Raw genomic sequence first — 70,826 nt, 5'->3', positions numbered from 1 at the left:
CAGTCAGGACTGTGGGGGCGGGGGGGGGGGGGGGGAGAAGAATCACACCCCTAACCAACAGAACTATGCCAGAAAAATTGTAAATACAGATCAGGCCTCACTGCAAACAGCCTCATGGAAATCATTGAAGCAACTTGCGGAGTAATATGCTGCTCAATGTGAGTCAATATTTCTGTGCATGTATTGGATGGTGAATGATGTAGTTGCTCAATGTTGTTCTGTTGGCGGATGTTGGTGGCTCCCAGCATGCCTGTCTGTAGTTGCCCATAGATCAGAGACCTCTTCGAGGCTAGTGGCTAAATGGAAGAAGCAATTAAGCTCCTTTAGAAAGTAAGATAGCTGAAAAAAAGAGAAGCCACTGCCCAAAGCACTGGCCACATAGAAGGCCTAGGGAAGCACTAATTGAGGAGGAATAAGAGGAATTTCCCTGAGAAGTGATTGCAAATGCAGGGGATAGTGCATTGATTGGATTGCAGTTGTAAGTGTCCATATGTGTCAGAAGCAGACGGGCAAGAGAAAGTACCTGAAAAGCCAGGAGAAAGCCAGACGTGCTCTGGTAGCATGGCTCTAAGAGGAAGCCAAGAGAGGGACCTTTTTTGGGGCAGAGTGCTGGCTGAAAAGGCAGGTTTGGAATTATGAGCAAGGAAACTGCTTTCTGTTGTTTGTCCCTACTGTGTCCTGGGAAACATTCTTTGTAATTACATGGGATTGAACCAAAGAAATACTAGACATAAATATCTGCCCCCTATCAGCAACTACCCACAAGGTGCCAAACAGCTAACCGCGTGGGCCAAAAGGAGCAAAGGTATTTATTTTAACCTCCCTGTTCACTGCAGCCACACAACCTACCCTTTGTACCTTCAAAACTATCAGTTAAATTGTAAATTAAGCAGTCTTGGTTTGGGGGGCTGACGTCTAGTTCATGTTTCCTCAAGCAGGGGGAGATGAAGTTAAGTGCTAAGTGGAGCTGACTGATGATGTTTTTAATTCAACATCCTGATGAGCTTGTTTCATCCCAAGATTGGACTTCCATGGCGGAAAGAAAAAGAATCGAAACGTTTTAAGTGCCAGGGAGAAGACGACAACTGAAATGCGCTTCCACGTCTCCAAGGTCTGTTTGCAGACCGACAGCTCCCCCTTTGCCATGTGACAGGTTTCAGAGTAGCAGCCGTGTTAGTCTGTATTTGCAAAAAGAAAAGGAGGACTTGTGGCACCTTAGAGACTAACAAATTTATTAGAGCATAAGCTTTCGTGAGCTACAGCTCACTTCATCGGATGCATTTAGTGGAAAAACTCACGAAAGCTTATGCTCTAATAAACTTGTTAGTCTCTAAGGTGCCACAAGTCCTCCTTTTCCCTTTGCCATGTGTAACCAAAGCCAAAGGCAAGTCCGGGCGTGAACGGCAAGGGGCGATGGGATCAATCGCTAAGGGGGTCAGTCCCTGGGCAGACCCGCAGGCTGGGATCCCCAGGCACGCCCCAGGCTGGGTGACCTCGGGGTTGGCAGGAGCGGGGCTGAGTTTCTGCCCCGGTGGCGCTGACTCGTGTTTGGGTTCCGCGCTGCCGAGGCCCCCAGGGGGAGGCGGGCGGGCGCCGGGGGCACGGGCGGGGCGGGGCGGGGGCAGTGGCCCGGCGCCCCGGGGGATAGGCGCTGGCTGCGGCCATGTGGGCCGGCCGGGGCGGGCCCTGCCCTGCCCTGCCCCCCGGGGCGGCGGGATATAGCGCGGCGCAGGGGCCGGCCCCTGGCATCGCCGCTCTCCGCCCCAGCCCGTGCAGGACGATGGGCGCCCCGTGGCTCTGGCTGGCCGCCCTGGCCCTGGCCCTGGCCGCCGGCGCGGCGCTGGCCAGGGACCGGCCCCCGCCGCTGCTGGGGGGGCTGCTGGACGCCGAGGAGAACGACGAGGGGGTGCAGCGGGCGCTGCGCTTCGCCATGAGCGAGTACAACAAGGCCAGCAACGACAAGTACCGCAGCCGGGTGGCCGAGGTCCTCCAGGCCCGCAAGCAGGTACCGCGCCCCCCCCGCAGCCGGCTGCAGCCCGGGGAAGGGCCCGGGGGGACCCCGCCCCGCTGCCCCTCCCGCATCCCCGAGCAGAGCCGCGGGGCGCCTGAATCCAAGCGGCCGCGGCCGGGGCCAGCCGCGCTCCCCGGGGGCCGGACACGGGACAGACCGTGACGCCCCCGCTGTGAATCCCTGGGGAGAGGCAGGGTTGAAATCCCAGCCCCGCACCTGCCGCCCGGCCCCCCACTACCCCCCCCCCCGAGAACAGCAGCGGGGGGGGGCCCGCTCTTAGGGAAAAGAGCCCCCTGGGCAAACTTGTCGTTTGGGGGATGCCCTCCCCATTGCCCCAGGGGGCTCCTCAGCCCCTGGCACCCATTGAAGTGGGGCACTGACAGGCGGAGTGTGGGGCAGCGACAGCTGAGCAGGGCTCACAGCTGGAGCCCCCCCCGCCTGACAGCCCCAGCCCTGAGTCAGGGCCAGGGCTCAATTTCACAGGGGGGAGCCTACCAGCAATGACATTGACATCCTTGTCAGTTTCACAGCGGCTATTATTTCACATTTTGTCTCTGGCTGTCAGCCCAGTGCAGGGCTCACAGCTGGAGCTTCCCCTGCTCCTCCCCACCCTGGGGCTGACAGCCTCTGGTGACCAAATGTGAAATAAGAGCAACAGTTTTCAGAGGAGCAGCTGTGTTAGTCTGTAGTCGCAAAAAGAAAAGGAGGACTTGTGGCACCTTAGAGACTAACAAATTTATTAGAGCATAAGCTTTCGTGATCCGATGAAGTGAGCTGTAGCTCACGAAAGCTTATGCTCAAATAAATTTGTTAGTCTCTAAGGTGCCACAAGTCCTCCTTTTCTAATAGCAACGGTGAAACTGACAGCGTCAGTTGCACTGCTGGTAGGCTCCTTGCTGTGAAATTGAGTCCAGGTGCCTGGGCTCACAGCTCTAGCTATCGGCCCCTCTGTTGCTGCCTTGGATGGGGGTGTGTGTGAGCGAGAGGAGAGCCTGAGCCTGGCTGCCTTCCAGTGAGATTGAGGGGGGGAAGGAGAGCCTGAGTCCCCCCACACGCAATCCCACACTGGGAGGTGACGGCAGGGGGGCTGACAGTCCCTGTGTAGGGGCAGACAGCCATGGGCGATGTAAGTAAGGCAGTGTCTGCACACACCGTTGTCCTAACTAAATCAACCTAAGTTGTATGCCCCTCACAGAGCTGGGGTTATTAGTCGATGTAGTGGGTGACTTCCATCTGTGGGAGCACCATTGTAGTGTAGACACTTGCAGAGTTAGGTCAACGTAAGCTGCCTTGTCAGCCTAACTATGTAGTGTCGATCAGACCCATCACAGGAAAAACCACCAAGCCAACTTTTTTAAAAAGGAAAGAGGAACAGAGAAGCAGGTCTTTTTTTGAAAGGCAAACAATAACCAATCAGCAGAAAGGAGTGTGTTTCTGTACTTCAGTCTAGCACTTATAATCTTTGTCATTGATGTGGTGTAGTGCATACATATTTAAAAAAAAAATCTACTGCCCACACAAGTGTCCCCTGGTGAGAAGATGAGAGAATGAATCATGTTAGCCCCAGCACTTAATGCACTACTAGAGAGTGCTCAGATCCCATTGTGAGGAGGCCCCGGGAAAGAGTCTAAACACTTATCTGAAATGTCCCTGCACAAGGGGTTGAGGGGGAGTGGCGGGGGAAATGAGGTGGTTCCTTTTGAAAGTTTAGTGGGGGAGAGGGAGGGGTAGTTTGCCTCTTTTATCTCAGAAATATTAGGAATGTAAACTCTCGTATATGTTCTTGGAGATGTTTTCTTAATTTGAAGGGGTTGAGGTTGTTTTAATGAAGATTCTTAGAGAGATTAACAAAACCGAAGACTTTTAAATAGCTTGAATAAAAATCATTTGCCTGTGCAGTGTTTTAGGCTTCATTTCTATGGTATCTAATGTCATAAGCACCTGTCCCAATTGCCCAGTCATCCAGAGAGTTTCCCAGGAAAACAACAGGACCTTAATTGCTAATGAAAAACAAGCAAGGAGAAGGGGAAATAAATTAGGGGAACAGAACCAAAATCTTTTAGGCCTTTTCTCTGCATCATAAAGAAACAAATGCCACAAACCCTTCCCTCTTCTTCTTCCTCTTCTGCAGGACATCTTTGGAGGTTGCAGTAACACTTAGTGGCCTTTACACAATTTGATCAATGCTTAAAAAAAAAACCAAACAAAAAATCCTGGTTACTTAAACAATACCTAGCTCTTACACAGTGCTTTTCATTGGTAGACCAAGTGTCACAGAGCTCCCTGGCAATGCTTTGGAACTGCTCCCTATGAAGCCAGTCAGGACTCTGGTGAAGTCTCCTTTCTGTGAGAAGACTGTCTTCAGGGCAAAAAGCTCACACTGCTTCCCCCTTCCTGGGTCTGACCTTGGAGCATTCAGCGTCCTTTGCCCCTCTGTGCGCTTCCCACAGCGAGTCCACCCAGGCGGGGTCCTGGGGAAGCCAGCGGGTCCTGCCCCCCAACTTTGCAGTCAGCCATGACTCTCAGCCAGCCAGTAAAACAGAAGGTTTATTAGATGACAGGAACACGGGTTAAAACAGAGCTTGTAGGTACAGAGAACAGGACCCCTCAGCTGGGTCCATTTTGGGGGGCAGTGAGCCAGACAACCGTGTCTCCACTTCACCCCTTGTCCCCAGCCAGCCCAAACTGACTTACCCTCCAGGCCCTTCTCCTCTGGGCTTGGTCCCTTTCCCGGGCTAGGAGGTCACCTGATTCCTTTGTTCTTCAACCCTTTAGCTCTCACCTTGCAGGGGGAAGGGCCCAGGCCATCAGTTGCCAGGAGACAGAGAGTGTCATCCATTTATGTATGCTGGCCCTTTGCTCTGCAACAGTTACACCCCCTTATCCCACCACCTAGAGATTTAAGAAATGCCTAGGGGAAACTGAGGTACCCTTACAGTATTCAGAGGAAACATTAAGAACAGTCCCACTTCAACAACACACCAAGACTCTTTACAAAGGTCAGTAGCATTAGCCCCATTTTACAGATGGGGAAACTGAGGTACAGGGTAGTGACGTGACTTCTGCAGGCTGGCCGGTGGCTGAGTAAGGAATAGAACCCAGATCTCCTGAATCCTAGTCTAGTGCTCTAGCCACTAGCCCACATTGCTACTGTAAATGATGGGAAGAAGCCTATGTGAGACTTTGAAACTGAAATTGGAGGACCATAGCAGTTACTATATTTTCTAATGCATATTGCAGTAGTGAACAGAGACCCTGATGGGGATTGAGGGCTGCTCCATTATGCTAGACAGTGTACAAACTCAGACTGCCAACAGACCAAAGCAGCAAGGCCTGAGAAAGGAGGGTAAAAAAAAAAAAAAAAAAAAACCACCACACACACACACAGAAAGTGATCAGGGTTATGGTAGGCACATATGTTCATTCCACAATGGTTTTCTAACCTATGGACTCTCAGCTGCCCTTCTGCCTTGAGTGGTTAGTCCATTTTTCTGTTAACAGTTAAAAAGGCTGCCATCAACTGTCCCTCAATCAGAATTGTGTGTGTTTATTTATTTTTAAACTGTCCTCACTTGCTGTTTCAAATGCTTCACTTGGGCAGTTCTCCTGTAGGATGTCAACCGGAGAATGAGACCCTGATTTAGCAAAACCACCTGAGCCCCTGCTTTTGTTCCATTGAAGTCTCCTCTGGAGCATTGCCAACCCTTGTGACCTTTAGCACAAGTCACGTGATATTTGGTGTTTTTCTTAAAGTCCCAGCTCTTGGAGTCATGCAACTACTAGGGCTGTTAAGCAATTAAAAAAAATGAATTGCAATCAATTGCGAGATTAAAAAAATTGCGATTAATTGCACAGTTCAATAATACAATTTAAATCTTTTTGGAGCTTTTCTATATTTTCAAATGTGGGCATGGGGCTCCAGCGCCCCTGCTGCCTCCCTCTTTACCCAGAGGTATGCAGTTACTGCATTAATTTTCTTTTCAGGTACTCACAGGCGTTGACTGCGATCGACAGCCCTAGTAATTGCATGAGAATTTCAGCTTTCAATTTTTGGAAGGAAGGAAAAAAAAAAATCACGCAACTTTCTAGCCCTCACGGTTGCAGAGAAAAGCTTGGACATGTGACCCCTGAAGGCTCAAAACCTAGAAATCAAATTTTTTTTAAAGGTTGGGGTCTTTGTAACATGCTTTTAGACAATCCTGATTTTGGGGGCTAGACTGATTTTTTTATTTTTTTTTTCCTTCAACTGCTTGGTATTGGTAATACTCCCGTTGATGAACTAAAGTAGTACAAGTCATCTGCTTCAGATCCTTTTAACTACACATATCGATTATAGCTTTTTAAGCCAGTAAGCAAAGCTATCACATGCCATGAGTCAGCACCTTTGGTTTTGTTTTCTGGCCTGCAAAGAGTGCTGGGTCCTTACTTTAAATTGCCACAGGTGTCCTTTTCGATGCATGTTTGGTTTCAGGCCCTTGGACTATCGCTCTGCTTTTCCAGTGTCACTCACTTATTCCTTCCACCTCCATTTGTTCAAGTCACTTTTCTTTAGTGCTTATTGCAGTACAACCCCTAGAGGCCTCCCCTGCGATCAAATAGTGCTTGGTGCTGTACACACACCTAGGAAAAGCGTGCCTGCTACAAAGAACTCAATCCTAGACTAGCAACACCACCACAAAACAAGCCTTCCTTTTAGTCCGGTCTCTCTGATCCTCTCGGCAGATCAATGGCCTGTAGTGCTTTCTAGACAATCAGTGCTGTAAACAAGCTTTTCCCCTCATTTTACAGATTGTGTCCGGAGTCAAGTACTATCTGAATGTTAAGGTTGGCCGGACAACTTGCATGAAGTCCTCAGTGGAAGTTCAGGACTGTGAATTTCATGAAAAACCAGATCTGGCTAAGGTATGGCATAGAAAGAGCTTAAAAAACCTCAGAGGGCTAGCATATCTCTCTGACTTGTATTAAGGTATTACCTAGATGCCCCAGATCTTATCTGGGGCCCCATTGTGCTAGATGTGGTACAAACAGACTGTGCAGCACTTGCAGTCTTAAATGGACAAGACAGGGTGGGAGAAAAGTGCTATTATCCCCATTTCACAGACAGGGAACTGATGCACAGAGAATAAGTGACCTTATCCAAGGTCACATGGGTCTGGCAAAGCTGGGAATATAACCCACATTTCTTCACTCTTACTCCAGATCCTACTCCTCTGTGACATTGTTCAGTGGCACTTTAAGACGTTTCAGTCCTAAACTTGTTAAGGTTCTTTTTGTCACTGAGGTCTACAAATAGGTTAATGGTGGCAGAGGTTAGTGGTGGCAGGAGTTGAGATCTGACAGTTGCGGCAGATTTGCCAAGAATCCCAGTCCTCTGCACAGAAATAATGTAATTCAGTGGGGGAATGTCACCTGATTTCAGATCAGCTCCTTAAATGACTAAACAGCCACAAAATGGGGCCTAATCAGAATCCAGTTTTCAATAATACTACGGCCTCCTCACTATTAATGACTTCATAACTATGGGCCTAGATTATCAGACGTGTGCCTGCGTGCACATTTATTGCAACAGCACATGAAATTATACATGCAGTTACTGCTGGTTGCACAGCTAGTTGGTAACTTGTGTGTGCAGTTACCAGAGATGTGCATGCTATAGTGATACATGTACTAACTGAGTTAGCTGCACTGACATGTCCTTTTTTAAACATACACATGCGCTAGCTCTCTTCTGAAAAGCTCCATCACAACTTCAGACTCCCGTTGTTGAAAGTCTTGGCTGAAGTTAGGCTCTGAGGGTATGTCTACATTGCAGTTAGACACCTGGGGCTGGCCCGTGCCAGCTGAGTTGGGCTTGCACAGCTTGGGAGATGGGACTGTTTAACTGCAGTGTAGACATCCCACCTCACAGGGTTCCAGAGCCCAGGCTCAAGCCAAACCCGAATGTCTACACTGCAATTAAACAGCCCCCCCCGAGCCTGAGCCAGCTGTCATGGGCCAACCGTGGGTGTGGTATAGACACCCTTAGAGGAGCTAAGCTGATCTTCAGAAGTGCTGAGCACTCAGCCTTTCCCACTGACTTTGATGACAGTGGTTGGGTGCTTGACACTTTAGAAAACTAGTTTTCTAACTCGGGTCTACTGTTGATGAAAACTGTTGTTCCAAAATATTCACACGTGCAGATAATTTAAAGAGCCACCACCTCAGTTCTGCAATATGCTGCTGACTTTCACAGATAGTAAATATTTGCATCCCTGGGATGACAGTTCAATTACATCTGCATTTTATACTTTTAAACTAACTAACTGTTCCCCTCTCCCCTTTCTCCTCAGCACGTCACTTGCAGCTTCGTAGTGTACACTGTTCCTTGGCTAAACAGAATTAGCCTACTGGAAAATAAATGCCAATAAGCACCTGTTTGTTCCAACACACGTCGGCAACCAGTTGTTGTAGGTTTGCTGTTTAAAAAAAATAATCTGAATTACCCTCTTGAGATGGACTTCTGTCCATTGCTGTTAACTGAAATGCTTATGCAAGTAAAGCTATATAACCTTCCTTTGAAGCACAGTAGAATGGTTTTTGTTTCTTACCTATAATTACTTTGTTTCTCCAGTCTTTCCTTTCAAATAAAACATTAACCTAACTTGTCAGAGGTTTTGAGAAATGTCTGTGTCCCTGTTACAGAGAGACTGTCAGAATTAAAACTAATTAACCAGTGCTGTAGCATGTAGTCATTTTGTCATGTGTGTGTCATAAGCCTATGAATGGATGTGTTGCCTATTAAAGGGGGGAGCTAGCATTGTGCAAGCAGCTGCTTGCACAAATTCCCCACACAGCTTTGTCTGTGTAGCTCAGTCCTGACCAACAGCACTCATGCTATTTGGCCTGGGTTTTGCTGCACCAGTTGTGTGGTGTGGTTGTGTTGGAAGTTGTGTGAGAGCCTACTCATAGCACCCCTATAATCAACGCTTGGATTATGGTGGTACAAGGAACAGATCCCTCTTTTAATTTAAAGCTAAAATTCTGGGCAGTGAGACAGCCTGAAAAGTAACTCTAGCTGTCCTAGTTGTGAAGGTATCACATTTTCAGGGGTTAACCAAGACAGCAGTGTCTCTCTGCCTGAGTGTGCCGAGAGCCTGGAACAATAGCTCTAAGATGTTTACTGCCCCATCAATCCAGAAGGCGCTAAAACCAAGGAGCCCCAGCGAGGGTTGAGCCCAGTTTCAATTGCCCAGGGATGCTCAGAGAGCATGCACAATGTAATGGGAGGAGTGAATCATGGGTTGGAGCTTTTCTTATGGGTGGATATTTTTAAAAGAAGTGCCCCCATCATTTTGCACCACCCTCCCTGCCCTTGAATAGACCATAATCTTCAGTGCATTATAAACACCTAGACACATGGATCAGGTATCCCCAGGACAGTACTCTGAGCTCCCAGTGTTTGTAATGGTTAAACATGATGCTATTTCCCCCCCATAATCCCCTCCCCCGAGATTTCATTTCAGTCAGTGTTGTTAGAAGTACAGCACAGGGGAGAAGCAATTGCTTTCAGAGCCTGAAGGCATTTCCCCAGCAGACAAAAAACCCACAAATAATGGCTTTGATCTTGCAGATATGCACACAGGTGCAGAAGTGTTTGCAGCATAGTAGATATAGACCCAATACTAGATGAGGATGATAACATTGTTAATAATGATGCAGAAGTGTTCAATAGAGAAGTATTTATCTTTAAGGAAAGATGTACTCGTTTCACATGAGGATGATGAAGTACTTTCCAGTCCATTAGTAAACAAGGAAGATGTTAAACCACATCTACTGGGGATGAACATTTTTAATTCAGCAGCCCTGCAAAACTTTCACCCAAGAGTTGGCTCAGGAAATCTCAAGCCCCTTCATGTTAATTTTTATGAATCTTGGAATACCTGGGAAATTCCAGAGAGCTGGAAGAGTGCTGCTGTTCTGCCAATCTTCAAAGAGGGGCAAGTGGGAGGAATCAGGTAATTATAGGCCAATTAGCCTGACATCAATCCCAGGCAAAACAGAAAAGCTGACATGGAATTAAATTGATAAGGATATAATTAAATGCCAGTCACCAGGGCTTTATGGAAAATAGATCTTAAAGAAATTCTCATTTTTTGATGTGATTACAAGTTTGGTGGATAAAGGTAACTATGGAACTAAATATAAAATATCTGCTGATAAAATTTGCAGATGACACAAAGACTGATGGAGTGGACAGGGCAGATCTAGATTGCTTGGTAACCTGGGTCCATTCAAACAAAGTGTGTTTTAATACAGCCAATTATGCATCCAGGAATGAGGAATGCAGGCCATGCCAACAGAATGGGGGAATTGCATCCTGGAAAGGATTTAGGGGTTGCAATAGACATGCAACTCAACATGCCCTCCCAGTGTGATGCTGTGGCCAAAAGGACTAATGCAATCCTTGGCTAAGCAGGCACGAGTGAGTAGAAACAGAGGCAATGGTACTACTGTATATGGTATTTGGGAGCCCACACTGGACTAGTTGGTATAGTTCTGGTGTCCATATTTTAAAGAGATGTTGAAAAATTGGAGAGGGTGCAGAAAGGAGCTACAAAACAGAGTTGAGGGCTGGAGGATATAGAATCAGAACTGGAAGGGACCTCGAGAGGTCACCTTGTCCAATCCCCTGCCTTATGGTGAGAGACTTCAAGAGGGCCATCTGTTTAGCTTGTCAAAAAGAAGAGTGACTTGATTACAGTGGATAGACAACAAATACAAAGGACTAAAGGGCTCTAATTTAGCCGCGATAGGCAGAATGCGAACCAGTGGCTTAAAGCTGAGGCCAGACAAGTTCAAATTAGAAACAAGGCACACATTTTAAACAGAGAAGCATTGGAACAAACTACCAAGGGAAATGGTGGATTATTCTCTATCTCCCGATGTCTTCACATCAAGACTGGATGCCTTTCTGAAGATATTCTTTAGTCAAACCCCTGTTATTGGGCTCAATACAGGGGTTAACTGGGTGAGATTTAGTGGGCTGGGTTATACAGGAGATCAGACTAGATAATTCAATGGTCCATTCTGGTCTTAAATTATGACTAGGGGCCTAAATATATTATAATTCACATGTGTATGCTATATCTATGTACCACCTCAGATCACATTATTTAATATACTATTCCTCTTCTCCCCTTCCCCAACTGCAGCTTTCAAAGCTACTCCAGCATCATGGTATCTCTAGGACCTAGATAGGGCAGACTCTAGTGCATTAAGTAAGACTTGAGGTATCTAACAAATAGGAAAAGCGGATATACAGCCAGTGTAAGTCGAGATCTTTCTGTTTCTCTATTTCCTGCAGATGCATTGTTCTAGTCTTCATGGAGATCAGCCAGGGTGTGTGTGCACACGTGATTGAGAGAGAGAGGAGTGAATACGTGTGTGTGTGTGTGTGTGTGTGTGTAAGTAAAATCTGTGTGTACACAGATCTGCTTTCACCATGAAATTATAATATACATTAGGCTGCATTTCTGAACAGGATACAGGATTTGTTGGAATAAGATGGGGTTAGCATAGCTAAAGCCAAAAGGAAGCCACAGCCATGAAGTGCTCAACACCAAGACAAAAACCAAACTTGGTTTTTGGAACGTACAGACAATGTACGAAACAGGGAAGCTAGCTCAGGTCACAGCAGAAATGAGACGCTACCGCTCACACATCCTGGGCATCGAGATCTCATAGATGGGATCAGGATTAACAGCAACTTCGGGAGAAATTTTGCTGTATTCTGGATGGGGTGATGGACAACACCATGAGGGTGTTGCCATCCTTTTGCAGAAGGGAGTGGCACAGTCCCTGCTTGAGTGGAAGTCCATCAGCAGCAGACTTATGAGAGCCAGGCTGAAAAGGAAACAATAATATCACCCTAATTCAGTGCTATGCTCCGACAAATGACAGTGATGAAGAAGCAAAGGACAAATTCTACCTTTCACTACAGGCAGAGTTAGGTCATGGCATGGTACACTCTCTAACTATCGTCATGGGAAACCTGAATGCCAAGGTCGGTAAGGACAACACAAACAACGCCGGAGCAATGGGAAGACATGGGTGTGGCACCATGAATGAAAACGGAGAGTGGCTTCTTGATTTCTGCAATATGAATGATCCAGTTGCCATCGGAACCCTATTTCAACATCGTGAAATTCACGAGCTGACATGGTGTTCTCCAAATGGCAGAGATCAGAACCAGATTGATTACATGATGATCAATGGCAAATGGCGATGCTCACTGACAGATGTTGGCAGCCACCACCACCTTGTGACAGCCTCCAATCGAGCTAAAACTGAGAAGTGTGGGTCCACCATACAAGGGACATAGATGCTATGACACTGACAAGCTAAAGTCCCCTGAAATTCAGAAAACCTTTCTTCTGCAGTTAAACAGGTTTCAGGCACTTGCTGACCTTGATGAAGAAGAGGAGGGGAATGCAGATGAGATCAACAAGAAGTGGGACAAAGTAACAGCAATGTACAAACAGAGCTGTAAAGCCTGTCTAGGGCACTGGCAGAATAGAAGTAAGGAGTGATTACACACACTACATTGAACACCAAGAAACCAGACGAGCCCTAAAGAAAAAAAGGTTTAGGCACAAAATCCCAGGAGCTAAAGGACAAATACTATAAGCTGTATAGCAAGGCACACCGGGAGGTCAACTGCCTTGGGAGAGTGGACAAACATTATATTGAAAATCTGGCAACAGAGGATGCAGCTGCTCATGGTGAACAAGGAACTGTCTACAAAATGACGCGGCTTATCAGCGGTAAACGGCAGACACCAACAAAACCCTCATCAGGGACAAACAAAACCACCTACTAAACCAAAAAAGAACAAGAAATGCGCTGGACAGAGCATTTCAAAGAATTGCTGAACAGGGAGTCAGCTAATGAGGAAGCAAACATCCAGGAGGCAGAAGAAGATCTTGATATCAACATAGACACCCCAACTAAGGAAGAGATCATTCAAGCAATCAAATCCTTAAGAAATGGGAAAGCTCCTGGCAAGGGTAACTTGAACGCAGAACTGTTCAAGGTAAATCCTGAGTTAGCAGCATCTATCCTGGCCCTTCTGTGTACATCTGTCTGGGAAAGGGAAAAAGTGCCAGAGGAGTGGTCCAATGGGGTTATTGTGAAGATACCAAAGAAAGGAACTCTCAGTGATTGCAATAACTGACATGGTATCACACTTTTATCTGTGCCAGGCAAGGTATTGTGTAAGATTATAGTCCAGCATACATCAAAGGCAGTTGATAGAGTTCTCAGAGCAAGAGCAAGCTGGTTTTTGGAAAGGGCGTGGATGCACAGACTAGATCTTCTCTCTATGAAACGTAATAGAGCAGTGCTTAGAACGGCAACGGCAACTCTACATAAACTCCATAGACTTTGAGAAGGCTTTTGATAGCATTCACAGGACCAGCCTATGGCGCATTCTGCAGGCATATGGAATCCCTCTCTGTATAATCAACAAAAGCTTTTATTTCAACTTTACCAGCAGTGTTGATCACAGTGAGCTCAGTTTTGAAGTCAAAACAGGAGTATGTCAGGGATGTGTCATGTCTGCAATCCTCTTCAACATTGCCACTGACTGGATAATGCGTCGTACAACAGAAGACTTGCCAAGAGGCATTAAATGAACACCCTTCTCATCCCTTGAAGACCTGGACTTTGCAGATGATCTTGCTCTCCTGCCACATACCCAACACCATATACAAGGAAAAACAACTTGACTCAACGCATTCAGACAGCAAATTGGACTGAAAATCAACCGCAATAAGACAGATCTCATGACCTTTAATATTGCCTCACCATCACCAGTACGGATAGAGGGTTATGTTCTCACCAATGTAGAAACAGTCACATACTTGGGCAGTGCCATCAGCAAGGACGGTGAACAAGCCAGGATATCTGGAACAAAATCAATAAAGCGAGGAAACCTTCAGGAGCTTAAATACAGTCTGGAAATCATCAAAATACAGCACCAAAACCAAACTCAAGATTTATCAGAGCTGCATACTTTCAACACTACTTTATAGTGCAGAATGCTGGTGAATGAGAAAATCTGATATGTCCAAACGGTCTTCATTCCATATAACTTGCCTCAGAAAAATCCTCCATATCTTTTGACCCAGAACAATCTTAAACCAAGACCTATTCACACAGTGCAGGCAAGAAGATCTGAGCACCATCACTGCCAGGAGGCGTTGGAGATGAATTGCCCACGTGCTTCGGATGGAAACGGATTCCATCACCAGAGTAACATTAAGATGGACTCCTGAAAGCAAGCGAAAATGAGGCTGCCTGCAAAGAACGTGGCGAAGAGCTGTGGAAGCCAAGCTGAAGAACCTGGGGCACAGCTGGGGAACCATGGAAAGACTTGCCAGAATCAGATAGGAGCGGAGGAGCTTCGTCACTGCCCTAAACACCAGAGGCATAATGGGAACGTGATGATGATGATGGATGACTGCTAAAACAGACACCTATTAAAGGCCCCAGTGTAGCTTGAGCTCCTGGGTTCTAACATAGCATTTTCATAATGAAATCCTAGCGATCAATTTGCTGCTACAGTTTCTATCCCCATTCTCTGACTTTCAGTGACAGAGGCTGGTGAACAGGGAGTGTCATGGTTTATCACACTGTTCAACATTTTGGTTTGCTACCCTGGGTATAGTGGAAGAAATCTGGTATCTCTACAGTAAAAAGGAGAAGAAATACACTTGTGTGTTTAAACACACCATAGAGAAAATGGACTACAGCAGAGTTTTCCCAAATGCACCCCCACAGCTAGGTGTTTAGTAACAGTAGCCTTGCCTCAGTTTCCCTTTGTGTCAGTTTAGAAATTTAGCACCTGGCCTCTCTCTACAGCTCCAGCCCTCTGGCTGGTCATTTGAGTCCCTCCTCTGTTGGGTAGTAAGACCTCTGCCTAAAGTCCCCCAGTCTAGTATCTCCCTTTCCCTTCTTCATCAAGGAGAAACAAAGGAAATTACAGCAGGGAAAAAAAATAAAGGCCAACAGTTATGTTAGTACCACCACCCTGAGTCTGGGGTGTCAGCAAGCTCCACTCCCTTCCCTGGGCAGTCAAAGGCTGCTTATTTAGGTCTTTTGCTGCCTTCCCAGGCTGTTCCCTACCTCTGGCAACCTTCCCTGGATCCTTCTGCCAGGAAGTTTGTCCCTCTGCGTGGCTTGGCTCCCTCTGATCCTGTAGAGCACCTTCATAGCAGCATTCAGCCTCTCCAGCAACCCCCTGCTTTGTCTGGGTTGCAGCATTTTATCCCAGCTATTCCTAATGGTCACTTCAGCCCAGCTGGGAGAGTGCTGGTTATCATCATTAACTCTTTAGTGTCTGCTGTCTTGTGGGGACTGCACATGCCATTACGTCTGCCCAGTTGAGGAAAAATAAGGTAGAAGGCCACAGAGTCAAAATCCTCTTCCTCCCCTCAATCTCCTGCTGCCAGAAAATCCTGTAGGGGCAGGAGCAATGTCTGCAACCGAAATTCATCTGAGCGGGCAATAATTTGCCAAGCAGCCAGGAACGAAGGTAAGCGTTTTAACACTAGCAGGGAGGCAGAGGTGAGAAAGAGGCTGTTGGTGCAGGACCGCAGTGGAAGCGGGAGCCAGGCGAAGGCCAAAGATGGGTGTCACAAAGTCTGTGTGTGACCCTGGTCCCGTGAGTTTTTGCTCGATTGCATGAGACCCACAAACTCAACACGCGGCAGCAGGATTTCAGGAGCTCCCTGGCTCTTTGTGATTCCAAGGAAACCACTTACCGCCTCTCTGTGCCCTGGAATTCATGGTGCAGAGCAGCGTAGGGGACAAGAACAAGACTATCCTGCAGGTTGCAGTGGCCAGCTCCAGAGCCGCGCTGGGTTTTTTGACTAGCATTGACATATCACACGATAAACAGCGCTGGATTCAGGTAGCAGCCTTCCTGGCTCTCCCTTGGAGCTGGCTTGTCCGTGCGGCTCCAGGACTGACCCGCCGTATCTTCTTACCAGGCAGGGGGGCAGAATAAAATGGCAGGGATCTCCCCAGGCAGGGTGGGCAGCGTGCCAAAGGGCTAAGCTCCCAGCTGAGCCAGTTGAAAAGATCTGGGGCTAACCTTTCCAAACCTTTGCTCCCCGGATGCAGAGTCTGAACACAGACCCCGGGGGAAGCCGTGCTCCCTCGTCCTCTCCAAAGCACAATGGGGCGTCAGTCAGCTGCCAGCTCCAGTCAGTGTGAAGACCCAAACACACTGCCCCCTAACTGTGCCTGGAGCTGCCCTTAATAACTAGCCGCCCTCCACTGACCCTTCAGAGCAGCCAGACACATACAGGTAGCTCAAGCGAAGGCTGTGGCCTGTTTGGCCCAAGGTGAAGTGTAGACAGGAGCAGGAGATGCGTTCACCTGCGCATCTACCAATGTGATATATGCCATCATGTGCCAGCAATGCCCCTCTGCCATGTACATTGGCCAAACTGGACAGTCTCTACGTAAAAGAATGAATGGACACAAATCAGACGTCAAGAATTATAACATTCAAAAACCAGTTGGAGAACACTTCAATCTCTCTGGTCACTCGATCACAGACCTAAGAGTGGCTATACTTCAACAAAAAAGCTTCAAAAACAGACTCCAATGAGAGACTGCTGAATTGGAATTAATTTGCAAACTGGATACAATTAACTTAGGCTTGAATAGAGACTGGGAATGGATGAGTCATTACACAAAGTAAAACTATTTCCCCATGAAGAAAAGGAGTACTTGTGGCACCTTAAAGACTAACAAATTTATTAGAGCATAAGCTTTCGTGAGCTACAGCTCACTTCATCGGATGCATTTGGTGGAAAAAAACTTTGTTTTTTTCCACCAAATGCATCCGATGAAGTGAGCTGTAGCTCACGAAAGCTTATGCTCTAATAAATTTGTTAGTCTTTAAGGTGCCACAAGTACTCCTTTTCTTTTTGCGAATACAGACTAACACGGCTGCTACTCTGAAACCTATTTCCCCATGGTATTTCTCCCTCCCACCCCACCCCCCACTGTTCCTCTGATATTCTTGTTAACTGCTGGAATTAGCCTACCTGCTTGTCACCATGAAAGGTTTTCCTCCTTTCCCCCCCCTGCTGTGGGTGATGGCTTATCTTAAGTGATCACTCTCCTTACAGTGTGTATGATAAACCCATTGTTTCATGTTCTCTGTGTGTGTGTATATAAATCTCTCCTCTGTTTTTTCCACCAAATGCATCCGATGAAGTGAGCTGTAGCTCACGAAAGCTTATGCTCTAATAAATTTGTTAGTCTCTAAGGTGCCACCAGTACTCCTTTTCTTTTTGCGAATACAGACTAACACGGCTGCTACTCTGAAACCTAGGAGCAGGAGGAAGAGCCTGCCAGGACCCATGGCCGGCACAGAGTCTGACCCAACGCCAGCCAGGAGACAGCAGCAGACGGGCGTGTGGCCACCGCTTCATGCACAGGCTGGAGCGATTAGATGCAGACGTGACATTCTTCTCATTAGCAGGTGCCTGCAAAAATATCCCTCCCCTGCCCCCACCACGGGGGAGAGTCAGACCCACACCACGTGGAGGGCGGCTGGGTTTGTGCTGAGGCCGCTCTCTGGCCTACCTGTGCACTCCCGCTGCTTACTGCTGCCCCCTGGCTGCCAGGAAAGACACCAGCCGCCTGGCAAGGAGCAAATCCCACTCCCGTTGGTGTTTGGCCATCGGATGCCAAAGGAGCCGGAGTGAGAGCTAACCTGTGCTGGGAATAAACCATCTGGGAGGAACACATAATGCCCCTCCCCAGCTAGCTGATGGCTTAAGGCCTCCCCTCACTTGGCAGAGGTTGTCATAGAGTTACCCTTGAACAGTGCGTGACACAGTCTTGCTGTGTAGCATTAAAGAAGATAGCAAGGCACACAGCAGGCAAGGAACCCATCAGTGGGGGAACCTGGCCCCTGTGTGAACTGGGGGAGGACGTCCGCCAGCCGCACCTGAAGAGGGACATGACTGATTGCTGCCTAGCACCTCTGCTGTGACTAAACCTAGGGTTTGAGAGCTGAGTGCTACCCAGAGGGTTATAACAGGGACAGTCCAAGCAGCTTATTCCCTATACATGGCACAGTAGTTATTGCCCGAATATTATTATGTGCATCGCCATTACGAAATGGAGAGATGTCCACAAAACATTCAAGGGGGAGGAGTTATATTAAGGCTGATTAGAGAGATAAGGTGGGTGTGGTGATATCTGTTATTGGGCCAACTTCTGTTGGTGAGAGAGACAAGCTTTCGAGCTCTTCTTCAGGTCCAGTCAGGTACAACTGCTTAAATGCAAATTAAGACAAGCAAACACTCCTGTGTTCAAGACAGGTCTGTTTGACCAGTTTGGTGTTACGTGAGTCTGAACATGTATTTTTTACATCATACAGGGGGAATTTTATAACTTTACACAGAATGCTGCTACACACATTTCACTAAAAGAAAAGGAATACTTGTGGCACCTTAGAGACTAACAAATTTATTTGAGCATAAGCTTTCGTGAGCTACAGCTCACTTCATCGGTGAATTTAAATTTGTTAGTCTCTAAGGTGCCACAAGTACTCCTTTTCTTTTTGCAAATACAGACTAACTCGGCTGCTACTCTGAAACCACACATTTCACTGTGATATTAATGATCAGCACATTACGCGTTTTCAAATGATACCTCACAAGGCATGCCTTGTACAAAGATTCTTACAATAGTGCATAGGGTGTGACTAGAGGGGTGCATTCCCTCACACACTGCTAAAGCAGTGCTCCCCTACCTCTTTTTCTCCTGGGCTGGTCCCGTGGGAGCTTTCCCTCCCTTTTCAATCCACTTTAGCCTCTGAATGTAAGTGCCACCAGCGCAGAAACCACCCAAGGCCCAGAGCTGCTGCAGGGCTCCTTGATAGTGAAGAGTGAAAACATCCAGGAATTATGGTCTACCTCCCTCTCTGAGAATCAGCTGGGGTCCTGGAAGCTTGTAGACAACCCGTCCTCCAAACACTCACAGGAAAGCCACTTTAAGCACCTTGATGACAGTGGAAGGCTGTGCCAGTGTATTGAACGGAGCTAGTCTGAGCAAAACAGCCATCTCTAGGGCAGGAGCCTATTGTGTGAGGCACCTGATGAAGTGCCACTGGGTTTAGCTCTTCAGTGCTCAGACACAGGCCTTCACTGAACGTGTCTCATTGTCACTGCCGTCACAGTGGTTCAAAGGAAAACAGCATAGGATGAAGGACAAAAATCTCCGACCCCAAAGCACCTACTCCTTAGTAGAGCTGTGTGAATAACAGATTCGAAAAACTTCAGGATGGGGAAGGGATAAAACAAAGGAAGTTCACACAGGGGAAGGAACATCCTTCCACACAGACTCTTTGTCTCCAGTTCTCAGCTGGAAATGCTTTTCAAGAGGGGGACTGAAACTATAAAAAGGAGGGGCAAGCACCTGAAGAGACCCCCTCCCCCCCAGCCCTCTCTCTCCCTGCCCATGGAATTCACTGTACCTGAGAAGACAAAAAGAAGGAACCACTGGACTCTGGGGAGGGGTCCTAACCTGAAGAGTTTGGTCAGGGATGCTGTTGGATGCATGCTGGGAGAAACTTTGCTTTAAATCGAATATAATTTGTTAAGTTGGCACTAGAAAGAGGCTTTATCTTTATTTTTCTGTAACCATTTTTGACATTTTGGATTAGATAAGAATGTCTGGGTAACTATTTAAGGTAATATGCTGGTGTTTATTGTTCTCATAAAGGGAATAATGAACTTTATATATTTTGACTGTCCAGAACAGGGCTGGACAGTACAAGACATACTTTGCTGGGGGGAAATCCAGGACTGGGAGTGTTTTGGGGTCAGCCTGCAGAATAACCCAGGCGAGTGAGAGCCAGAGTGTAACCCACGTGTAGGCTGCAGGTACACACAGACACTCAGGATGCGGCTTGCATGCCGTTGGGATGTTTGTGAGAGGCCCAGATGGGAGTTACTGCAGCAAGGTAGTGTAAGGTGCCCAAGATTGCATCCAGGGCTCTGTGCACTAGATCCACATTTCTCAACCTTTTCAGGTTGGTGACCTCTTATGTGAAATTGAAACCTTTCACAACCCCCTTCCGTGTGCTCTAAAAGAGTAAAAATGTCTCATTGCACGTAAAGATTAAAGTCCCTTTTTGGTTAGCACGCTAGGTCAGGACCGGGTCTCAAATTAGCAGCAAGAGAGCTTCCTGTGCAGCTTCCGATGGAACTTTGCACAGCCAATCATTGTTCTCCTTTATCCCTCCCCCCGCCGGGGACTCATATACGGTGGGACGTGCCACTTTAAGGTCCATTTCAGAACCTCTGCCTGTGAGCCACTGGAGATAAACAAAGGTACTGTGTTCAAATCATGGGGGTGGGGGGAAGGCGCATTCTTAGAGCAGGCTACATCCTGTTTTAGAGAATCATGTTTCCGAAGAAGGAAAGTGGGATGATTTTGGAAAATACACAGGAAGTGTCCAGTAACTGAGTCTGAGGGCCGTGTTGGAGTTGCTTGTCAATGTCTCGGTAGGAAATAGAGCAGGGAGGCAGCTGGAAATGTTTGTCACCGGGGCAAGTGGAAGGATGTTGCAGCTTGGAGCAGGATCAGGTTGGAGGTGATTGTCCTTGGGGGTAAAGGTTAATGTTGATCTTACAGGAAAGGGGAGAGAGGACATGTTTTGCCTGCTGTGTTTACTCCACTGAAACCCGTCATGATCAGAAGAAATGGGAGAAGAGACTTTTCTGTAAGGAGTTAATGTTCTCAAGAAAAAAGAATCAGATTCTTTTGTTCTCCTGTCATAAGGCACAATGGGCCAGACCCTTAGCTTCCATAGATAAGCATACCTCTGTCGACTCCAATGGAGCAGGCTGAGTTACACTAGCCCAGTGTAGAGACCGACCTACCCAGGACTAACTGGAGAGATATTGGACAAATACAATTTCTTTGTATACAATGATCCTGACGCTGATCTCTCCTACATTGGAAAAAACCGGGAGTAGAATCAATGAAGTTAGTGGAATTAGAGTGGTATAATTGGAAGCAGAATCTGGTCCTATATATGTCCCTTGCTAGTTTTACCATAGGAAGCACAACTATACTTGAACTGCTGCATGGAAAGCTGGTGCAGAAGACTTTGGCAGCTCAATCGTCAATGCTAGGCTCTTTATACATTAGATGCAGCCGGTAGCAGAATGTTTTCTAGCTTCTTCTGAAGACTGAAGAATCTTGACAGCCAAACACTGATTTCACAACAATAGTCAGCTTTTGGTTTAGCAACACTGAAGGGGCTTTGGGTTGCTGCCTTTTAAAGTCTCCTCTGCAACTCAAGAGGTCATCAAAATATTTTCAAATGATATATATCTAAAGCTCTTGCTCCCTTCAGGACTCAGATCAGTTAAGATTAGGGCTGTTTGAAAAATGGATCTCTCCTTTGGCCAGGAAGGTTGGCATTTTCAAATTGTTTTCTGTTCTGAATCAGAATGAAAAGTTGAAATGTCAATTTTGTTCATGACATAAAGAATTCCAAAAAGAGTTTTGACTGAAACGAAATGATTCAAAATGGCTAAACGGCACTTTCCATTTCGAAACAGCATTTAAGAACTCTGTGCACTGAAGGAGGCTGCTGTCTGTAGGACCCCGGTGTCATTTGTGGCAGAAGCTGGAAGGTGTGTAGTGAATGAAGCAGGGGCTTGTGGGAAGAGAAAGGAGGGTCTCCAGGTTAAGGCAATTGAATGCTGCCCAGGAGACCGGATTCTACCTACTCTACCTATGTGATGCTGGGCAAGTCACTTCAGTGAGACTTTTCACAAGCGTTCAATAATTGTGTGCTCCTCATTTACTGGGGGTCTGACCTGAGATACTTGGGGTTTGAGTTGCATAAGTACTAAGCACTCACAGCTGAAACTAAGGTCAATGGGAGCTCTGCTCAGAACAAATAAAGTGCTATGAAAAGCTAAGTACTCTGACAAATCATGCCCTGGGCTTCTTAAATTGGGAAGCCAAAATTAGTTAACACTTTTGACAATTTTGGCCTTGATTTCTGTGCATTGGTTCCTCATCTGTAAAATGGAAATACTCCTTGCCCCTCCCCAAACAGGGATGTTGTGAAGATTGTTATACCAATTAAATAAAAACCAGCAGGAAAAGGCAAAATGCCACATTTATTGTGAATACAGAAAGACTCATAGTAAGCAGTTAGTTATAGCTATAACATTCCATTCAATTTCATATTTATTCACACATTCATTTACACACACACACACACACACACACACACACGTTCTGCAAGGTTGTTATCATAGTTACCAGCCTTAGAGTTGCTCATGCCAAGCCACTGGCCAGGTGGCCTGGACACAAGGATGGAGCAGGGCCTTGTCAGATGCTCATCTGATGCTCCTGGAAGTTGGTTTGCAGAATCAGACCCCAAAGTTCTCACTTTCTAGAGTCCATGTTTATAGAAATTTCTTCCTATGACAGTCTATGGGAATTGCTTCATCATGCTGTTGCTGAATCAATCAGCAGATGGCACATTCCTGACGGCTCCGTGCTGCCAGATGTTATCTTGTTCTTTGGTTCTCCCATCCTTGAGGCTGTTGGGTGGATTCCAGTCTGCCCTCTGGGAGTCCTCTGGTTATTTCTACTTGACGCCTTTTTCAGCCGATGGACATTGGATTCTTAGGCTGGCACCTCCCTGATCATTCAGTTATTATCCACACCAAGCATCCATCCACATACAGCCTCTATCTCTATTTTAATCACAATTGTTAACAAAGTGAGATGAATACAACAAAAGGGTGGGGAGTCTCTGGGTGCTGTTTCTGTTGTTACAGAGTATTGCTTTGAGTCTTTCTCTGTCTTAGAATGTACTAACACAATTAGCAGCTTGCAAGTTTCACACATAGAGGGAGAGAAACAGTACCAAAAACCAAGAGACCTCTTAATTAGTAATACCCTGGAATTTAAACTATGGGGAATCAAACTCATTTGTGATTTTAATACAGAACTTCTTTAATATGATCCAACAAGATGAGTTCCTTAATGTTTGCAAAGAGCTAAGATACTACCATGAGAGTAGCATAGAAAAGTCGATGAGGAATTAAATAATTCTGTATTCAGTGCAGGGTTTTAATAGAGAGCAGTAGATAATGCACGGGGGGGGGCACATATTAAATGATGAGAACAGAAAGAGATCTTGAATAGCTACTCATTCACAGAGCACCATCCATCCTGTGCACTGAATGAAGCAGGAGTCCAGCAGAAAAAACAGTATGTAACGATGTAATTAAAGACTGTATCAAAATGTACAAGGTGGTGAATTAAGGTTGCATGGGCAACCTTAAATCTGGCATTTCCAAATTATTGAGTGCTTGATTTTGCAACCTTAACATTCTTTTTTTAAGTGTCATTTCAGACTATAACATGCTATAAAGCTCAGCAGTACAAGGCCCACACAGAATCATCACAGTTCATAGAGATCTTTCAAGTTCCTGTGAGTTTCTCATTGAATCACACCCAGCTTCCTCAGTTGTCTAAAACCAAATCTAAAATTTCTGTTCCACTGGAAATGAATGAAGATGAGGTAACCTACTCAGCTCTGAAATTTGATGAGTCTAGAAGGCCAAGACCTGGTGACAAAGGTACAGTACGTAATAAAACATTATTGTCCAGAAACAACATCTAATGGTGTTTCACTCAGGGTACCTGGTAGAAAACTCAAAGTAGCCTGAATACGGCTCCTCTACCACTAAATAATCTGTGCTTACAAAGTAAAAGAGGTCGGCTGATATATTTTGCCAAGGTCTTTCTTTTCCTTACTAAAAATGTTCTGATTTTATAGCCGTGACCGTTACATTTCAAACCCAGATCAGCAACTTGTGTGTTTGTACAAGGCTAATAAAGATTACTCTGGCTCTTCTCTTTGCTTAATTTCATACCCAGAAATTCATCATGAATGCAACATAACATTTAATTCCTCATGATGCATGGATTCACTGATTATTTTTCCCTTTAAGGATTACGTTAACCATCAGAAGCTTATCAAAAGCAGACTAATAATAATGGCCAGTAGATGAGATTTCTCCTTACCTCTGGCTATCACTCAAGATTCAGCCTTCTGAGGATTTTAGATCTGTATCTTTGCAAGTTTCTTGCATGAACATCTATGTTTTATCAGCAGGGGTTAGTGGGTTTTCACAGTAAACAAGTCTGTCTAGATCAGGTTCCATGCTACTCTCAGCTTCTGATAACATTGCCCTTGCTAGGGAATTTGTCTTAGCTAAGGCTTAGTTTGAACCCATGCTGTGATGAGCCTAAGTGTCCTTCGCATTCTGTGGGGTGCTCTAGTCAAAGGTTTTCAAAAAAGTGCCTAAGAGTCTATGGTAATTTTCTAATGTAGGTTGTCAGGATCTGGTCTAACATAAGAGACCATCTCCTTTCAGGCAGCTAGCCTCCAGGGAAGGACAAGCATGGTCTACACACCAATTCTGGTCAACCACTGCAAAGAGACACAAAGGGCAGAGGAAGCTCTTTCTGCCTTCTTTCTCCCTGCAGCTGTGCACTGGTTGGCCAGAATCTCACCCTAAATCTCTTCAGTTAGTAAGAAAAAGTTTCCATCACTTTTGGATGCACCCAGCCAGTCGGCTGACTTGATTTCTCATTTTGAAATGCATGAGGCATATAAGTTCCTGCAGAGCCCAGCCTCTCCGTGCTAATGGAACTGCCCTGGGTAGAATGATACTCAGGCATGTCCTCACGCCAGCCCATCTCATCAAACCCACCAATAAATTCTCGTAGAACTTGTCATTCAGACCACACCAGGCTCCTTTTACACGTGTGACTTGTCTTAGCTATTCACATCTTGCAGTCCCTAATACAGATGGAGCTTCTTCACCCACCGTTGGAAAAACAAGTGTCTTCACAACACCTTTGTATTTTCCATGGCTAATATCCTACTTACAGGGAATGTCTCTCCACTGGGCCCTGTGTTATTTTCCCTCCTCCTCACCATCTCAGATTTATTCCTGGTATAATATTGCTGCTGGCAGCTCCTGCATCAAATTAACTGTGACAAGGATCTTCATTCTTCAATTCCAAAGATACTTACAATTTGTATTGCCCTCCCCAACTATCGATATGGGACCCTGTTTTCAGGATCAGCCCCTCTACCGCTGTGTTTGTATTATCAACCTTCCCGATGTCAAGTCTAAAATTTCTGTCTCTATAATCTCACCAGCAACACGTAAGGAATCGGCAACGTGCCTGGAACCGAACTGTCACACCCCAGCTAAGCATCAGGGAAGCCAAAGACCTCAAGGTGCGGGAGACAAAGGTACTGTCTGGAACAATGGCATCATTGCAGAGAAACAGAGCTAAACTTGTTGTGATTGCTGCTCAGAATTTAGCCTTTCTACTCTTCCTACATAGCCAACACTCCTCTTCTTAAATCCTACTAAATACTTCCTATTAAATCCACCTGCCATATATTAAAACCCCATGAGACTTTCTACCTGTAGTAACTGACTAGCGCAATACTGTATTGTACCTTTTAACGACTCACTGCACTCCTGACCATTCTATTACTTTACCGCCAATAATCCAACATCTAAGTGTAATCCATAGCCCCGGACACTATATCGAGCACCTTAAAGCTGGAATTTCTCTCTCAAGATGGCCAATGGCTGTTGTATCTCCGCTGTAGTTATGCTGTGGGTGAAACCTTTGAGTTACACAAATAAAACATTGTCACCACTAGATGTGAAATCTTGAACAGAAGCATAGACCATCACTGTCTGCTGCTTATTCAGTACTGCCAACCCCAAATATTTAAAAACTATGAGTCGGGCCTAAAAATCCTGAGATGTAAAAATATGACATTTTGTTTCCTTCTGGCCCTGGGGTGTTTAGGGGCCGGTGTTCAGTCTGGTCTCCACAACCAATGAGTGCAAGAATCTTACCATTTTTTTTTTTTTTACAGTGAAAATTGAGATTCTCGGGGAATAACCTGATTCCAGCAGCTGGGGCTTTACAAAAATTTTGCAAAACTCATGATCAAATGAAGAGAGTTGGCACCACTGGAAATAACATCTCTGTTGGGGGAGGGGGAAAAATACAGTCTGACTTTCCTGATCGCTATTTACTAAAAATCAAATGATTTCACAGCCCTTTTAGACATTATCTGTCTGAAATCTCATTGACTGGCCATTTCTCTCCCCTCTGCTCTGTCTGCTATTTCTCTTTTTTCTCCAGCTCAGGCTTATTTCTGATTTTCTGGTGTAACTTTGCTGACAATATATTGGTTTGGGCACCTGTATGAACTTTAATTGTGGCAAGATCTAGATAGCTAGAGTCTCCATTCTGCATTTCCAGAGACACTTTGGAACAGAAGTGTCCTTCTCTTTACCCCCAGGCCCCTCAATATTGCTACCGGAGGCTCTTTCAGGGATCGGCTAATCTACTGCTGCCTTTGCACCATCAGTCTCTATGACTGCATGCACAGTACTTGCTTTGCAACATGGTTCTGTTAGGCTCAGCAAACTTTCTCAAAGGTAGGGCACGTAGCTATTTGTGATACCGGACAGGCCAGAATTATCTTCTTCGCTTACAGTTCATTGGCCCTGCTACTCTGTTTCTTTTTTTAATCAAAAGCACTCTTTCTAGGAGATTTTTTTTAAAGACAACTACATTCCTCCCTCCCCCTTCCTTTTCTGTTTAGGTACTTTATTTTTGATGTTCATTTTGCAGCTTTGCAGACATCAATAATTATGATGTATTATTTGTATTTCTTTATTAGATCCTCTGCCTTCTCAATGGCTGCTTACTACAGTTATCCTTGGGATTCTCTGCCTGCTTTTGTCAATAGCAACAGGAGTTTTGGTTTCCAAGGGTAAGTACAGGAAAAAGGAGTCATTGTGAAACTGACCTGAGTTCTTATAATGTTTTGAAGGGGGAAAGACAGCATTGTTCAGCAGAGACTAATACCATATCATTTGCAGTATATTATTCAGCCACTAGATACCTCTGTATGCAGTTCAAGGCAGAATATGCACCCTGGTAAACAAAGGAGACAAGACTGGAACACAAGCTAGGTAGAAGCCTGTTTGTCTATACTTGCAGGGGTTCTCTTTAATAAGTGCCTTCCTGTTTAAGACAAACAGTGATTCCATGTACCTTTGCAGAGCCTGGGAATCAGGACTCCTGGGTGGAGCAGGCCTTTGCACTGTACACAGCCTCTCCATGCTGTGGGGGAACTAGAGATGTGAGAGACTATCTTGACTTTCGTTTTTTAAAAAAATGCACCTTTGCTTGTGAAGAACCTTGAAATCAAACTGAATGGATGAAAAATGGTCACTAGGGTGGCAAGGAGCAGGGCTCCACTCTTCCAGCAGGAGGGAGTCCAGAGGGTCTCCCCACTTGCCATGCCAAGGACAATTTCAGTGTCCACTGAATCAGTTCAGTTAGGGGAGTGTAAGTGAGAGGATAGTTAGAATCATCTCACTAGCCCTCCCCCAAACCCTGGGGCAGTTCCTGGCCACAATCTCACTGGACAGGAGGCACTTTGGTTTTGGTAGATCCACCACAATGTACTAAAACTGGCTTTGCTCCAGGGTTCTAGTCAGCTCTGCTCTGACCTGGGACAAGTCACTTTACTTCTCTGTGCCTTTGTTCTACCCTGTCACGGGTTGTTCTACTCACTGATGGGGCATCTCCTTGTGTCCATCTGGGGATTAGCTCATGACCAGTTTCCTCACCCCATGGTCTTGCTCTCTTTCTCTGGAGTCAGGTTATTCCCTCCCCATCACTCAAAGCACTTCATGCCTTGACTAGATCACTGTAGTCCTTCCCTTCCACGGTGTCAAAGTCCTACTGGATAAACGGCCTCAGGCAGTCTTCTGCTCCATTGCGCAATCTGACCCACCTTCCCAGAGGCTGGTAGAGGAACCCAGGCCCACCATAGTCCAGGGTCCAGCACAGAGTCCCTCTAGTCAGCATCCTCAGTCTGCTCACTCCCAGACCCCATAGATGTTTCCCTGTGCTCCTTCCTACTTCCCTTCCTATCTTCTGGCCCACCACTGAGTTACCAGTGAAGCTTCCTCTGCTCCCTATAGCTATCTCACCACTCTCAGGTTCTTGCCACAGTCAGTCTGTAGCCAAGGCAGAACCTCAGGGATTACTTACCCTTGTGTGTTGCCAACTCCTCTCCTTTCTAGGGAATGACTGCAGAGCTCCTCCCTGCCACCTTCTCTTAGCACCAACTTCCTCTCTTCCTACCTGTCCCAGCTCCTCTCCCCAGCTGGCCTTCACCAGCCATTAGGCCTCATCAGCCCTGGCTCTCCTCCAGGTGTAGCCTGTCACAGGGTTAATTGGCCTTTTTTAACTAGTCAGGCATTGTGTGGGGCAAGCACTCTGTCACATACCCATATGTACAAGGCTATAATAATTCATGAAGACATCAGTGGGGTGTTGGGGCAGTCACCTGTAATAAATTAGCCAACACTCCGTGCAATGGACAAAGTCCCCTGTAGGCCTGACTGTTTTTGTTTTAAGGTACTGCAACATCTGTATTTGTACACATACAGGTTTTGGGCCAGATCCTTTGCTGGAGTAAATTGACAGTCACTGAACTACATTGATTTACACTAGCTGAGAATCTGATTTGCAGTCCCGATGCCTATGCTGTTGAAAAAATATGGAACATTTTCATGCAGGCATCAACACTATTCAATATTAAAAAAATGTGTGCTATTGTATACAGTAAAAAAAGCTTTATACAGTAGACTTTCTTAAAAGAATTGTAGTGCAGCACCACCCCAGGTGTGGATAGCTGCTGCAGAAGGTCCCCAGTTAGAAGATCTGAGCTGTGGGACAGATACCCACAATGCACTGGTAATACAATGGTTGGGTGGCATGCTGTGCATGGATGTTCTGAACAAATCTAGGCGAATCAGGGTGGGTTTTATGGACCCGTTGCACTGTACTATGTTTCAGTGAGGCTTTTGTATCACTATGATTCAAAGAACGACTGCTCTGTAAATTCTGCCGTAGCCTTGGTAAGTGACACTGTTGTGTTGTTCTGATGTTTAAGCCATTCAGCAGGAAATCCTCACCCAGCAGGTGGAAAATCTCACCCAGCAGCTGAAGTTGTGCCAAAGCCAAACCACAAACCACCCAGGGACTTCGCAGGAGCTGCTGAGCAACAGAGGTAAATGGAGGAGGAGAAGGAGCCGCTGTCCCCACCAGGCAGATACAGATCCATACAGGAGATTCCTTCTGTCCCAAAGAGCTTGGGCTTAGGATGGGAGTTCCCCTGTAGGTGGGCTGAAGGAGATCTCACTGGCCAGCTGTGGGGTGGGGTGGGGTGGGGTGGGGTGGGGATGGAGAGCCCTCCTGACCTTGCTTCTCAGCCCAACCAGCTCAGGTTTTCCCCTTGGGAGAGGAAGGAACGAAGTCAGTGATAAACTCCCCTCCTGGGGCCTGATGCAGCCCAGCCGTGGGCAGTGCACTTAGGCCAAAGCATGTGGGTCAGTTCTCACATCCAGCTCCATGGTTGGCTCCTCCCATCTCCCCTTAACTGCTGGGAGTCCGCTGAATTGGGCCCATGTGCTCCTCCTAGCCACTAACCCCTCTCTACTTGTGACAAGCTCCCATTTCCCCAACCCGACTGGGGCTCAGGAGGGCAGTTGGGCCTCTACCAAGATGGTGGGGGTTGGTTCTCCAGTCACCCCATCATTCTGTTGGGGAAGCCAATCCCTTCAGGCAGCCTGCTCTTCCCTGCCTGGCAGCAGCAGCTCCTAGAGGGGAAAGGCCCATCCCCATGGGATGACGGGATTGCCGGACTGTATGGTCCATGACAACAGTAGCCATGGGGCCCGAGGTCTAAGGCTGGAATACAATCCCAGGGATAGATGGCAATGTCCCCAGCATATTTCGTCACCCCAGAGCGAGGCAGGATCCTGGTGAACTGATCAGCGGCATTTGTTCGTTCAAGGGGACAAATGTCCAGTATGGTGGATACAGTCCAGTGACAGCTCGTACCTCTTTGCTGCTGCAGACAGAACTTGGGAACAGTGTCAATCCTCCTGTTCATCTCAGTCTGCCTGGCTGCTTAAAACTGAGAATGAGGAAGAGAAGGTGAAGCTGGTTTTTTTTTTTAATATTGGGGCAAACCTTGTGTTAATCAGCAGCAACTCCCCTGCTGAATGTGTGGGATGGACGGTGACCGACACACAATCCTTCCCCATGCTACATGCAAGGTGCTGTGACCTTGCAACACCACCCTGCATGGCACAAAGGGCCCTGTCATCTTCAGACTCAGCTTGACTATAAGTGTCAGGGAGATTCCCCAAACAAGCAGAGTCTGAAGACAATGGGGATCAGTTCTTGTAAATGTATTAACAGGGCCCTGTGGGTAACGCCCTGTTGTGACCATGAAAATGGCCAGAAAATTCCCCTTTCTGCCATTAAACCCTGTTTGTGGTGAATAAATCCAAACCACCAATGACAATAACCACACTATCTTCCATCTTCTCCTTTCGCCCACTCGCCATTTTAGGAGCTCTGTTTGGGGCCGGGTTTCATTGCTGGCTGGAGAAGGGGCACCCATGGTTGCAATGTTTGTCCTAAATCACTTTCCCAAGGCTGCAGGGGAACCATGTGGCAGAACTAAGAATTGAAACCTGGCTTGCAATGTTCAAAGCCCAGCAGAGAATTCAGCCACCCAGCTCCCACTGAAATGAATGGAATTGGGTGACTCAGTCATCTGGTGGGCTTTGAAAACTTCCCCCATGAAGCGTCATCAATCCTGAAGGAATTGGCACCTATAAATGAGACTAAATGAAGCTAAAGTCCTTCACAGCCCGCTGTATTCAAATCCACTCCGGTTCTGAGTAGATATCAATGAAAGTTTCAATTGACCATTTTTGTACACTCATAGCAGTTACACCAGTGAAAGTGATTTAGCTAAATCTAAAGGGACTGGGAATATTTGGGAAAAGTTAGAACATTTATAACTCAAACCAACCGAGCTGAAGACCCTTCAAGCAGGTTTTTCCGTAGATCCCTTTGAGCTCTATGAAATTAGTCAAGTCTGCACAAAACCAGTACAGGCACCTATGAGTTCAATGTGCGCACTGGTAAATTTGGGGGAAATGTCGGGGGGTTTTTTCACCCTTCCCTAACCCAAAAATGGCTAAACAGTTTTTACTGTAACTTTGCTATAAAAATTCAGCTTTGGCCTGACAGTCAAGCTGGACAATTTCAGCCCAAAAGGATTTGGTTTGAGAAAGTTATCAGTCACTGAAACAGTTATTGTAATAGAAGTGGGAACTCAGCCTTAACTGTAGAGATAACTTTAAGAAGACCTATAGTGATACCATGTGTTGGGAGTTCCTGATCTTCTACCCTGTCCAGCCATTTCCACTTATACCCATGTGATGGAATTTGAGTTCTTAACACTTTATTTTATTCTTGTGCAGGATTTCATAAAGAAAGAATCCTATCTTTATTTTGAAATGCGTCAAGGCTTTCAATATTATCTCTCTTTCTGGATTGGATTATCGTATGATTCCAGCTCCAGGACGTGGGTCTGGGTGGACAGCACAGCTCTCTCCTCTGGCCTGTAAGTCTGGGTCACTAGCACATCCTCGGCTATGGACCAAAGCACGGCACTAAGTCCTGTCTTTGATTCTCCACTGAGAGCCTCAGCCAGCCTATGTTATATGGGTTTATTCCAGTGGGGACACTAACCCACTGGACTGCCCTCAACTAGGGTTCAGGCCCTGGGAACTTCCTGTTCTCCCCTGCTCCCACAGTGCGATTCTCTGAGGAATTCTAACTCCTTCGTGATGTCTTTCATCCTGAAACACCCCAAAAGTGCCCTCAATTTGTGAGCCAGATAGTAGGTGGTGCTGGGCCCTTAGTGACACAAATTCAGCCCAGAAGGCCAAGAAGGCTGTGGGGGAGAAAGGCATTTGTTATTTCCTCCTGCCCCGGGCTGCAGCCAGACACACTGGTCCACTCTGGGCTTGAGGAGAATGAGCTGGTTATTCAGCAACCTGAGGACGAGCTGCTGAACTCACTGGTGTCAGTCAAGGGTAACGCAACCCTGCCATGTTTGTGTACCAGCCACATATTACAGCAAAAATGTGTTGTAAAAAAAAAATAAATGTATTCAAACTCCTGTTTGTATCCCTCCACCTGGAGAGCCTGTTACACCACGAGTCCAACACGACCGGGCTCAGGCAGAACTGTAAACACCTCCTATGTGTATTAAAGTAACTTTTCTCTACCTACACATGTCAGTGTAAATGTCTGTGAACATTTCTCTGACAGACTGATTCACAAAGGCAAAGTCAGCTGTTTGATACTACTCCAAGGTTTTCAGTGTTAGATCAAGTCCCAGTGAGCTGGGTTAGCAGGCTGAAGGCAGGTGATTTGATCTAAGGTGCATGAAAAATTGCAGAGCCATGTGACACATGAATTGATCACATGGATACCATTTCCACTTCTGTGACTGAACATGGCAGCGTGTGTGTATTTCACTCTCCCACCACCAAACTGGAGACATCTTTGGCCATGATATACCACAATGGGAGAGAGAGTAAAGAACACATGAGGGCCATGAGGTCTTAATGATCCTGTGCTCACAGAGTCTCCTCAGACAAATTGGTTAGTGCATTGGTTCAGCATTGTCTACTGTCCCCAGGACGAACACAGAGTCCAAGCACTGTGGCCTGAGGCAGGGTGTTCAGGGGTTATTAAGATAAAGTGTAAGTGGTGCTTTTTTGCACTGCAGGTTTGAAATCCCAGAGGCTGATTACCAGCATTATCGGCACGGAGCTTGTGCCTATATCCAAGGTGGAACTGTCAAAGCTGGAGACTGCAGAGAAACTCGATTCTGCCTTTGTGAGAAGATGAAGGATTTGTCAAGAACTTGAACTACCTCACTTGGAAGAGGAACTGCTGGCCTGGGGCAGTCTGCTAAACCAAACAGATATGGGAAAATCTCATTTCCTTGCTTGGTAATTTCCTCTATCTGCTCTTTTATGTTGCGTGTGTGAGAGTTGACTACAATCTCCTTCCCCTACAGCCTAACTTCATCTGCTGTGGCTGTAGTGGGTGGATAAATCTGCATATCTCACCTGACCTAATGTTATTTTCTTGGCTATATGGGGTTTTTTGATGCAATCTTAGGAACCACTGGGGTAAACTAACTCTCCAGAGCCTATGGCATGTAGAGACATGTGTGTGTTACACAGTCATAGACATGAGCGATGGAAAACACCTATGAACTCCCCTAGTGCAGCTCCCTGCCAATACACTGTCACCCCCTATTGTATAGATTGTAGTGTCTGATCCTGTCTAATTTCAAGAGTTTCAAGTGCCACCATGTCCTTAGGCACATCATATCTCTGAAACATGAGTTGAATAATTGCTATTAAAATAAATCTCACACCAAACATCCTTGAGTCCTCCACTGTGAGCAATTGCTGAAAAGGTTTCAGAACTCTGTGTGTGTGTGTGTGTGTGTGTGTAGTTGATCATGATGGGGGTGGGGAGTCAATACTCTGAAGAGATCAATTAATGTAACCTATTTGGGGCATATATTTTTAAAATGCGTGTTGCTGGTTATGTATCATGGATCTGCACTTTCCAGAGACAGCACCTGGCCTTTGTGGTGGCCCTAGGATGCTGGATAATTGCACTTTGCAGAGCTGTCCACAATTACTATAACCCCTGGACTTGGGGCACATAAAAATATCCTTGTTATGCAATGCCTTCACCAGCTGGGATGAATTGCTGCTGAATGTTGGGTGGGACGTACTGGGGTGAAGATCCCTGGATGCACTGACAAAGAACCTTGGTCCAAGTCAGATGCTGTTTCTCTTCTCAATTTCCACCCTTCATTCTGAGACTGCATTGCCTGCTCACTAAGGCCCAGATTTTAAAAGGTATTCAGTCATTGCTATGCTCAGCCTTGCAACGCCTAGCTAATTTAGGAGCCTAACTCACATTTTCAAAAGTGCTTTAGGACGTTAGAAGCTAAAAAACCCTATTTACTGTCAATGGGATTTTAGCTCCCATGTGCCTAAATCACTTTTGAAAATGAGACATAGGCTCCTAAAGCAGTTAGGCCTTGCAAGGCTGAGTGTGGCATGGAAGGCAACAAAGAAAACGTCAAGGATGGGGGGGACAAAATGTTCCCCAATCTCCTTTCAGCCCAGACAGTGCGGGGAGTGTGCTGGAAGTCCCATTCCAGGTGGAGTCCCTCCTAAGGGAAAGAAGAGCATCTGAGAGCACAAAGACAATGCTCTAGAGCAGGTATTTTTGAAATACGGGTGTCTAAAAGTAGGCCCCCCAATAACAGTGGCCTGATTTTCATGGGTGCTGAGCATCAAAACTTGCACGGACTGCAGGGGGAGCTGATGGTGCTGAGCATTTCTAGGAATCAAGTCACCAGTTAGGTCTGGGATTTTCAAAGGGGCCTCAGGGAATAAGACACCCCAATGCCATTGAAAGTCAGGGGAAGTTTAGCATCTAACTCCCCTGGGCTCCTTTGAACATTGCAGACTAGATCCTACAATATGGCTTGAAGGGCTTGATCCAAAGGCCACTGAAGTCGATGGCAGTCATTCCACTGACTTCACTGAGGTTTGGAGCAGGCCCCAGGAGCCTGTCTTTAGCCTCCTTGCTTTGCAACTGTTGGCCAGTATTATTCCAACAAGCCTTGTCGACAGCTGAGCATCTATTTCCAATGTGCTCTTGTTTAATAACTTCAACACTTGAAGAGGCTCTGCTGGTCTGTGAATTTATCTCCTCAGGCCACCGCCTCAGCGTTGCTTTCTTTAGCTCATCAAGGTAAACATCATGTGTAGAAGCTTCACATCTCAAATTAGCAGCGAGAAAGCTCTTCCTGTGCGGTTTCTGCTGAAACAGTAACAAGCAAATCATCCTTCCTCTCTGTGCTGGGCCCTTGGGGTCCAGACAGTCCAACTGGAAGACATGCATTGCTAAAGCCTGATTTTGACCTCACTTACACCAGGGTAAATCAGGAGTAAGCCAAGGGAGTTACTCCCATGTAAAGCAGAGGTGGGAGGAGGATCAGAGCACTGCCCCGCCCCCTGACATGCCCAGCGGGATTCATAAACAGCAGCGGGGCTGATACTCCACTCAGAGCTCTATTCCAGAACACCGGCCTCGGCTCACAGACCTCCGGATGCACACTCAGGTATCCCTCCCAGCTGCTGTCATGGATTGTAGTTTGAAAATGGGTGTTTGCTGCAGGTGGAACTTACCTATTGTATTTCAGGCGACTGAATATTTCAAGTAAGAAAACCCAGAGAATTTTGGTAAGATTTTGGAGATGACGGCGAGAATGGTCGTGGGCTAGCCAGAAGATTTTTACTTCTGGGAAGGAGGTTGGCTTGGCCATTATCATTGAACAGGTTTGGGCTTTTGTTGTAGGGTGGACAAAAGGCATTGGCAGCTGGAAGCAATATTCCCTAACTTTCCTTGAGTATGGAGAGCACTGTACAGAGAAAAACTTTGGGCTTAAACACACATAATACGCACACAGAATGAGAGCGGGGAAAGGGTAGTTGAAATCAGAAAATCTTTCTGATTAATGACCTCACTATACATACAAAATGATGGGGTCTAATTTAGTTATCACCCAAGAAAGAGATCTTGGTGTCATCATAGATAGTTCTCTGAAACCATCTGCTCAGTTTGCAGTGGCAGTCAAAAAGTTAACAGAATGTTAGGAACAATTAGGAAAGGGATCGATAATATGACAGAAAATATCATATCAATCCACAATACACCCACAGCTTGAATACTGCGTGCAGTTCTGGTTGCTCCATCTTGAAAAAGGCATATTAGAATAGGAGAAGGTGCAGAATAGGGCAACAAATATGATCACGGGTATGAAACAGCTTTCATATGAGGAGAAATTGAAAAGACTGTGGGTCTGTTCAGAAAAGGGATGACTATGGGCGGGGGGAGGGGTTGCTAGAGGTCTATAAAATCATGAATGATGTGGAGAAAGTGACTAAGGAAGTGTTGTTTACCTTTTCACATAACACAAGACCCAAGGGTCATGTGATGAAATTAATGGGCAGCAGGTTTAAAGCAAACAAAAGGAAGCATTTCTTCACACAACGCACAGTCAGCCAGTGGAACTCGTTGCCAGGGGATGTTGTGAAGGCCAGAAGAATAACTGGGTTCAAAGAAGTATTAGAGAACTACATGAAGGATAGGTCCATCAATGGCTATTAGCCAAGATGGTCAGGTTTGTATTTCTATCTCTGGGTGTCCCTAAAGCTCTGACTGCCAGAAGCTGTGTGTGGACAGCATGGATGTCAATAATTGCCCTGTTATGTTCATTTCCTCTGAAGCATCTGGCACCGACCGCTGTTGGAAGACAGGATACTGGGCTAGGTGGACTGTTGGTCTGACCCCATATGGCCATTTTTTATGTTTGTATGTCTATTCCATGATATTTGTTCATCTCAGTCTACCCAGATACTACAATCATTGTATTGTTTAAATCCTTTCACCAAAAGCTTCTGCACCTGTCTTTTTGATCTATTTTATAGACCTGCCTGCATTTCATCAATTCTCATCCAACCACAGAAGGCGAGTCTCAAACATCTATCCCTATTGCCCCACCAGAAATGCGTGAGCAGGAGGACCCCAAATTTCAATCCTCTTCTGAACATCAGAGACAAAAATCCGAGAATGCTGGAAGCAAAGGTACTCCATGTAACAAATCCGGGAATGTGGAGAAATATAGCTAGGACACAAGCTCATGCAAACAGACAGTGCTCCATTGCAGTAAATGGTGTTGCACCAGGTTGCACTCCACTTTCACCAGCTGAGCATCAGGCCCATCGAGCTTCCAATCAATGGAAGTTATGTTTGAGCATTTTTTTCCAACCGGGTAGTTGGTCTCGGTCATTTAGAGTTTGGTGCCACCCAAATCAACTCCAACATGCCCTTTGTTTTTCAGGCCTCTCTCTGCTCATCTTTTTTGTGTTCATGTCACTCTCTCTGTGTGCTAGATTCTCCCACTCCATCGTCCTCCTGGTTGCCAATGGCAGTCGTGCTCGGTGTCCTCTCATTGTGCCTGCTTTTGCTGATAATAGCAAGAATCTTTGGTGCCAAGTGTAAGTACTGGCAGGAAAAACCACTCGGGGCTTCAGTCAGAAACCGTTGGCTTTATTCTTGGCTATGCCACTGACGTGCTGCATAACTCAGGCCATATCTCAAATTGCTCATCTGTAAAATGGATAATAATAATTTGCTACGTACATAGGACCTGATTCTGCAGTCCTTACTCATGTGAGAAGCCCCATTGACTCGAATGGAACTCTCTGTCTCATGCTTCTGGAATAATGAACACAGTTTTAAGGGGGAGGTAATCTTAGATCAGTTTATATCAGCAGAAGCACTGAATGGGGCTGAAAATATGGACAGGATGCTTCCTATCTCCTTTCAGTCCTTGTCACATTGCTCTGCCTGCCTGGGAGGGTGTTATACTACCAGGCAAGGTATCAACTGCCAGGTCTTCAGTTTCTTCTACAATATCTAATATAATATTTAATATCCATTAGGTGTCATTCAAGGGCTTTCAAGTATGTTTTCTATTCTCCTGGGAAGAGATTAGTTTGTGTCTTTGGATAAAAACAGTCTGATTTAGAGAAAAAAGCTGATTTAGCGGAGCATAATTTTAATGTAACTCGCGTAAACTCAGCTGATTTAGAGATAAAGGAGGTGAGTGCTATGAATGTTCTTTGGTGCTTATTAAAGAGAATGTGGGGTTTTCTAGGAAATAGAAATAATGGGAAATGCTACCAAGTTCAAAAATGGATGGATGCTTGGTTTCCCTGAGAATTATGCAGGTGGGGAACTGTCTGCTAATAAGATACATTTCTTTAACTCTAATGGACATTTTAATTTTCCCTTTAAAACTCTTGCAGTCCCTAATCAGAGTTTTTCCTCATTAATCTCAGCAAGACCCTTCCCATGTATGTTGATTGTTGCTTTTGGTATCATCAACCAGTCGTGAAACACGAATGAGAAACATCTGAAGAAATTTGTTTTTTAAAAATTCCATGTTTTCCCAGGTATTTCTAAGAACACACAAGCTCAGAGAAAGAGACATTGCTGTTCCTTTATAGAGCTGACATTTTTATCTTGCTTTTAAAGTGTGGGCCTTGTTCTCTTCTAAGCATTTGGCTTAGCGAGGATGGTAAATATTATTCTTTTTTATTATTAATTATTATTATTATTATTACGGGAAAGCCAAGATCGTCCTTTCGTTGAAGATAATGTTGAATCGAGCACTGCAGTTGAATGATCTATTTCTTTACAAAAAAAAGAGGATTATTTTAAAAAGCCAAGAGTTTTGTAAGGGATATAAACCCACACGCTTCAGGGCATAAACAAACCTCCAGATAGTGGGGGTGTAACAGGGTGCACGTCATGCCCTGTCGTATTCAGCCCTTTGGCCCCGCTCCTCACAGACTCAGGGACACTCCAAGTTGGTGCAACACCCATGCTCTTTATTTATGTCCGTTTCCCACCACCAGTTTCCTACTATATACAGGCTATTTACAATGGGTTCGCCTAACACAGGCCTGGTCAACAACAGAGTAGCAGGCTCCTACCTCTCCCTAAGCCTCCCTTCTCTCCTGGTCTCCACCCCCCTTTTCAAACACTTCCTCTCAGCCTTATAGCTCCTGCCTAATGAGGCTGGCAGGTGCAATCAGTGATTAGGCAAACCTCGGCTATTTACCCAGCCCCAATTCATTTCCCCTGATTGGGGTTAGGGTGGCAGGAGCTCACTGAGGCTTCCCCAGCAGTGCCCTGCCACAGGGGATCAGGAAGAAATGCCATAACGGTCTGCTGCAGTTTCTTGCACCTTTCTCTGAAGCCTCTGGGTCCAGCCACTGTGGGAGGCCAGTTACTGGATTAGATTAGAGGGATCCTGGGTCTGAGCCAGTCTGGCGGTCCCTGTGTTCCCATCTCACTTGTTTCTTAATGTTCCTGTATGTAGCACTTTTCACAAGCCCTGTTAATTTACAAACTAGCAATAGGAGTCTCTTTTCTGTTACTCTGTAGTGATTGCCTTATATGGTCTTTTTAATTGGTTATGGAGACAGGCATTTTAACATGTTGCTGTATTTATTTCTTATCCAGCCAAGGTCGTTTGGCTGTCTGTTCTCCAAGGCTCTTTTTCAGTAAGTTTACTGGCTTGATTGGAAGAGCTTTTTTTCTTCTTGGCATCCAGCTATTTGCTTGGATGCATTTGGAAATGATAAAGAGTAAATTAAAGAAATGCTCCAGTCTCCTCCGATTCAGCTGGCATGATGCAGTGACAATTGACAGTGGGGCGTGGCTGAGACTTAGGGTACATCTACATTGTCATAAGGTGGTATGATTGCAGCACCTAGTGACATACCCGAGCTCAGAACAAAGCTGGCTGAAGTAACAATAGCAGTGAAGCTGCAACAGTCAGGCACTGGCACAGGCCAGCCCTTCTTCTCTGGGATCCTAGGTACACACTCGTGCAGCCAGCACTCAGGCTGCCATGGCTTCACTGCTGTTGTTATTCAAGCTAGCTAGATCAAAGCTAGCTCAGGTAGTGAGGGGGGATTTGATAGCAGCCTTCAACTACCTGAAGCGGGGTTCCAAAGAGGATGGATCTAGACTGTTCTCAGTGGTGGTAGATGACAGAACAAAAAGCAATGGTCTCAAGTTGCAGTAGGGGAGGTCTAGGTTGGATATTAGGAAAAACTATTTCACTAGGAGGCTGGTGAAGCACTGGAATGGGTTACCTAGGGAGGTGGTGGAATCTCCATCCTTAGAGGTTTTTAAGGCCCGGCTTGACAAAGCCCTGGCTGGGATGATTTAGTTGGGGTTGGTCCTGCTTTGAGCAGGGGGTTGGACTAGATGACCTCCTGAGGTCTCTTCAACCCTAATCTTCTGTGATTCTATGTCTTTGCCTGCTGCACCTCCCATTGCACAGATGCTGAGACTAATATCAGGGCAATGCTGAAAGGTTGGAAGCAGCAACAAGATGAAATGTTGGAGTTGGCTTTGGCTCCTTGGACTGGAGATCAAACTTGTTGGCTTTGGCTCCTTGGACTGGAGATCAAACTTGCTGTTCATCATGCAGATGCTTAACCTGGGAGTCTCGCTGGATCCTTGGCTGTTTCTGGCAGGTCAGGTAACAGTGCTGGCCCGGAGGGGTGTTTCCCACCATTGCCTGGTGACTATTTATTTTAAAAATGGACCTCACTCCAGTTACCTGTGCTTTGGCCAGTTGAAGACCGGGTGGCTGTATGTGCTGTGCATGGGGCTACACTAAAGCCTGCACAGAAACATCTACGTCTGTAGAACATCTGCTCTTCTCATCTTGCAGGAAGCACATTACACCTGCCCTGGTTTCCAACTTGTTTCCAGATGCAGCTCAAGGTTTGGAGCTATAACATGCTTATGCCCAGCTCCTCGGCTGGTGTAAACGGACAGAGCACCAGTGAAGCCAGTGGCGTTACCTCCATTGACACCGGCTGAGGTTCTGTTTTGGTCCCTGCATATCTGAGTTGCTACCTCTTTTTTCCTGTCCGACCCCCGTAGTTGAACTCAGCTGAGCTGCTCAAGCTCATTTAACTAGGAGGGAGCTGGAGGCGGGGCAATTTCAAGGATGGGCTCGTTACCTGCGGAACTTGCTTCCCTCCTTGGTCTGACAGAAGTGGAGTCTCTTGTCTTTTGGGGGCATGCTGGAAATGCCATTGGCTCTTGCAGGATTTTGAGAAGGGGAGGGGGGCAAGGATGAGGATAGATGATCTGGGTGAGGACTAGCTAGTAATGCAGGGATGGTTTATTCTGTAGATTGTATAAATATCTGTATATCGTACCTGACTTAGAATGAGGAACAGGCTCAGTTTAAAACATATAAATAACGAGAAAGGGCTGTGGGATCAGGTCCGTTCTTCACAGGGATGTTGGAGAGCATAATTAATTAACATGAGGCAGAATGCTTTGAAATTGAATGCTTTGGATGATTTAATTGGGGATTGGTCCTGCTTTGAGCAGGGGGTTGGACTAGATGACCTCCTGAGGTCCCTTCCAATCCTGAGATTCTATGATTCTAAATCCTCTCTATATATGCTCTCTCTAAGTGTGAACTGTTACACAGGTACATAGCACTGAAAGGGACCTCTGGGACCATCACATTCAGTCCCCTGCTATCACAGGCAATCCTATCATATGATCGCATTCATCAACTGATCAAGTTCCACCGTAAAAACTAGTTAGGTTCCTATTCTTGTTTAATTAATTAAATGAAAATCGTCCTGATCTGGGATGGATACACTTTGTTCTGAAAAGTTGATGGTTTTTAAAAATACTTTTAAGACACCAAAACCCAAAATCAGATCAAATCAGCAGTGTTAAATGTCAGGTTTCAGAGTAGCAGCCGTGTTAGTCTGTATTTGCAAAAAGAAAAGGAGTACTTGTGGCACCTTAGAGACTAACAAATTTATTAGAGCATAAGCTTTCGTGAGCTACAGCTCACTTCATCGGATGCGTTAAATGTATCACTCTTTTGGGTCGGCACGCAGTAATGTTTGTGGCATTGATTTGTAACACTGAATTGTCATTTTGGGGCCTGGTTTTCTAAAGAGCTTAGCACCTACTAGCTCCCATTAAAATAGCATTTGAATGGCTCTTCATTTCACAGACTACTCATTATTTAAAAGACTCTTCATGTAAGATTAAACACATGCAACCCTGTTTTCTGGGTCAGGTTCTAAATCAGTCAGGTGTCCCCAGACACCAGAAAAAACTCTGGAGAAAGTGTACTTTTGACATTGTTTCAAGCTCTGAAAGGAATCTGGAATATTAAGTGTATCACGCTTGGTATTACCATACTCAATGGACAGCTGCTGTGTGAAGCCATTGTTATTTTAAAATAAAAATTTTCTGTCCTTTTCAGTCCTTTTTTGAGCAGACAATAGGAAAATTTAATCCAACAGCTGGAAAACCTTACCCAGCAGTTGAACAATTGCAAAGCCCAGAATGCAAATGCCTCAGAGAATCTGCAGCATCTGACACAGGAGAGAGGTAAATTGTGTACTAGAACCTGATGTCTCCTTAGGAGAGCTTTATAGTTGTAGATCTGTTGAATTTGCAATTTACCAGCCAACCATTCAGCAGCAATTTGATTGTAAATCCCATAATAATTGAAGCAAAGAACAATTGTGGGTAAATGATAACTCCGCTTTATTGACTTGGCAAGCTGATGATTTGGCAGGTGGCGGGTCTCCAAATCCCCAGCCACAATAGGTTGCACCATTTATGTAGAGATGCAATGGAGTAACGGCATGTGTTTGGTTTTTTGAGGACACAAAAGCAGCCCCCGTCCAGAGAGGTGGATACATCAGGGACAAGCCTCTTACCTTTTTTCCAATGAAAGCATCTCTGGGCAAAGATGTTAATCCTTTTGCTCCTCTCAAGAGTCCAAGTTTCTTAAGATTGATGGCAAGGAAGAGCTGGTAAAAATAAGTCTCTTTTAAACACTGGTGGAAACAAATGGATCAGAATTAGGGCCTTGGTCCTCCATGAATAAATCAGGAGAAATATCATTACATTGTTATAAAACTGGTGTAAATGAAAGGAGGATTATGGACTACCTTGTGGCCTAGCTTGCCCTGTGGCACTTGCATTCCAGTGCCTGCTACCCATCTCACAGGGAGGCCAAAGCAGAACCAAGAGCGGCTACTTCCCGTAGTGGGTGGGAGGGACTAAAACAGGGTGGGAAGGGGATGGAGCCTAGGTTACATCCTCGCAGTGTACTAGCTGGTACAGCTGTGACTGACCATCTGGTACAGCTGTGACTGACCATCTACTCTCTCTTACAGCAATGGAGGGAGCAGGAAGAAGAAGATTCTGATTCCCCACCTCATAGTCTCCTTCCCAGGCTGTTGGAGGGGTAGCACAACATGTTGCCCCTTATGCTGGGCAGATTGTAATGTCACACTCTACCCCCAGGTTCGTATTGTTTGCTGTGCTAATTGGAAAATGGTTCACAATGATAGAAAGATACCTTATGTTAAGGCATAAATAGTGGCATGAAAGGGGCAGAGTTAAGGCTGTTTTGGTGGCATTTAGTGACTGAGCGTTTGAATCCCCAACCTGGATTTTGCATTAAAGTTATCAGATTATATTGAGTTTCCAGCTTTACTCCACAACTTCAAAGCTCTGCAGCTGCCTTGGACTTCTATACGATAGTCACCGTCAGCTACTCAGCCATCATTCTAGGGCTGAGATTGAGAAATGTAGGCAAAAAATCTAAACCTGCTGCATATGTCCAAGAAAAGTTGGTACATTGATGACTCTGATTCTCATATACACTAAGGTCCTTTTACTCCTTTCTAGAAGCATAAAGGGATGTTAACGTGCATGTATATGTAATTATGCCCACTTAAGACCTCTTTACATTGATGAAATGGTGTAAAGTGCCTTAGTTTAAACAAGAACCAGAGCCTTTTAAATCGAAATCTACTGTAGCTATTTTCTTCAAACTAGGCCTTTTGTTTAGATCTTCTGTGATTGCAGAGATCTATGAAATAAGCCTGTATGAATAAAATCTATTCAAGCACCTTTGAATTAATGTGGGCCAAAGTCCTCATTGGGAAATAGATACATTTTTCAAACCTTGTTTAACCTGGAAATGGCTACATGGATTTTGCTGGAGTTTTAAAAAAGGCAGCTCTGGGCTGAGATTCAGCCTGGCGAACTTCAGCCCCCTGGGGTTTGTTTGAGGCAGTTCGGGGTAGCTGATAGGGCAGGTTATATATTAGGAGCGTGAGCCGACCTCAGCTATTGCGCTCATGTCTAGACTAATACAACGTGCTGGGCCTCGGAGATACTCCACTGATCTATTCATTCACAACCGGAGAGAATTTAGGGTCTGTCTTTATTCTCGTGCAGGATTTCATAAGAAAAGCATCCTATCAATATGTTGAAGATCGCCTTCCCTATTATTTTGCTTTCTGGACTGGATTATCGTATGACCCCAGCACCAAGAAAAGATTCTGGATGGATGGCGCAGCTCTGTCCTCTGGCCTGTAATTCTCTGGCACTAGGACATCCTCTGTGATGAGCCAAAGTGTAGCACGAACACCTATGTGGGCTCTGCCATGGAACTGTGGGCCTCCAACGTGGCCATCAGCACATTTCCCACCACCCCGGACCTTGAGAGCACCATTGCCTGACTGCAGCCCCCCAGTTGTGGGGAGCTTGCAGGTGTATTTACATCACCGTAGTACTCTTAGGGTGGGTCTGCACTGCAATTAGATACCGGTGGCTGGCCTATGCCAGCTGACTGGGCTCAGGGGCTGTTTAATTTCGGGGTAGCTGTCTTGGCTCAGGCTGGAGCCCAGATTCTGGAGGGTCCCAGAGCTCAGGCTGCAGTTTGAGCCCAGCTGTCTACATTGCAAACAAACAGCCCCATGACCCCAGGTCAGCTGGAGGTGTCTAACTTCTGGGCCGATTATCTACCATTAGGGGCCCTCTGTTAATGTCTGCATCAGCTTCCTGGATAGAAACCCAGAAACAGCCAAGCCATTGGCTCACCACCTGTGAGGCACTGTTGGATGTTTCAGGATGAAACAGGGGGCTAAGCAGGCATGGGGAGATAAATGTGCCTTGATCTCCATTCCCTGGGACAGGGTAACTGGAAGTTCTTAGGGGCTTGAAGGCAGTTGGGTTCGATGGTGGTGTCTATCATTCTGTGGCTGCACTAGAATTATAACAATGCCATTTAACTAGCACTAGCAGCGGTGGTAACTGTGTTGATTCAGCATTATTTGTAGTCTGCCTACAGGCCTCCTCCGAGAAGAGACGACTTAGTTCCCTTCTACGCTCGTGTTCTACTGCCATGTGTCAGCGTCTGGGTTCACTTCCACTATCACAGAGGCTGTACGGAACCCCTGCATTCTGTTTTCCAGGTTTCACATCCCAGGAGGACCCAGTGACAGTTTTCAGGGTGGAGCTTGTGCCTATTTCCAAGGAGGGAACGCAAAAGCTGGAAACTGCAGAGAAACTCGATTCTATATTTGTGAGAAGACCGGGGTGGTAACAGATCAACTAGACTGAGCCCTGAAGCAAATCACCCAGCAGGGAGTGAAGGACTAGACTCAGGGGAACGCGGAGCTGCAGAAAGAAAATATATCTCAGCAAGTCACACTATCCTCCAAAAAGGACCCAGAATTTTATAAAGCAATTTGTAAAAATGCTTACAGAATACAAATGAGTTTGTGCCACAAGGAGAGCCAGAGTCAGCCCTTCAGAGTGCAATACAGCAATTTTAGCCAATAGACACACACCTTAGGAATGTTCATCAGCCAATCATATTGCTCCCACTGGCCCAAATTACCAGCGTCCCATTAAGAATTATTTGCACAGCTCAAGTTCTCAGTAACCAGCTTTTCAGTTTGCTGGCCCAACCAAAAAAATAAAAATAAGTTAGGAGGCCAACCAAACCACTTCATTTGTTTGTTTTTTTTTTAAACCTTTTCAAACAAATAAAATTGAGGCAAAATTTGAAATGAAGTCATTTGTATCAAAGTTTCAGAATTTATTTTTTTCTTTCCCACTGGAACAATTTGGCAAAGCAAACGCAAGTTCATAAAATGTTACCGTCAACCTCAATCTACATTTTGCAGCTGAAAAAAGTTAGACAAAATATTGCATCTAGCTCTACCGAGAATTAAATGCTAGAATGTTTGTTTTCAGCTGGTAACAAAATACAAAACAGTGAATGATTTCTCCTGGGGTCTCCCGTATTATCACTAGTTGTGTGTGACTAATATCTACCTCTTTCAGTGATCAATTTCTGCTCCTTGTGTTTCAGTGATGCTATAATACTATGTTTGCATCATCACCTAATCTCATCTCATTGGCTGTTTGATAGGATGGCATGTAGAGCCCTGAGGACAAAACTTAAGTCATCAGAAACTTTGTGTGTCTGTACAGGTCTATTCCCAGTTCCTTGAGCTGTGTTATTACTGTGCTAAGTCTGAGATAATGAATTTAAACAATTGTTAATGAAATCATACACAAAACAGCCCTGAGCACTTCTGCATACACTTTGATTTTATTAGATGTATGCGAATAGTGAGGATAAGACAAATTTAGCATTCAGAATAAATCAAATTAGCTTGGTTAAGAATAGATTCTCCAAAGACAGTTAGCTGGCTGCATCACATTGGACATAAAGAAAAGGTATCTTAACAATGCTAGAGTGGCCTGATTTTTAAATCCAAAAATCTGAGGCACCGCTCCAGAGAGAAAAGGGGAGGGGAGGTGCTAGTGAACCCCATGAGAGGGTTTTGGCATTGGGGTACCTTTGTGTTTGCATGCAGCACTTTTGAAAGCTGGTGAGGGAACCTTGCTTAAGTTCATGTCACTGGAGGAGTAGATGGACATTAGCGCATATCATGAGATGGGTGAGGGCTTCACGCTTTGGAGAGGGATAATTGAAGAAGCAGGTCCAGTGGAGGTATGTGCTCTTGCTTCTTCTGCCTCCCACCGTTCCCCCCACCATCCTCTTCCAGTCCTGCACTCTGTCCATTGCTTTGCTTGGAACTGTCTCTATACTGGGCCAGAAAACCCTACCTCCCTCTCCAAAGGACATCACTTATGTCTGTGTCTTCAAGACCAGCCCCTATCCCCCAGGGTGTGTCTATGCTGCAATCAGACACCCGCGGCTGCCGGTGCCAGCTGATTTGGGCTAAGGGGCTGTTGACTTGCGGTGTAGACATTTGCTCTAAGGGTGCAGCCTGAGCTCTGGGACCCTCCTACTCACAGTGTGCCAGCCTGAGCCCAAACGTCTACACTGCAATTAAGCAGCCCTTTAGCCCAAGTCAGCTGGCATGGGCCAGCCCAGTGTCCACACTGCAAACAGGTTAGTGCTCTGAGACAGCAATACAGAGGCAGTTTTCTGGAGGAGAGGCTATCTAACTGCAGTGCAAAGATCTAGCCCCAAAGGCTGCAATCTTGCATAGCACTCAAGGGAATGGGGAAAGTGTCCCTATAATGCATCTCCATCCACAGAGTGAAATTCACCCCTGGGGTGGGGACCAGCACAATACCTAGGTAGCAATTAAAGGCCTTTGAGACACCTAGTCCTCATGCTGCCTGTCTGTGTTGGGATGATTCTCACCAAAGAGAAGGGTGTGGGTGAAAATGTGAATCATGTCGAGTCTGCATTGAAGAGCTGCCCATATCGAGATTGTCCCTGTTCTCCCCCATCCACAATGTGACACTGGCATCCCACCACATGGTCAGAGAGCAAACAAGGTGCTGGTGCTGTGGTAGACGTGGGTTCGGTTGAAGGGAGTGGCGCTGAACCTGCAGTGACCACACAGGAGTAGAGGTCTGGGGTGGGAAGAACAGACTGGGGGAAATTCCAAGGAGGAAAGGGGCAGAGATCCAGAACCTCCTGCTCAGGTGGAAAAGTCCAGTTTGGAGAGCAAATGTTCAGAAAGACAATCCTGGGGGCAGTAGGCAGAAGGAGTGAAAGCAGAGAGACCGGGGGTCAGATCCACAGTTGGGGTCAACCTGTGAATTGTCTCCAGTGGAGTTACACTGATTTACACCAGCTGGGGATCTGGCCCCATGTCTCTATAAAGGAGCCAGGATCCCTGCTCAGTGTTTGCTTCTTGCTCACTGGTGTTGGCCATCAGTGTTTCACAGGTCTTGATTAAACACCTTGAGGGGAGCGTGGGAGTGAGAGAGAGAAGCGGAGCTGCTCCTGCTTGCTATTTTCTGCATGGGTGCACAAACAGCTTAACTACATGCATTGCGTTGGGAGAGCCGTTTGCAGAGGAAACAGTGACCGACGTCAGCCAACCCCTCTCACCTCACCTCTAAAGTCCCTCTTCATTGAGCACTTTAGGTAGTGGCAACGTAGCTAAAATTTGAAGCATGAGGCTAATATGTCCGGCACCGTTGAGCTGGTAACTTGCTGCTGATTATTTCCACTTCTGCATATTATCGAAAACAGATGATAAACTGCTGGAAGCCATTTTGCAAAGAACTGCCTCAACTTCACAAAGACTATGAAACCGCACACCCAGGAGGCTATTTATATGGCCTTTGTCATCACAACATCTGAGCCCTGCATTGGCACCAGTGGGTTTGCTCCTCAGGTGAAGTAGGAAACTACTGTTGTAGTTTTATGGATTGGGAATCGAGGCCCAGAGAGAGTAAGGCCCAGATCCGCATAGTTATCGAGGTGCTTAGCTCTCATGGATTTCAGCGGAGTTAGTTGCCAAAATACCACTGAGCATCCGGGCTTACGGGAGTCTATTGCATAGGAACCGAACCTACATGCCCTGAGTTCTAGTCCAAGGCCTACCCACTAACTAAGTAACACTGCCAGTTAGATGGGAAATACTCTCCTTTATGGGGACTTGTCTTACAGAAGACATGGCTTCCAGAGTTCTCTTAATAGTGAAAGCAAATGGTTGCAGACAGCACGGTTTGGCTTAAGTAGTCCACCAGCACTAGCCCTTGATAGGACAAAAGTTGGATGAGCTCCACAAAAATGACCCAACCTTACAAGAGACAGAAATGGCCACAGAGAAAGTTGAGGAACCTCCAGAAAAGTCAGTCCAAATAGCAGAGAACTTGATGAAAACAAAAGCCTTGGCAGATTCAAGGGCACCAGGGCAATACAATAAATAATAAAATGTCCCCAAATGCATTCTCAAAAAATATTAAATAGTCCAATCCAGCCTGCCATCCTTCAAACTCTATTGGCTATAAATACTGAGACCCCAGCAGCCACCTCAAAAGTCACAGCTCAGAGCAATGGCACCTAGTCATATGTAAGCTATATATAGCACCTGTCCCGGAACAATATCAAAAGCAGATACAAACTCTCCTCAGCATCTGGGTTAAGGTAGAAAAGGAGAGGTATTACCATGGCTATCCAGACATATCACAAAAAGACAGTCGCTGTCTCAGAGATCCTACAATGTAGAACCACAATCTGAGTGGTTCACCAAAAAGACGACTGAGAAGTGATTAGATTACAGTGGGTAAATACCGTCAAAGAGAGAAAATATCCGGTACGAATGGGCTGTTCACCCAGCAGAGACAGGCATACCAAGATCCAATGGCCGGAAGCTGAAGCCAGAAAATAAGGCACAAAATGTTTAACAGAGACAGTGACTAACCACTGGAGCAAATGACTGGGGGAAGTAGTGGCTTCTCACTCTCGATGTCTTCAGTCACAACCAGGTGCCTTTCTGTCCAAACATAAGTTATTGAGCTCAACTCGGGTAACTGGGTGAAATATAACATCCTTTGGCACACAGGAGGTCAGCTTACCTAGCAAAGGTGCTGCTGCTAAGCTTGCTCAAAGCCCTGTGTCAATGGAAGGACTTCTATTGACATTGGTTCAGGACCCTATACAAATCACAAGATTTCTCAGTTCAGCTATTGTAATGTGCAGGATGCATATGAAGCAAATCCAGATACTGTGGAAATCTGCTCTAGCATCTGGTCTCTAGTTGTCCAAAACAAATGAGGGAAAGAGAATGGGGTTAAAAATAACAAAGGGATGGAGGAGTTGTGGTCAGTTGGAGGGAGGGACTGGGTCAATTCAGCTGTTATCTGAACTAGGAAGGAGGAGACTAAGCTATTGGGGGCAGGGAGCATCATTTTGTTATATTGTTGCTCTCTTTGACTTGAGCAGTTAGCTAAAAATTCAGAGTCTGCAGGATGTTCCAGTTAGGAGGAAAAATTGGTGATGAATTCAGGTGTTTCTATGTGCAATCCTGTTTGTTTATTAAAAAAATGTACAAAGTCCTGTTTTCCTAAAGACAGCAGGAATGAAAAACAAGAGACGTCTTTGCCCAGAATTTGAAGCCCCTTCTAGGCAGCACTGTGCCCAAAAGTTCCCTTAGCTATTCTTTGGCCACATTCCCAGGGCTTTTTCTGACTGTGTCTTTGGCTTTTTTCCACCCTGAGTCCTCGTGCAGGGGGGAAAAAAAGAAAAAAAAATTTGCTGAGAGACTTAACATCCAGGCAGAACCAATCACTAATCAGTGTGTGTCCCCACCCTCCCCAAATCAGGTGACCCACAGCTCACTTTTTTAAAAAGTCATGGCAGCCCAGTGTGTGTCAGAGGGAGGGGCAGAGAAGGAGTTTAGAGAGAACATAGCACTTACAGGTGGAGTTAAATAGCAGTGTGGGCTGCATGGGGCAAGGGAGGGCTGAAAATGTCATCATGCTGAACGAGGGGGCAGGTCATGCCACCAGCATCCTCAAAAGGAAAAAAAGCCCAAATAAAAAGCAGTCCATTATTTAGCAGAAAAGACCTGTGGTCTGCAACCAGTTCCCAAACCCTAAAGATGCTTTGTTATAAGCAAAATTGGGGGGTGTGAACTTAGTTCCAGCTGGACTGGAAATGCTGAAATACCATGGAAAACACTCTCTTGCAATATTTCCAAAATGGCTGCAAGCAGAAAGTACCAGAAATCTCCAGTCAAAACCTGTTTAGATAGGATCTCTAATAGGAGAAGAGATATGTACTGATTTTCAACTGCCAGAGAATGCCACTGCCTAATTAAACAATCAGATATATATGGGAGGGCAAAGAGAAGCCTATGAAAGCCCTGGATTTTGATGAATATGTTGGAGCTGTTGGCCAATTTGATTCCATTGTTAATTATGAACTTGTTTTCCAATGATCTTTGTCCTTTGGCTTGGTGTATAATTTAGGAAAACATATTGCAGATGACTTTCATATTTTTCATTGAGCAATATATGAAGTGGAGTTTTTTTCCAACTCTCAGTGGAGGTTTCACTAACAAATGGATCCCTGTTCTGTAACAGTTGTTTTCAGTGAACCCATAAACTTTAGAGGTGGCCAGAGACTTGTGAACAGGTGTGAATGACATAATAAAGAACATGACATAATAAAGAATAAAAACTGCTACATTTTCAGATGTTCTGGCAAAATAATCCTCTGACTACCACTAACATCTGAACCCTTTCTGATGAAAATTAGAAGTGCTTCTCAAAACAGAGTCAAATCTCTATCAAATTGACCAGAAGGTGTAATACCTCTTAACAAAGGCCAGGATTTGGTACCTGTGCTTGCAATGAACAGTACGTTAGAATAATGCCACTGAAATCAAGCGGCTATTTTGTGGTATAAGGTACCACTCCTTGTAAATAAGGATGTCTAAACCTGGTTCTAAAGGAGGCCCACTCACTAATGGGTAGTTTATAGAGCTGGTCTGGAATTTTCTGATAAGATGTTTTTTCACTGGAAAATGTTGATTCATTGAAATGAAACTTGTTTAAAAAAGAAAAAAAAATCCTTTCCTGCCAATCTCCTGATTAGGAAAATGTTGGAAAAAAAATGTCAAAGTTAACCAAGCTTCCTGTTTTGACGTTTTCCACATGAATATTTTGTGTCTTTTCAAAATGACTTTTTATTTTTAAAATGTTAGTTAATTTATACTAGAAGAGGTTGCAATTTTTATTTCAAAATGTCAAAATTGAAACAAAACATTTCAATTGACCAGACCTGAATGATGATTAGGTTTTGGATTCACCTGTGAAAATTTTCAGAGTAGCAGCCGTGTTAGTCTGTATTCGCAAAAAGAAAAGGAATACTTGTGGCACCTTAGAGACTAACAAATTTATTTGAGCATAAGCTTTCGTGAGCTACAGCTCACTTCATCGGATGCATGCATGCATGTGAGCTGTAGCTCACGAAAGCTTATGCTCAAATAAATTTGTTAGTCTCTAAGGTGCCACAAGTACTCCTTTTCTACCTGTGAAAATGTTTGCAATGTCAACTTTTCATCCCATTTCAGGGCAGGAAAATGTACTAAGGGCTCCTCGTTGTTTTTGCCGATACAGACTAACCACTCTGAAACCTGTCTTCCGGGACGGGAAATCTATTTCCAATCCTGCCGTAGTAGTTAGATCACACACAAATCCTCTTGTGTCTTTACAGTCTGCCATGGCCAAGGGCTGGCCGTGTGGGAATGCAGGAAGCAATTTTGCCGCAGGGAATCAGGATTCCTTCTCTGCTCCACCTTGTTCTGACAGGGAGTGGAGGAAACAATAATTTACTAAAGGACCTGACCAGCAGCGGACTATAGCCCTGCCTCTATACCCACTATGGTCTCAGTTCAATTCCTGGCTCTGCCACAGAATACGTGTATGACCATGGTCAAGTAACTTAATGGGCCTGTCGTCATTCCCCCATCTGTAACGTTAGGATAATAATCCTCTCCCCCCATTACCCCTTCTTTTTGTCTCTTGCCAGTTTAGATTGTAACTTTGTGGGTGCAGGGACTGTCTCTTGCTACGCGGATGTACAGTGCCTAGCACAATGGAGCACTGATCTTGGTTGGCCTCAGGGCATCAATATGACCTTATAATAATCATCACCACCACACATAGGCACACATTCAGGTGCGAATCTAGACAGTTAGCAGGTTAAGATTCACCTGTAATTAACCATGTGCTCTACAGCTATGACACCTGTAATTAACCATGTGCTCTATAACTATGTTCTTAGCCAACCATGCCCTTAAACTGCTGTTGAAAAATAAAAACCCTGATGGAAGAAAAGATATCACATTAGAGATCAGCCAAACAAGGGGGATTTTTTGTTTTTTAAAAGCCACTCTTAAAAAATAAGGTGAAATCCTGGTCCCTTTGAAATGAATAGCAGTTCTGCAACTGACTTCTGTGGGGCCAGCATTTCACCCCATAGCATTAAAACTCTATCTGGTTTATTAATGAAATGTACAGACATCAATCTGTGTTGGACAGTCCGTAGTCAGTGATTTTGGCATATGTGGAGCATATCACAGGATCAGGATCTTTGAGTGCATGCTTCGATTTTATTCCTGGCAATAATAATATATCAGGCTAATGGTCTGAGTGAAGACACATTGCTTGAGGATATTTATTGATCTATTTTTCTTTCCCCATTTTTATTGTGGACTGTTTGTGGAGGGCAGGAGTTGGTACTGGGGTAGAAAGTGGCTGGAATTATGTTTTTAAATTGTTTTTGCTTCTTGTTAACTGATTTTAATGCAAACTAAGATTTAAATCTGTTTTTAAAAGATATTCAGAGCTCTAGATCATTTCTAACATTGAAATAAAAGCATAAACTCAAGTGGTGCCTCTTGTTGGGATTACCCTACACCTGCTTTGCAGGGCTCACTTGAGGAGCAGCCTAGGAAGGATAACAATCACCTATGTGCCAACAAAAGTGGAAAAAACACAGAATAAAAACCCTACAAAATAAACTGCCCCCGAGAAAACATTTCATAAATCCAAGAAGCCTGCAGCTCCAAGGTAGAAAATATTCTACAGCAACATTGAGGGTTATATCTGATGTTTATTGCATTGCCAGCAGAAAACCTGACCTTTGTTGTACTAGTTTTCTCACTACAGCTTTGGCAGGCTAAAATAATCCAACTTTTCAGAAAGTTACGTGCTTCGTTCTCCTCATTTACCCTGAGTTTAATTAATTAAAGGGATTTTGTCAAAAAATGAAAGTTTTTCTATGAAAACAGAATTTAGTGAAAGTTTCCATATTGTTGAAACACCCAATTTTCCACTAAAAGAATTGTGTTGGGGAATTTTTGACCAGCATGTTAGCATTATACCTAAAACAGTTACATTTATTTATCTGAAAGTTCCCACTAATGTCTGGCTGAGTAAATAGCGGAGAGAAACAAGATAGGTGATGTAATCTCTCATTGGACTGACTGATTGGTGGAAGGTACAAGCTTTCAAGTGACTCAGATTCCTTCTTCATATCTGGGAAATCCGGATCACATCCGAGCATCTAAGCTAAATACAAGCTGGGACAGAATTGTTCAGCATACGGGGTAGTGAATCTGCCCCTACTGGTATTTAGCTCAGATGCTCCGATTTCCTTCCCTAGACCCAAACAAGAGCTCTGTGTAGCTCAAAAGTTTGGACCAAGTTCTGTTGGTGAGAGAGACAATGTCAGATATTACCTCACCCACCTTGTCTCTCTATATCCTGGGACCAAAACGGCTATAACAAATAAATATCTTTGGCAATTTGAGCCACCATGGAGCATGCTGCACTTCATTGCAAGGGCTGGATTATGATTTGTGCTATTAGTAGCTTTTGGCATGTACTTCAGCCAGGCATAATCGACTATACGGTGTACAAGGCCCTATGGTGTGAGGCTCAGTGACTTCTAGCTACATTTTAACGGCTTGTAACAGAACAGCAGAGGGCAGCAGATAACGTTCTAGCACAGATTGTTCACACAGGGCTTGCAAATCCTTCAAGTCACAGAGGAGGAAAAAGTAATTAGGCTTGTTTATGTGGTACTGATTAATTAATCAATCTAGCAGCTGAGCTAGTTAAAATTAGAGCAAGCCCCTTGTACAGACCCCCTTATCTCTGTTTAAAAGTTACTTCCATGAGATTTCTAAAGGGTGGCAGAAACTAGACTGGGACAGGAGTGAAGTTCCACAAACTGCCTGTGTGACTACAGGCAAATTACTGAGGGCTAGATCCTCGAGGTATCCCTAACTCCCACTGAAGTCAATGAGAGTTCGGCACCTCAATACCTTTAAGGATCTGGGCTGTAGTCTACCCTTTGCCTTAGTTCCTCATCGGGGAATAATGTTTCCCTACTGCATGGGGGTTTTGTGATGGTCCATGGATGACTATGAGGCGCTCACACACTATAGCCATGAGGGTTATACAGGAACCTACATAGCGTATGTTGACTCCTTGCAGAGAGTCCAATTCCCAGTAAGGCCCTCAAAGCAAAGAGTGTCTGCACAACAGGGGTGCACCACTTAAATAAATCCATTCCCAAGTGTAGCAAAACCAGGGCAATTTTATCAAGTGGGCGAAGTCTTAGGGGTGCTCTGGTAACTCAACATGCATCACGCAAACTGAGTGGACCATCCTGAGCTAAGCCAGAACTATATGCCCCCTCTCTTTAGTGTAAACGTAATTCAGGAAAGCCATGAACACAGTTTACTCCAAAAGTCCTTGAACCAAAACTCTCGAAAACACATGAAGACAGCAAGAGATGCTTGACTACATACACACCTACCTTTTGCGGAGCCATTTGATTTTACTACTGTAGCATGCTGAGTTACACTACGAGGAGGAGAAGCTGGACAGCTTCCATTGCACAGAACTGCTATGCCATGAACGGCAGAAGACCGATGAACATTAGGGTGAAATCCCGGTTCCCTTGAAGATAGTGGCACCATTGAAGACGCGGCAAAACTTCACTAGGCCCAGGATTTCACCCTTAAAGATATATAAAAGTTCTATTTATGTTATAATTCAGCGCATTCTAGACTGGTAGTTCTTTGCAGTAGAAGATAAAGGCAGTGAATTCTAGCAATTACATTACATCCTTCTGAGCCAATACTGGTGCATGGGACAGAAGTTTGTCATGCTCCATTCCTCTGTCATTTGCTACTGCTTCCTCGATCCGCTTATGGTCTTGAGATGGACTGTTCTGTCCTCCCTGCTCAGTGATTCTTCTTAAGGTTTCTCTTGGGTGCCCTCATTTCCTTACACCATTGGTATCCTCTGAGTATGTGCTCCAAAATATGCCCAGCACCTCCTTCAAATTCGAATGGAGACAAGCTGTGGTTGGTAACTTCTTGGATCTCTTAGTTGGTGATGAAGTCTTTCTGACCAATGCCAGAAGCTTCTGTAGGAAGTTATTTTTGAAGGCCTCTGGTTTTCTAGTTATAGGCGCAGCAACTAAGGGTGTGTGGGGTGCTGCAGCAGCACCCCCAGGTTTTATGCGGGGCTGCTGGCCCCACGCCCAGGCCTCTGCTCCCCAGCCTGGGGCTTGGGTCCTGGCCACCAGCCCTGACCCTCGCACCTGGGCTCCACTCCCTGACCCCCACGCCTGGGGCCCTGCACCTGCCCCCCCACTCCTGGGGCTCTATTCCTGGGGTCCCTGTTGCTGGCCCTGTGGCCAGGGATCTGCTACTGTCCCCATGCCCGCCTCCAGCCTTTTCCCCCTTACCCCTGTCTGGGTCCCCTGCTCCCAGAGACATGGGCCCCAGCTGGGGGGGAGGGGCACAGACAGGGGTAAGGGGGCTTGCTATTAAAAGTGTTCCAGTGCCACTATTCTAGCTAACATTTTGGTAGATCTCCAGCTCTTGCAACACTATGTTAGCACTTTGATAAAAAAGGTCTGTTTTGTTCTGGGCTTTGATGTCCATACTGTGTGGAGTTTAGTAAATGCTGTAGATGCCTTTTCCTGTCTGTGACATCACTTCCTTCTTGAGGTCTCTGCTAGCAAACATTGGGCTGCCCAGGTGAGTGAACTGTTCTACTTTTTGAGGTTGTTGCCTTCTAATGTGATGTTGTTACTTCTTGACGTCTGGGTTTCAAGGTGGTTTGTTTTAGCATAACTAATTGAGCCCTGTTGGCCTGCTATTTGCTCCAGGTTGTCTGTCTTCATTTGTAATTTTTCAGAGGGGTCGCTCAGTAGCGCAATATCAGCAAAGGCTAGATCTTTTAGATATTTGCCATCTACCCATGCTGTACCAGTGTTTGTGTTCCTAACACACTTTGTTATCCAGACCATGGCAATACCAAACAATAGCCGAGACAGAATGAAGTTCTATTTCATGACAGTGTCCACATTGACCCACACTTCGTTGTCTGGTTGCTCAAACATACAGAACACTTTTCATCTCTGTATAGGACCTTGATTATATTGAGGACTTTAGCTAGGATTCTATATGACTTAAGAATATTCCACAATGCCCGTGCATGCTGTCAAATGCCTTCCCCCCTCCCACCCCAAAAATCAATGAAATTGTGGGGAGCCTGTCATTCTATACATTATTCTGTGATGGTCCTTAGTGTGAATTTCTGGTCTACACAGGAACTCTTGGGGCCAGAGTCTAGCCTGTTCTTCTCTAAGCTTTGCATCACACTGTGGAAGGCTTTCCCCACAACAGAGTAATGCATCTCTTCTGCAGCTGTTACTGTCAGCAAGTTCATCCTTTCCTTTTGAGTATTCTGACAATGCTTCTGCTGGTGAAGAGGGATCTCTTTCCCCCCAAACTTTATTGATCCATTCTACCAGTGAGGTGCCAAAATCCCTTCCTGGCTCCAGCTTTTGCGACCCTTTCATCATTCTCTGAGCTGGAGCCTTTGCTATAGTTCTAGCATGGGAATGTCTTTGAAGCTCTGGGCGACTCCACTCATGGGGGATTTGCTGACACAAATAAGCGACACCCAGACTTTCCCAAAGCCAGGTTTCTTACTCACCTCCAGAAGACTTCCTCGGAAAAGGGTGTAGCAAGTTGCCAGGAAAAGGATTTGCTAGCACTAATTGGAGGAAATCAGATGCTGCTTTGGGTTTTCTTGGAACAGAGCACAGTTAGCAAGCAGGTATTTTCAGAATTCCAGTTCAACTTGTCCGCTTCCCTTTCTAGTCTAGCCCTGCAGACAATGGACTTCTTCTCAGTGGACTCAATACCCTTGTATTTATTCAAAGTGTGCTTTCATGTTGAAGATCGTCTAAAAATTTTACTTATTGTCTCTGTTCTCTGGGTGTGTCAAAGTCATGTCTGCTGACTTAGTGATGAGATTTTTTTTTTTAAAGCTTTTCATTCCTGTTAGCCCTGCAGAGACAGATGCAAATCCTCTTCTATTTTGTGCAGCCTTAATAGAATTAGCTACTGAACTCCAAGTAGTTACACCTGGGGAAGCCCCTTAAAGACCAGAGGATGGGGTAGCAGAGACATGAAGGACATAACTGGAAGACAATAGGATTGCACAGGTGTAGGTTGAGACCTAATTTGGTCTGCCAAATCTTTACTGCTGGTGATAGTGCATGTGATGGAAGGAAATCTGTCTGTCTGACTTAAGGTGAAATCCTGGCCCTATTGAAGTCAATGACAAAACTCCCGTTGAATAAATTTGAGCCAGGAATTCATCTCTAGAGCCAAAGCTGAATTAGCGGGAGCAGAGCTGACAGTCAGAAACAGGCCCAGTTCTGCTTGCAACTCCTGGTGTAACTGCTGTAGCCCCCCTTTCCTTCCCAGGTTAATTGGGAACAGGTAACACTCACTGGCGTGGCCTGGGAGCCTCCAGGGATAAACCTGAACTAATCTATGCAGTGGGTCTAACCTACGAGTACCAATTATAAATGCTGTACAAACAATATACTCTTAGCCCTGGTCTACACTATGAGTTTAGGTCAAATTTAGCAACGTTAGATCAATTTAACCCTGCACCCAACCACACTTCAAAGCCATTTTTTTGACTTAAAGGGCTTTTAAAATCAATTTCAGTACTCCTCCCCGATGAGGGGATTTGCGCTGAAATCGACATCGCTGGGTCAAATTTGGGGTAGTGTGGATGCAATTCAATGGTATTGGCCTCTGGGAGCTATCCCAGAGTGCTCCATTGTGACCACTTTGAAAAGCACTTTCAACTCAGATGCAGTAGCCAGGTACACAGGAAAAGCCCCGGGAACTTTTGAATTTCATTTCCTGTTTGGTCAGCACGGCAAGTTCATCAGTACAGGTGACCATGCAGTTTCAGAATCGCAAAAGAGCTCCAGCATGGACCGAACGGGAGGTACTGGATCTGATCGCTGTATGGGGAGACGAATCCGTGCTATCAGAACTCCGTTTCAAAAGACGAAATGCCAAAATATTTGCAAAAATCTCCAAGGGCATGAAGGGCAGAGGCTCTGACAGGGACCCACAGCAGTGCCGCGTGAAACTTAAGGAGCTCAGGCAAACCTACCAAAAAACCAAAGAGGCAAACAGCCGCTCTGGTCAGAGCCCCAGACTCGCCACTTCTCTGATGAGCTGCATGCAACTCGGGGGGGGGGAGGAGGGAGGCCCTACCACTATCCTACCCCTGTCTGTGGACACCTGCAAGGGGGGAGTCTCATGCAACAGGCACGAGGATTTTGGGGACGAGGAAGATGAGGAGGAGGATAGCACACAGCAGGCAAGCGGAGAAACTATTCTTCCTGACAGCCAGGAACTGTTTATCACCCTGGAGCCAATACCCTCCCAAGGCAGGCTCCTGGACCATGAAGCCAGAGAAGGCTCCTTTGGTGAGTGTACCTTTGTAAATATAATACATGGTTTAAAAGCAAGCAGGTGTAATGATTAATTTGCCCTGAAGACTTGGGATGCATTCGCAGCCAGTATAGCCCCTCTTTTTAAATGGCCAACCCAATGGGTGCTTGGTATGGGAAAGGAGGGGCCTGCTTTTTGAAACCATTCCCACATGTTATGAAGGTTGAAGAAGCTGAAAGACTGTGGCTTATCATGGCTGCCTGCAAGCTGAATTCTGTTGCTGGCCCTGCATGTGTGATCTCTCATACTAAACCGGCAGGCCCTCAATATAGGAGGCAAAATGCGACCTTGTACCGAAAGCACGTGAGCTAAGTAATGTTAACAACTTAGTTCACCATGAAAGAGTCTACCCATTGTTCTCTAAAATGTGTCTTTTTAAATACTACTCTCCCTTTTTTTCCTCCTGGAGCTGCAAATGTTTCAATGCTCCCCCTATCATCTCCGTCCCAGAGGCTAGCGCAGATAACAAGGCGGAAAAAAGCATTCGCAATGAAATGTTCTCTGAGCTCATGCAGTCCTCCCGCACTGAAAGAGCTCAGCAGAATGCGTGGAGGCAAACAATGGCAGAGTCCAGGAAAGCACAAAATGAACATGAGGACAGGAGGGACGAGCGAGATGAGAGGTGGCGGCAGCGTGATGAGATGAGGCAGGATGCAATGCTGAGGCTGCTGGGGGATCAAACTGATATGCTCTGGCGTCTGGTGGAGCTGCAGGAAAGGCAGCAGGAGCACGGACCGCCACTGCAGCCCCTGTGTAATCAACCATCCTCCTCCCCAAGTTCCCTAACCTCCTCACCCAGATGCCCAAGAATGGTGGGGGGGGCCTCCGGCCACCCAGCCACTCCACCCCAGAGGACTGCCCAAGCAACAGAAGGCTGGCATTCAATAAGTTTTGAAGTGCAATATGTCCTTGTCCTTCTCTCTTCCACCACCCCACCCGGTGTTTCCCTCCTCCCCCACCCCTCCTGGGCTACCATGGCAGTTACCTCCCTATTTGTGTGCTGAATTAATTAAGAATGCATGATTTTGAAACAATTACTTTATTGCCTCTGCAAGCAGTGATCGAAGGGGGGAGGGGAGGGTGGTTAGCTTACATGGAAGTAGAGTGAACCAAGGGGGCGGGTTTTCATTAAGGAGAAACAAACAGAACTGTCACACCGTAGCCTGGCCAGTCATGAAACTGGTTTTCAAAGCTTCTCTGATGTGCAGCGCACCCTGCTGCGCTCTTCTAATCACCCTGGTGTCTGGCTGTGCGTAACCAGTGGCCAGGCGATTTGCCTCAACCTCCCACCCCGCCATAAATGTCTCCCCCTTACTGTCACAGATATTGTGGAGCACGCAGCAATAACAATGGGAATATTAGTTTCGCTGAGGTCTAACCAAGTCAGTAAACTGCGCCAGCACGCTTTTAAATGTCCAAATGCACATTCTACCACCATTCTTCACTTGCTCAGCCTGTAGTTGAACAGCTCCTTACTACTGTCCAGGGTGCCTGTGTATGGCTTCATAAGCCATGGCATTAAGGGGTAAGCTGGGTCCCCAAGGATAACTATAGGCATTTCAACATCTCCAACAGTTATTTTCTGGTCTGGGAAGTAAGTCCCTTCCTGCAGCTATTCAAACAGACCAGAGTTCCTGAAGATGCGAGCGTCATGTACCTTTCCCAGACATCCCACATTGATATCAGTGAAATGTCCCTTGTGATCCACCAGTGCTTGCAGAACCATTGAAAAGTGCCCCTCGCGGTTTATGTACTGGCAGCCAAGGTGGTCCGGTCCCAAGATAGGGATATGGGTTCTGTCTATCGCCCCACCACAGTTAGGGAATCCCATTGCAACAAAGCCATCCACTATGACCTGCATGTTTCCCAGAGTTACTACCCTTGATAGCAACAGCTCAGTGATTGCATTGGCTACTTGGATCACAGCAGCCCCCACAGTAGATTTGCTCACTCCAAATTGATTCCCGACTGACCGGTAGCTGTCTGGCGTTGCAGGTTTCCAGAGAGCTATTGTCACTCACTTCTCAACTGTGAGGGCTGCTCTCATCTTGGTATTCTTTTGCTTTCCCCTGCTCTGAAGTGCGTCAAAGTTCCATGAAAGTGCCCTTATGCATGCAAAAGTTTCATAGTCACTGGGAATCATCCCAGACCTGCAACACTATGCGGTCCCACCAGTCTGTGCTTGTTTCCCAGATCCAGAATCGGCATTCCACGGCATGAGCCTGCCCCACTGCCACCAGGATGTTCAAATTGCCAGGGCCTGTGCTTTGAGAGAAGTCTATGTCCACATCCCTATCGCTCTCGTCACCGCGCTGCTGTTGCCTCCTCACCTGCCTTTGCAGGTTCTGGTTCTGCACATACTGCAGGATAACGTGCGAAGTATTTACAGTGCTCATAATGGCCGCGGTGATCTGAGCGGGCTCCATGCTTGCCGTGGTATGGCATCTGCAGGAGAGCAGAGTTGCAGCGGAAGTGGTGGAGGATGACAGTTAGCAGTCCTACTGCACCGTCTGCTGCCAGCAGCACCCAGGACACAACCGTGGCAGTGTCGGAGAGCTGAGTGGGCTGCACAGTTGCCGTGGTATGGGTTCTGCGTGGAAAAAAGGTGCGAAACGATGGTCTGCCGTTGCTTTCACGGAGGGAGGGGCGACTGATGACATGTACCCAGAACCACCCGTGACAATGTTTTTGCCCCATCAGGCATTGGGAGCTTAGCCCAGAATTCCAATGGGCGGCGGAGACTGTGGGAACTGTGGGATAGCTACCCACAGTGCACTGCTCTGAAAGTTAACGCTAGCCATGGTAGTGAGGATGCACTCCGCCGACTTAATGTTTAGCATGGACATAAGCAATCAACTGTATAAAATCAATTTCTAAAAATCGACTTCTATAATAGCGACCTAATTTTCTAGTGTAGACATACCCTTTGACTAGCATTAACATGCCTTCACCTAACCATTTAGAAAAACAAAAGATTGAGAATAATTACATCACAATCACTTTAGATCAGTAGGGGGCACTTCAAACAACAAACGCAGTGTGCGGTAGTAAACAGAATTGAACCAACTTATTACATTTACTCTGCCACCAGCGACCCCATCTCCATGTGCTCGCTCCCCTTCAGTTCAGACACCTGCTCGCAAGGGCGTGCTTGTAGATCTTGAAGCCGGAGCTGGCGCTCCATTGGACTGGGAAAGAAGAAGGCAACAAGGGGCAGAGCCATTCTACCTTGGGATCCCTCGGAGCTGTACAACCCCACTGGAGATGGGAGTTGTTAGAACGGGAGCTCAGTAACCTGGATCCTGGTTAGCCCATTAGACCCCTTCCCTTCTCAGACTCAAGGAAACCCCCTTCAGGTCTCTTCACTAGCTCCTTTCCCTTGAGAGCACTTTCCCTAACACACATGCTGGTGGTTACTTGCACTGACTTCACTGCAGGCCAGCCTCAGTCGGTTCTGGGGACAGCAACTGTCTCCACCCTGGCCCTGATGATGCCCAGCAAAAGCCTCCTCGGCTCCCTGCTTGGCCAAATCCCAGTGGTTTCTCAGCAGCAGCTCCTGGCTTGGACAGAGCTCCACCAAGGAACATCCTGTCCCCTGGCCAGGGACTGGTAACAGTCACAGCTCCCCACAAAAATGGAGCCCACACCACTCTGCATCTGTGCCCAAGACAAGGCTCCCCTCACCCCTAGAAGTGAAGGTCTCTCCAGCTCCCATGATGCCTTGGGGAAGACAGTCTCCAAGGCTGGGTTGGAGCATTAAGGATCTTCCTGCCAGGAACAACCCCAATTAAGTTCAAAGGCCCCTCATATATAGAGGCTGCCTCCACTCCATTAACTTCAGGGAAGTTATTCCGTATTTAAGCTAGTGTCATGAGAGCAGGATCAGGCCCACCCTCTAGGACTTGTGAACTGAGCACGAGTCATTGAGTCACGTTAAACACAGGCCCCACAGTGCCATTTTTCAGAGCAGAACAGCACTTCAGGCAATAATGACGGAGGCCTAAAGCATTTCTAAGGGATTAGTGACCAGTGAGGAGTCAATGTCCCAAGGTCCGGAGCCAAGGTCTACTAACCCCAACTAGCAAAGGCCCTAAGAAATACTCTTGGTATCAGTTATAGGGGCCCTAGAAATTAGAGCTTTTAATTTTTCAAATGAATCTGTGTCTCAGCTAACAATTCAGATCCTGCATGGATGTAAATCAGCAGAGCTCTAAATCTCTAGTGATTTCAAGGCTATTTACACCAGTTGTGGATCTGGCCCAACATACACAGAACATTTCTAGAGAATTAGTAACCTGAATATTACCCAGAAGGATTGAATCCTTTGAGTTTTCCATTGAATTTTCCTAAGACTTGCTTTTTCTCACTGCTCTAAATTTTCCTAGAGCACTTGGCTCTTAATGCAACCTCTTTCCCATTGCTTCCATTTTAAAGTCCTTCCTTTTAGGTTTTCAGACTGATCCTCTTCCTCACTGAAAGGCTGGTTAGACCTTTGAGCCTGGATAGACTGACACAGGAAACAAGCAGATAAGGGAGGACTGCACACAGGACAGAATGCTGTTTGTATAAAAACATAGTTAGCCAGCAATGGGTGAAATAAACATTGCAGAATTGCTAAGGAAGCATGCATTACTGCAGCTGTTGCAGGACTATTTCCTTGCAGTTTGTTGGGTCAGAATCATTTTGGGATATTGCCCTACAAGAAGCAAACCAGATAGGATACAATGAGTCAGTAAGAAATGGGTGAAAATTCTAGAGCTGGTTATATACGCATTATGGAAGCAGCGGTAAAGATTTCACAGCTAAGGCTAAGTTGAATTACAGATCACAAAAACTATATAAAAGATTATTAAAGTTTCAAGGTCAAGCACTCAAAAGCTAGGAAATGCCAGAATTAAGGTTACCCATGCAAGTATAATCCAGGTACAAGACAAGAGACAACAGATGGATACAGGTGGATGGGGGAGTCAAAGGAAACAATTGTGGCTAAATAGACTAGGCAGACAGCATGGGGGAAGGGGTAGAACACAAACAAATGAACACTAGGAAGCAGCAAACATCAAGTAAGTACCATTTTATTTTATTTAGGGTAGATTTGCTGAGGGCGCTCATCTAAATGGAAAAGCAAAAGCAAAGGGAAGAAGGATCAGAGGACAGGGCAGATAGAGGAGGGGGGCAGATTGCATGAAGCTGAGGTGAAAAGCTCGATAGGGATGGGGAGGCAGAAACCCAGCACTGGAAACGTTGCTAAAATGGTTAAAGTCTGGCAAAGTTATAAACAACTGAAAACAGGGTCTTATATGGGAAGTGTCAGGCAAGCTTAGCAGTGCTGCCAGACTGGGGTGACAGTCAGTATGCCCTGGCTACTTTGAAATCAATTTAATTTAACGGGACTGTTTGCAGCATCTGGGTCTTAGTAGTGAAAAGGAAGGCAGTAGATGTATCTCGATTGTTCTAAAGTGTTTACTCCAGTTTCTCGTGTAGCCGTTCTTGAAACTGTAATTTAAATGAAGTTGGATATGAGCGCAACTGAAAATTTGCTAACTGACCATATAGAAAAGATAAGGATAAACAGCAGTGTATTCAGTTTGGGGAGAGGGGTCTAGTAATGTGCCAAAGCGATCAGTGCTGGTATCTGATCAGCTAGAACATTCATGGGAGCCCTGCATGTAGATAAAGTATATTTATTAGTAATCTGAAAGAACATTGAAAGGATCCTAAAGAAATTTACATATTTATGGGAGTGTAGGTAGCAGCTCCATAGTTAAAGTTCAGTTTTGGATTTAAAGCAGGGATTAAACCTCTTTTATATATGAAGAACACACAGTACATCCTCCCCAGATTTACAGTACTTAATCTTGTATTACAGATCGAATTTTCAGAGAATTTACAAGTAAATCTGTTAATTTCAAATCATGGACTAATTAAGTAAAACTGGGGCCTTTTAAGAAAGTTTGCCTTTGGGTCTCTTTTTTGCCTTTCTTTAGATAATGAACTTCTCATTAACCCTGCCGGCTTTCCATATAGTAAAACAGTTATGGAAAATGAGTTCATAGGAGACCAATAAGAAATTAGTGCAATTAGACATAGTTAACAATTGTTATATATGAAATTTCAATTCTAGTTAGGAATAGCGGAGTCCATTCTTAAGTGGAGTCACTGGCTTCAAAGGCAATTCAATGAATCACCAGCAAACCTCTCCAGCAGGGGCGGCTCTACCTATTTTGCCACCCCAAGCAGTCGCCGCCGAATTGCTGCCGTGGGACACAGACTGCCACCCCATTCTCATTGCCGCCCCAAGCACCTGCTTGGAAAGCTGGTGCCCGCAGCTGGCCTTGCTCTCCAGTTAATTTGCATGCTGCTATTGGCTGACATGAAAGGGACGTGTCAAGAATGCTCATTGGTGGAGTATTTAATCATCTGTGCACAATCAGAAAGAGCACTGGATGGGCTCTATGCCCCCAGGTCTGAGGCACCTTGCCCTCCTTTTGTCTAGCCACAGCCTTGCTCAAGGGGGGCCTCTCAGAAGCAGTGGAGCTTCAATGGAGCTCAGTAGAATTACATCAGTTTGACACCAATGTAAGGCACTGGAGACTCAGGCCCAATGTATTATTTCTCAGTGCAGAATTGATGGTGTTAAAATGGAGTGGCAAAAAACACAGAGATGGAAAAAAAGAATACAACAATACCCAGTAACAATCTCTGCTCCAAGATGGCTGCCATGTTGGCTAATACTCAGAGGACTGGAGGTGCCCACTTCAGAGCTGAAGACAAGGCTCACCCCAGCATGAGTTAAAAGAAACAACCTCTCAAAGTGAGAGCTGTAATGCACTCATATCCTCTGTGCACTGGGAACAGATGTCGACACAAAGCACACACTGAACAAGGGGTTTACTCGCTACCTCAACAAATAGGCGTTTGGGGCCTAATCCAAAGCCCATCAAAAACAATGGGAGTTTTCCCATTGATTCCAATAGGGTTTGGATCAGGCTTGTAAATTGAGCAGAATCTGGTTTTAGGGCAGACACAACTGAAGTGCGTCTCAAGAGAAATATAATGTATCAACCTATGCTGCTCTAGTAGAAAGAGAGGTGGGCGAAAAGGACTTAAGGGCAAAGAATAACAGCGCACCACACACGTCAAGGGACGGAGAAACAATGAAGTATTCTTTGATGAGTTACAAAAACAACATGCTGCCATTATAACAGAAATTTACCAAATAGCTTGGAACACAAGCCGGATCTTTGGAGAGCAGAACTTCCTGCTGTTTCAGATAGTTCTTTGGCGCCTCTTTATCCCATGGAGAAAAACCATCCTTGTTTCTTGTTTTTGCCATAGCTTGTGATATGGTATGTGGGAGATGGAGGGATCATTCAGTCATGTCAAGTAATCGGTCTTCACAACATGATGTGACACAAGGAACACTTTTAAAATAAAGTCTTCTTTCATTGCAGGCCTCCTTAGAGCCATGTAATTTATCAACATGATGGAAAACATTCATTACAAAGGATTCTGCTAACTGCTCTCCTAAGAGAATATATTACTCAAATAAAACAAAAACAAACTCCAGCAGGCTAAAAGCAGAGTGAAATCATATTGGAAGACAGTAGGGAGAGGAGAGAATTGACTAATGGAAGGAATTCAGAGAAAAACTAAACTATCGACTATGCAAGGGCCATGTTTACCACGTCATCATAATTTCATGGAAAGAAGGTTGATAAAAAGTTTTGATGAAAATTGTCCTTTTTAAAATGGGAAAAGGCTTATAAACCAAACATGAACATTTTCACTTCAAAATTTTTGATTTGGTTGACATTTTTCAACAATTGAAAATTGTTGGCTGTTTAATTTGGGGGTTTTAATCTTAAAGTGTGTGTGGGGGGTGGTGGTAGAAAAGGAATCCAAAACTGTATATCAAGCTTTTTGCCCCACCCAGTTGTTGAAAATGGAAGGTTCTGTTTGATTAATTGAAAAAACAAATTCCATAAAAAAATTAATTTTGTTCAAAAGTGGTTTGGGAAAAAGAAACTTGCTATTTTTCCAGCCAATTCTAACTGGAAAAGACCTACGAAGGTTTGGATGTCAGAGCTGAATGGGAAGATTTGAGGGAAGGGAGATTATGGGTTATGTAGGTATGCAACATGCTTTGCCAGTGTTTTGTTACACATGCTGAAGTCCACAGCAGTTCAAAATTTGGGCCGTAAGTAAGGAGAGGACCAGGATCTCCAGGTTTCTATTCCCTGGGCTAAAAGACTAACCCTGTAAATTGAGAGCAGAAGGAAGCGGCTATTGCCTGTGGATCAAACACTGGGTGCAGGTGGGCACAGGTAATATATTTTGCCTGTATGGTTACAAAAAAATAGAGGAGTAAGCCATTTATATGAAATAATTCATTTTTTTATTCATTTAATGAGGCAGCAAATGAGATGCTGACTGTGGAATGGAAGGTACCTGCCTGTCCTGACACAGAAGGTATTTGTGTCTTATCTTTTACACACCTAAGGTGTGATTCTGTGAGGTGCCAAGCACCTCTGAGCTACAAAATGCCCTCAGTGCCAACAGTAGGAAATGAGGATGTTCTCTCACTGCTGAGAATCAGGATCTTGAATCACCTGCCTTCTGGTGGAAGCGGATTCTCCTGGGACAGGGGAGGAGGCCAGGGTGTCTCTATGCCCCAGATGCTAGAACAGCCCTTTGGGCAGAGGGTTAAAAAACACACACACCACAACAATTATAGTCATTTTGTTTCAAGCTCCTCCAGCCCCAGTACAATCTAGTTAAAGTCCATAAATCTGATTTGCCTGAGTGCGGTCGGTCATTCAGAATGCACTGCTTGCCCCATTCTGGTTAATAATAGACCAGCAAAGACCTAATAAGGACAAAGTAAAAAAATATATGGAAGTCATATAGTGTGGGGTTTTCAAAGCTGCAGAAGGGGGTTGGATGCCCATGGGAATCAGGCTTCTCAGCTTAGGCGTTCAGGGAAGGAAAATATATTTTAGCATGGCTAGTGGACAGCATGCTGCAGTGGGATGCAGGAGAGCTAGGTTCTGTTCCTGGCTCTGGCCTGCGCAAGTCACTTCACTACTCTGTGCCTCAGTTTCCCCATCTGTAAAATGGGGATAATGATATTGAAGCCTTTGTAAAGTGCTTTGAGATGTGCTGATGAAAACACCTAGTATTATTAACAAGCACCATGTCATCTCTCCATAGCACCTCAAGGTAGCAGTATTTTCTAACTTTAGTTAGGTTAAATTACATGGGCATACAGTACTGCTGATTTGCAGCAGGGAAATCAGGAAAATGCTCTTTAAAACTGACAGCATGATAAGGCCCCATGTGTTTTAGGCCACTTGTTTAAAAGGTGTATTGACTTCACAGGACTCACCAGCAGTTAAGGGCTGCAGTACAGCATACTGCAATCTAGTTCTGAGCAAGCCTCTCTCCAGAGCCACACTGTAGAATACCCTAGTAATCTTCTAAGGGACCCTCTTAAGTCTTCCTATGGCTGTCATGGGGCGCTCTATTCACTGCAAGTGGTGCCTCCTTCTGGCTGTTTGGGGATTGGCTCTCTTCCAGGTCCAACACCATCCCTTGCAGTCTCTCCCCTCATTGTCCTCTATGACTCCATGGCCTCCTTCTCACTCCAGCTTACTCTTTGTGACTCAGCCGTCTGTCCAGATCATTATGGGCTTTCCTTTCTGGGGTACAGAATCTCAATGGACCGGCTGTCCCAGGTACAGCCACTTGGTCAGTGGCCGGTAGGGGAACCCAGATCTTCCTGCCTGCTACTCCAGGTTCCAGGCCAGGGACCCTACAACACAGCCAAAAGTCTGCTCAGTTTTCAGCCTTGCTGTGGTCCCTCCCAGGCTGCTTCCTATTCTTCTCCACCCTTCTCTCTCCTGGGTACACCCTTTGTCAGAGCCAGGCTTACTCTTTCCCAGGGGTCCCTCCTTCCCTCTCTAACACAGAGAGCTGCTGCAGACTTCATCACAGTGGTCATCTCTGTGGCCAGCTTCCTGGCTTTATACTTGTCCAACCCCACTACTGGCTCAGCTGAGCTCCATCTTCTAATCAGGGGTTGCTTCTCCAGCCTAAACCCCTCCTGTGTGGCCTGTCTCACTAATAGGCCCTCCTTTAGTCCTGTCAGGGCTGGGGTGGGGTGAGCCCCTCATCACAGGCTACCATTACTGGGATATCTGAGCACCTCAAGCTTTTCTGCATTGACCCTGTGAGGTAGGACAGTCTTATCATCCCCACTTTTCTCATGGGGCAGTTAGGCCTAGGGAGACTTAGGGCCATATTTTTAAAGGTATTAAGGTGCCCAGCTCCCACTGGTTTTGATGGGAGAGAGGCCTCTAAGTACTAGGAGAAATATGGCCCTAAATGACTTGCCTGAGTTCAGAGGAAGTCAGAGATAGAGCAAAGAAGCCAACTTGCCCTAGCCCCTGCGCCACCCTTCCTCTCCGTCTGCATCTGAAGTAGGTAGCCAGAGGAAGGGTAATGGGTTCTGTGGTTTCTTCAGGCTCAGCTAGGAGAGCGCTAGCTGGGTCCCATTCCTTCGTGTGTGTGGAACAGGACTGGTTCCCGTCCCTTCCGCCTCTGCCTGCGGTTGCACAGATGTCACTGGGGCCATCACTGAACCTGCAGGACTGCAGTGGCTTTATAAGCTACCCCCCATGGCTTTTACAAGCTTCCCCAAGAAATTCCCCCACCCATTCTCTTTGCCTCTCACGTCTATCCCCTAAAGGAGGATGTGTGAACCAAGGTTGCTAGTTAAACAGGTATTGATTCAGCTTGAGAAAAACAAGTCCCAGAGGCTAGCATTTACTCTTAGCCCTCTCTCCCCTTCTCTCTGCTGCAACACACAGGTCTCAGTTCTGCACACTAAAGTGGGTTCATTGGCAAGAGCCCTGGCTTGCATTGCTGCTGTCCATGCTCTGCAACTTCCATGCTCAATAGAAGGCTTCCTTGTCTTTGACTATCAAGAAACTGGCTTAAAAATGTGAAGACTGCAAAGAAGCGATACCCATTTACAGCAGTTCAGGTTCTGGCTCCTCAAGTCTGGCTTGTCAATGACTGGCACATCACGCTCTGTTCCTTTCCATGGGTCCAGTCCTGCATTCCTTTCCTAGGAGAGCAGTCCTTGCATGGATAGCCCTAAGAACCTGTGTACCTTTTGCTATTTTCTTTCATGAAGAACTGAGAACCTGGCCCTTCATTATAGCTTTCTTCTGGCTTAAAAGTAATCGGAACACTTCTTAAAGGGAGTCATGAAATCAGTCCCATCAGAGGGACACTCAATCTATCAAAAAGAAAAGGAGGACTTGTGGCACCTTAGAGACTAACAAATTTATTTGAGCATAAACTTTCGTGAGCCACAGCTACAGTTGCATCTGATGAAGTGAGCTGTAGCTCACGAAAGCTTATGCTCAAATAAATTTGTTAGTCTCTAAGGTGCCACAAGTCCCCCTTTTCTTTTTGTGAATACAGACTAACACGGCTGCTACTCTGAAACGTGTCAATCTATCAATTTACTCTTGGTTCCAATTACATTAGCTCAAGTCCTTCTCTCT

The 70,826-nt window shown here is 45.7% G+C and overlaps 3 protein-coding genes across 4 annotated transcripts; all 3 read left to right on the top strand.

The window, feature by feature from the left end:
* Positions 1 to 1,648: 1,648 nt before the first annotated feature.
* LOC119853149 (cystatin-like) lies at positions 1,649 to 8,723 on the top strand. The gene is made up of 3 exons (XM_038395787.2): positions 1,649 to 2,005; positions 6,800 to 6,913; positions 8,341 to 8,723. Exons 1-3 carry the CDS (start codon positions 1,664 to 1,666, stop codon positions 8,416 to 8,418), a joined length of 534 nt encoding a protein of 177 aa, XP_038251715.1. The 5' UTR covers positions 1,649 to 1,663; the 3' UTR covers positions 8,419 to 8,723.
* Positions 8,724 to 22,979: 14,256 nt separating this feature from the next.
* On the top strand, positions 22,980 to 33,501 carry LOC119853602 (C-type lectin domain family 1 member A-like). Of its 2 annotated transcripts, XM_043512138.1 has the most exons (7): positions 22,980 to 23,697; positions 25,293 to 25,388; positions 26,850 to 26,942; positions 29,142 to 29,258; positions 30,045 to 30,187; positions 31,531 to 31,673; positions 32,850 to 33,501. In XM_043512138.1, exons 1-7 carry the CDS (start codon positions 23,625 to 23,627, stop codon positions 32,989 to 32,991), a joined length of 807 nt encoding a protein of 268 aa, XP_043368073.1. In that variant the 5' UTR covers positions 22,980 to 23,624; the 3' UTR covers positions 32,992 to 33,501. The 2 variants fall into 2 exon arrangements, with proteins under 2 accessions (XP_043368073.1, XP_038252766.2); XM_038396838.2 differs by having other exon boundaries at positions 22,980 to 25,388.
* Positions 33,502 to 42,478: 8,977 nt separating this feature from the next.
* On the top strand, positions 42,479 to 46,371 carry LOC119853334 (C-type lectin domain family 12 member B-like). Its single transcript, XM_043512137.1, has 4 exons — positions 42,479 to 42,615; positions 42,982 to 43,111; positions 44,054 to 44,190; positions 45,073 to 46,371. The coding sequence occupies exons 1-4, from the start codon at positions 42,530 to 42,532 to the stop codon at positions 45,218 to 45,220; spliced, it is 501 nt and encodes a 166-aa protein (XP_043368072.1). The 5' UTR covers positions 42,479 to 42,529; the 3' UTR covers positions 45,221 to 46,371.
* Positions 46,372 to 70,826: the final 24,455 nt, after the last annotated feature.

Source organism: Dermochelys coriacea, chromosome 3 (genome assembly GCF_009764565.3).
Source record: "Dermochelys coriacea isolate rDerCor1 chromosome 3, rDerCor1.pri.v4, whole genome shotgun sequence".
Taxonomy (NCBI): domain Eukaryota; kingdom Metazoa; phylum Chordata; order Testudines; family Dermochelyidae; genus Dermochelys; species Dermochelys coriacea.
The sequence above is the reverse complement of the archived record's forward strand: the minus strand, read 5'-3'. Positions and strand labels throughout refer to the sequence as shown.

Coding starts and splice junctions, on each gene's coding strand:
- LOC119853149 (XM_038395787.2), top strand. CDS start 1,664: ATGTGGGCCGGCCGGGGCGGGCCCTGCCCTGCCCTGCCCCCCGGGGCG. Junction 2,006..6,799: donor TCCTCCAGGCCCGCAAGCAG/GTACCGCGCCCC, acceptor CTCATTTTACAG/ATTGTGTCCGGAGTCAAGTA. Junction 6,914..8,340: donor AAAAACCAGATCTGGCTAAG/GTATGGCATAGA, acceptor CTTTCTCCTCAG/CACGTCACTTGCAGCTTCGT.
- LOC119853602 (XM_038396838.2), top strand. CDS start 25,022: ATGTCTCTCCACTGGGCCCTGTGTTATTTTCCCTCCTCCTCACCATCT. Junction 26,943..29,141: donor AGGAGTTTTGGTTTCCAAGG/GTAAGTACAGGA, acceptor CTGATGTTTAAG/CCATTCAGCAGGAAATCCTC. Junction 30,188..31,530: donor CTGAGAATGAGGAAGAGAAG/GTGAAGCTGGTT, acceptor ATTCTTGTGCAG/GATTTCATAAAGAAAGAATC.
- LOC119853334 (XM_043512137.1), top strand. CDS start 42,530: ATGAAAGCATCTCTGGGCAAAGATGTTAATCCTTTTGCTCCTCTCAAG. Junction 43,112..44,053: donor ATGTCACACTCTACCCCCAG/GTTCGTATTGTT, acceptor ATTCTCGTGCAG/GATTTCATAAGAAAAGCATC. Junction 44,191..45,072: donor GCAGCTCTGTCCTCTGGCCT/GTAATTCTCTGG, acceptor TCTGTTTTCCAG/GTTTCACATCCCAGGAGGAC.